Raw genomic sequence first — 72089 nt, 5'->3', positions numbered from 1 at the left:
CCCACTTTTTGCCTATCCTTAAAATCACAGATACTTTTTGCAATTATCTCTCTCAACATTTGTGGATGCTCAACTTTTTTTTTTCAGATCAAAACTTGAGTTTTCACTCTCCCATTTTTCTCGTAAACAAAAAAGATATATGGCAAAATAGATCGCAACAAAATGACAATTTTAGAGTCCATGTATGCAAAAAAAAATTTGAAAACCATAATAAATGTAAAAGTGAAGAAAATTATTTCACGCACTATAAAAAATGAACTCCAAGGTTTTGTTATCCATGTTTGGGAAATTCCACTAGTACAACCCCCTAATAATTAGCTTGGTGGAATTTTATAGGAAAGGGACTTCTAACTGATCCTAACCTGCTTTAAATGTGGTGTCCATGCATGCCAGAAACATGTTGAGGATGCAAGTAGCCCTAATGCTACCAAAAATCTCAAGGAGTAGAAAAAATCAAATCCTCAAGTGGTTGGATAGTTACTAGAGCCAAACAACCCACTTTTTGCCTATCCTTAAAAATCACAGATACTTTTTGGAATTATCTCTCTCAGCATTTGTGGATGTTCAACTTTTTTTTTTCAGATCTAAATTTGAGTTTTCACTCTCCCATTTTTCTCGTAAACAAAAAGGATATAAGACAAAATAGATCGCAACAAAATGAAAATGTTAGAGTCTATGTATGCAAAAAAAAATTTGAAAACCATAATAAATGTAAAAGTGAAGAAAATTATTTCACGCATTATAAAAAATGAACTCCAAGGTTTTGTTATCCATGTTTGGGAAATTCCACTAGTACAACCCCCTAATAATTAGCTTGGTGGAATTTTATAGGAAAGGGACTTCTAACTGATCCTAACATGCTTTAAATGTGGTGTCTATGCATGCCAGAAACATGTTGAGGATGCAAGAGGCCTAATGATGCCAAAAAACTCAAGGAGTAAAAAAAATCAAATCTTCAAGTGGTTGGATATTTACCAGAGCCAAACAACCCACTTTTTGCCTATCCTTAAAAATCACAGATACTTTTTGGAATTATCTCTCTCAGCATTTGTGGATGTTCAAATTTTTTTTTTTTCAGATGCAAACTTGAGTTTCACTCTCCCATTTTTCTCGTAAACAAAAAAGATATAAGGCAAAATAGATCACAACAAAATGAAAATTTTACAGTCCATGTATGCAAAAAAAAAATTTCAAAACCATCATAAATGTAAAAGTGAAGAAAATTATTTCACTCGTTATAAAAAATGAACTCCTAGGTTTTGTTATCCATGCCTGGGAAACTCCACTAGTACAACCCCCTAATAATTAGTTGGTGGAATTTTATTGGAAAGGGACTTCTAATTGATCCTAACATGCTTTAAATGTGGTGTCCATGCATGCCAGAAACATGTTGAGGATCCAAGTGGCCTAATGATGCCAAAAATCTCAAGGAGTAAAAAAAATCAAATCCTCGAGTGGTTGGAAATTTACCAGAGCCAAACAACCCACTTTTTGCCTATCCTTAAAAATCACATATACTTTTTGGAATTATCTATCTCATCATTTGTGGGTGTTCAACTTTTTTTTTTCAGATCCAAACTTGAGTTTTCACTCTCCCTTTTTTCTCGTAAACAAAAAAGATATAAGGAAAAATAGATCGCACCAAAATGAAAATTTTAGAGTCCATGTATGCAAAAAAAATTTCATAACCATAATAAATGTAAAAGTGAAGAAAATTATTTCACGCACTATAAAAAATGAACTCCAAGGTTTTGTTATCCATGTTTGGGAAATTCCACTAGAACAAACCCCTAATAATCAGCTTGGTCGAATTTTATAGGAAAGGGACTTCTAACTGATCATAACAAGCTTTAAATGTGGTGTCCATGCTTGCCAGAAACATGTTGAGGATACAAGTGGCCTAATGATGCCAAAAATCTCAAGGAGTAGAAAAAATCAAATCCTCAAGTGGTTGGATATTTACCAGAGCCAAACAACCCACTTTTTGTGTATCCTTAAAAATCACAGATACTTTTTGGAATTATCTCTCTTAGCGTTTGTGGATGTTCAACTTTTTTTTTTCAGGTCCAAACTTGAGTTTTCACTCTCCCATTTTCTCGTAAACAAAAAAGATATAAGGCAAAATAGATCGCAACAAAATGAAAATTTTAGAGTCCATGTATGCAAAAAAAAATTTGAAAACCATAATAAATGTAAAAGTGAAGAAAATTATTTCACGCACTATAAAAAATGAACTCCAAGGTTTTGTTATCCTTGTTTGGGAAATTCCACTAGTACAACCCCCTAATAATTAGCTTGGTGGAATTTTATAGGAAAGGGACTTCGAACTGATCCTAACAAGCTTTAAATGTGGTGTCCATGCATTCCAGAAACATGTTGACGATGCAGGTGGCCTAATGATACCAAAAATCTCAGGGAATAGAAAAAATCAAATCCTCAAGTGGTTGGATATTTACCAGAGCCAAACAACCCACTTTTTGCCTATCCTTAAAAATCACAGATACTTTTTGGAATTATCTCTCTCAGCATTTGTGGATGTTCAACTTTTTTTTTTAAGATCCAAATTTGAGTTTTCACTCTCCCATTTTTCTTCTAAGCAAAAAAGATATAAGACAAAATAGATCGCAACAAAATGAAAATTTTAGAGTCCATGTATGCAAAAAAAAAATATAAAACCATAATAAATGTAAAAGTGAAGAAAATTATTTCACGCACAATAAAAATGAACTCCAAGGTTTTGTTATCCATGTTTGGGAAATTCCACTAGTACAACCCCCTAATTATTAGCTTGGTGGAATTTTATAGGAAAGGGACTTCTAACTGATCCTAACATGCTTTAAATGTGGTGTCCATGCATGCCAGAAATATGTTGAGGATGCAAGTTGCCCTAATGATGCCAAAAATATCAGGGAGTAGAAAAAATCAAATCCTCAAGTGGTTGGATATTTAACAGAGCCAAACAACCCACTTTTTGCCTGTCCTTAAAAATCACAGATACTTTTTGGAATTATCTCTCTCAGCATTTGTGGATGTTCAACTTTTCTTTTTCAGGTCCAAACTTGGGTTTTCACTCTCCCATTTTCTCGTAAACAAAAAAGATATAAGGCAAAATAGATCGGAACAAAAAAAATTTGAAAACCACAATAAATGTTTAAAGTGAAAAAATTATTTCACGCACTATAAAAATGAACTCCAAGGTTTTGTTATCCATGTTTGGGAAATTCCACTAGTACAACCCCCTAATAATTAGCTTGGTGGAATTTTATAGGAAAGGGACTTCTAACTGATCCTAACATGCTTTAAATGTGGTGTCCATACATGTCAGAAACATGTTGAGGATCCAAGTGGCCTAATGATGCCAAAAATCTCAAGGAGTAGAAAAAATCATATCTTCATGTGGTTAGATAATTACCAGAGCCAAACAACCCACTTTTTGCCTATCCTTAAAAATCACAGATACTTTTTGGAATTATCTCTCTCAGTATTTGTGGATGTTCAACTTTTTTTTTTCAGATCTAAACTTGAGTTTTCACTCTCCCATTTTTCTCGTCAGTAAAAACGATATAAGGCAAAATAGACCGCAAAATAATGAAAAATTTAGAGTCCATGTATGCAAAAAAAAAATTGAAAACCATAATAAATGTAAAATTGAAGAAAATTATTTCACGCACTTTAAAAAAATGAACTCCAAGGTTTTCTTATCCATGTTTAGGAAATTCCACTAGTACAACCCCCTAATAATTAGCTTGGTGGAATTTTATAGGAAAGGGACTTCTAACTGATCCTAACATGCTTTAAATGTGGAGTCCCTGCATGCCAAAAACATGTTGAGGATGCAAGTGGCCTAATGATGCCAAAAATCTCAAGGAGTAGAAAAAATCAAATTCTCAAGTGGTGGGATATTTACCTGAGCCAAACAACCTACTTTTTGCCGATCCTTAAAAATCACAGATACTTTTTGGAATTATCTCTTTCAGCATTTGTGAATGTTCAAATTTTTTTTTTCAGATCCATACTTGAGTTTTCACTTTCCCTTTTTTCTCGTAAACAAAAAAAATATAAGGCAAAATAGATGTCAACAAATTGAAAAATTTAGTGTCCATGTATGCAAAAAAAAAATTTGATAACCATAACAAATGTTTAAAGTGAAAAAAATATTTCACGCACTATAAAAATGATCTCCAAGGTTTTGTTATCCATGTTTGGGAAATTCCACTAGTACAACCCCCTAATAATTAGCTTGGTGGAATTTTATAGGAAAGGGACTTCTAACTGATCCTAACATGCTTTAAATGTAGTTTCCATGTATGCAAGAAACATGTTGAGAATGCAAGTGGCCTAATGATGCCAAAAATCTCAAGGAGTAGAAAAAATCAAATCCTCAAGTGGTTGGATATTTACCAGAGCCAAACAACCCACTTTTTGCCTATCCTTAAAAATCACAGATACTTTTTGGAATTATCTCTCTCAGCATTTGTGGATGTTCAAATTTTTTTTTTCAGATGCAAACTTGAGTTTTCACTCTCCCATTTTTCTCGTAAACAAAAAAGATATAAGGCAAAATAGATCGCAACAAAATGAAAATTTTACAGTCCATGTATGCAAAAAAAAAATTTGAAAACCATAATAAATGTAAAAGTGAAGAAAATTATTTCACGCATTATAAAAAAGAACTCCAAGGTTTTGTTATCCATGTTTTTGAAATTCCACTAGTACAACCCCCTAATAATTAGCTTGGTGGAATTTTATAGGAAAGGGACTTCTAACTGATCCTAACATGCTTTAAATGTGGTGTCCATGCATGCCAGAAACATGTTGAGGATGCAAGTAGCCCTAATGATGCCAAATATCTCAGGGAGAAGAAAAAATCAAATCCTCAAGTTGTTGGATATTTACCAGAGCCAAACAACCCACTTTTTGCCTATCCTTAAAATTTACGGATACTTTTTGGAATTATCTCTCTCAGCATTTGTGGATGTTCAACTTTTTTTTTTCAGATCCAAACTTGAGTTTTCACTCTCCCATTTTTCTCGTAAACAAAAAAGATATAAGGACAAATAGATCGCAACAAAATGAAAATTTTAGAGTCCTTGTATGCAAAAAAAAAATTTGAAAACCATAATAAATGTTAAAAGTGAAGAATATTATTTCACGCACTATAAAAATGAACTCCAAGGTTTTGTTATCCATGTTTGGGAAATTCCACTAGTACAACCCCCTAATAATTAGCTTGGTGGAATTTTAAAGGAAAAGGGACTTCTAACTGATCCTAACGTGCTTTAAATGTGGTGTCCATGCATGCTAGAAACATGTTGAGGATGCAAGTGGCCCTAATGCTGCCAAAAATCTCAGGGAGTAGAAAAAATCAAAACCTCAAGTGGTTGGATATTTACCAGAGCCAAACAACCCACGTTTTTGCCTATCCTTAAAAATCACAGATACTTTTTGGAATTATCTCTCTCAGCATTTGTGGATGTTCAACTTTTTTTTTTAAGATCCAAATTTGAGTTTTCACTCTCCCATTTTTCTTCTAAGCAAAAAAGATATAAGACAAAATAGATCGCAACAAAATGAAAATTTTAGAGTCCATGTATGCAAAAAAAAAATTTGAAAACCATAATAAATGTAAAAGTGAAGAAAATTATTTCACGCACTATAAAAAATGAACTCCAAGGTTTTGTTATCCATGTTTGGGAAAAATGAACTCCAAGGTTTTGTTATCCATGTTTGGGAAATTCCACTAGTACAACCCCCTTATAATTAGCTTGGTGGAATTTTATAGGAAAGGGACTTCTAACTGATCCTAACATGCTTTAAATGAGGTGTCTATGCATGCCAGAAACATGTTGAGGATGCAAGTGGCCTAATGATGCCAAAAATCTCAAGGGGTAGAAAAAATCAAATTTTCAAGTGGTTGGATATTTACCAAAGCCAAACAACCCACTTTTTGACTATCCTTAAAAATCACAGATACTTTTTGGAATTATCTCTCTCAGCATTTGTGGATGTCATTTTTTTTTTTCAGATCCAAACTTGAATTTTCACTCTCCATTTTTCTCGTAAAGAAAAAAGATATAAGTCAAAATAGATCACAACAAAATGAAAATTTTAGAGTCCATGTATGCAAAAAAAAAAAATTTGAAAACCATAAAAAATGTAAAAGTGAAGAAAATTATTTCACGCACTATAAAAATGAACTCCAAGGTTTTGTTATCCATGTTTGGGAAATTCCACTAGTACAACCCCCTAATAATTAGCTTGGTGGAATTTTATAGGAAATGGACTTCTAACTGATCCTAACATGCTTTAAATGTAGTTTCCATGTATGCAAGAAACATGTTGAGAATGCAAGTGGCCTAATGATGCCAAAAATCTCAAGGAGTAGAAAAAATCAAATCCTCAAGTGGTTGGATATTTACCAGAGCCAAACAACCCACTTTTTGCCTATCCTTAAAAATCACAGATGGAATTATCTCTCTCAGCATTTGTGGATGTTCGAATTTTTTTTTTTCAGATGCAAACTTGAGTTTTCACTCTCCCATTTTTCTCGTAAACAAAAAAGATATAAGGCAAAATAGATCGCAACAAAATGAAAATTTTAGAGTCCATGTATGCAAAAAAAAAAATTTGAAAACCATAATAAATGTAAAAGTGAAGAAAATTATTTCACGCATTATAAAAAAGAACTCCAAGGTTTTGTTATCCATGTTTTTGAAATTCCACTAGTACAACCCCCTAATAATTAGCTTGGTGGAATTTTATAGGAAAGGGACTTCTAACTGATCCTAACATGCTTTAAATGTGGTGTCCCTGCATGCCAGAAACATGTTGAGGATGCAAGTAGCCCTAATGATGCCAAATATCTCAGGGAGAAGAAATAATCAAATCCTCAAGTTGTTGGATATTTCCCAGAGCCAAACAACCCACTTTTTGCCTATCCTTAAAATTTACGGATACTTTTTGGAATTATCTCTCTCAGCATTTGTGGATGTTCAACTTTTCTTTTTCAGATCCAAACTTGAGTTTTCACTCTCCCATTTTTCTCGTAAACAAAAAAGATATAAGGACAAATAGATCGCAACAAAATGAAAATTTCAGAGTCCTTGTATGCAAAAAAAAAATTTGAAAACCATAATAAATGTTAAAAGTGAAGAATATTATTTCACGCACTATAAAAATGAACTCCAAGGTTTTGTTATCCATGTTTGGGAAATTCCACTAGTACAACCCCCTAATAATTAGCTTGGTGGAATTTTAAAGGAAAAGGGACTTCTAACTGATCCTAATGTGCTTTAAATGTGGTGTCCATGCATGCTAGAAACATGTTGAGGATGCAAGTGGCCCTAATGCTGCCAAAAATCTCAGGGAGTAGAAAAAATCAAAAACTCAAGTGGTTGGATATTTACCAGAGCCAAACAACCCACGTTTTTGCCTATCCTTAAAAATCACAGATACTTTTTGGAATTATCTCTCTCAGCATTTGTGGATGTTCAACTTTTTTTTTTAAGATCCAAATTTGAGTTTTCACTCTCCCATTTTTCTTCTAAGGAAAAAAGATATAAGACAAAATAGATCGCAACAAAATGAAAATTTTAGAGTCCATGTATGCAAAAAAAAAATTTGAAAACCATAATATATGTAAAAGTGAAGAAAATTATTTCACGCACTATAAAAAATGAACTCCAAGGTTTTGTTATCCATGTTTGGGAAATTCCACTAGTACAACCCCCTAATAATTAGCTTGGTGGAATTTTATAGGAAAGGGACTTCTAACTGATCCTACCATGCTTTAAATGTGGTGTCCATGCATGCTAGAAACATGTATAGGATGCAAGTGGCCCTAATGCTGCCAAAAATCTCAAGGAGTAGAAAAAATCAAATCCTCAAGTAGTTGGATATTAACAAGAGCCAAACAACCCACTTTTTGTCTATCCTTAAAAATCACAGATACTTTTTGGAATTATCTATCTCATCATTTGTGGATGTTCAACTATTTTTTTTCAGATCAAAACTTGAGTTTTCACTCTCCCATTTTTCTCGTAAACAAAAAAGATATTAGGCAAAATAGATCGCAACAAAATGAAAATTTTAGAGTCCATGTAAGCAAAAAAAAATTTGAAAACAATAATAAATGTAAAAGTGAAGAAAATTATTTCACGCACTATAAAAAATGAACTCCAAGGTTTTGTTATCCATGTTTGGGAAATTCCACTAGTACAACCCCCTAATAATTAGCTTGGTGGAATTTTATAGGAAAGGGACTTCTAACTGATCCAAACATGCTTTAAATGTGATGTCCATGCATGTCAGAAACATGTTGAGGATCCAAGTGGCCTAATGATGCCAAAAATCTCAAGGAGTAGAAAAAATCAAATCTTCAAGTGGTTGGATAATTACCAGAGCCAAACAACCCACTTTTTGCCTATCCTTAAAAATCACAGATACTTTTTGGAATTATCTCTCTCAGCATTTGTGGATGTTCAACTTTTTTTTTTCATATCCAAACTTGAGTTTTCTCTCTCCCATTTTTCTCGAAAACAAAACAGATATAAGGCAAAATATATCGCAACAAAATAAAAATTTTACAGTCCATGTATGCAAAAAAAAATTTGAAAACCATAATAAATATAAAAGTGAAGAAAATTATTTCACGCACTATAAAAAATGAACTCCAAGGTTTTGTTATCCATGTTTGGGAAATTCAACTAGTACAACCCCCTAATAATTAGCTTGGTGAAATTTTATAGGAAGGGCCTTCTAACTGATCGTAACATGCTTTAAATGTGGTGTCCATGGATGCCAGAAACATGTTGAGGATGCAAGTGGCCCTAATGATGCCAAAAATCTCAAGGAGTAGAAAAAATCAAATCCTCAAGTGGTTGGATATTTACCAGAGCCAAACAACCTACTTTTTGCCTATCCTTAAAAATCACAAATACTTTTTGGAATTATCTCTCTCAGCATTTGTGGATGTTCAACTTTTTTTTTCAGGTCTAAACTTGAGTTTTCACTCACCCATTTTTCTCGTCAACAAAAACGATATAAGGCAAAATAGACCGCAAAATAATGAAAAATCTAGAGTCCATGTATGCAAAAAAAAATTTGAAAACCATAATAAATGTAAACTTGAAGAAAATTATTTCACGCACTTTAAAAACATGAACTCCAAGGTTTTCTTATCCATGTTTAGGAAATTCCACTAGTGCAACCCCTATTAATTAGCTTGGTGGAATTTTATAGGAAAGGGACTTCCAACTGATCCTAACATGCTTTAAATGTGGTGTCCCTGCATGCCAGAAACATGTTGAGGATGCAAGTGGCCCTAATGGTTCCAAATATCTCAGGGAGTAGAAATAATCAAATCCTCAAGTTGTTGGATATTTACCAGAGCCAAACAACCCACTTTTTGCCTATCCTTAAAAATCACATATACTTTTTGGAATTATCTCTCTCAGCATTTGTGGATGTTCAATTTTTTTTTCTGATCCAAACTTGAGTTTTCACTCTCCCATTTTTCTCGTAAACAAAAAAGATATAAGGACAAATAGATCGCAACAAAATGAAAATTTTAGAGTCCATGTATTTTGAAAAAAAAATTGAAAACCATAATACATGTTAAAAGTGAAGAAAATTATTTAACGCACTATAAAAATGAACTCCAAGGTTTTGTTATCCATGTTTGGGAAATTCCACTAGTATAACCCCCTAATAATTAGCTTGGTGGAATTTTATAGGATAAGGGACTTCTAACTGATCCTAACATGCTTTAAATGTGGTGTCCATGCGTGCAAGAAACATGTTGACGATGCAAGTGGCCCTAATGCTGCCAAAAATCTCAGGGAGTAGAAAAAATCAAATCCTCAAGTGGTTGGATATTTACCAGAGCCAAACAACCCACTTTTTGCCTATCCTTTAAAATCACAGATACTTTTTGGAATTATATCTCGCAGCATTTGCGGATGTTCAACTTTTTTTTTTTAAGATCCAAATTTGAGTTTTCACTCTCCCATTTTTCTCGTAAGCAAAAAAGATATAAGACAAAATAGATCGCAACAAAATGAAAATTTTAGAGTCCATGTATGCAAAAAAAAAATTGAAAACCATAATAAATGTAAAAGTGAAGAAAATTATTTCACGCACTATAAAAAATGAACTCCAAGGTTTTGTTATCCATGTTTGGGAAATTCCACTAGTACAACCCCCTAATAATTAGCTTGGTGGAATTATATAGGAAAGGGACTTCTAACTGATCCTAACATGCTTTAAATGTGGTGTCCATGCATGCCAGAAACATGTTCAGGATGCAAGTGGCCTAATGATGCCAAAAATCTCAAGGAGTAGAAAAAATGAAATCCTCAAGTGGTTGGATATTTACCACAACCAAACAACCCACTTTTTGCCTATCCTTAAAAATCACAGATACTTTTTGGAATTATCTCTCTCAGCATTTGTGGATGTTCAACTTTTTTTTTTCAGATCCAAACTTGAGTTTTCACTCTCCCATTTTCTCGTAAACAAAAAAGATATAAGGCAACATAGATCGCAACAAAATGAAAATTCTAGAGTCCATGAATGCAAAAAAAAAATTGAAAACCATAATAAATGTAAAAGTGAAGAAAATTATTTCACGCACTATAAAAAATGAACTCCAAGGTTTTGTTATCCATGTTTAGGAAATTCCACTAGTACCACCCCCTAATAATTAGCTTGGTGGAATTTTATAGGAAAGGGACTTCTAACTGATCCTAACATGCTTTAAATGTGGTGTCCATGCATGCCAGAAACATGTTGAGGATGCAAGTGGCCTAATGATGCCAAAAATCTCAAGGAGTAGAAAAAATCAAATCGTCAAGTGGTTGGATATTTACCACAACCAAACAACCCACTTTTTGCCTATCCTTAAAAATCACAGATACTTTTTGGAATTATCTCTCTCAGCATTTGTGGATGTTCAACTTTTTTTTTTCAGATCCAAACTTGAGTTTTCACTCTCCCATTTTTCTCGTAAACAAAAAAGACATGAGGCAAAATAGATCGCAACAAAATGAAAATTTTAGAGTCCAAGTAGGCACAAAAAAAATTTGAAAACCATAATAAATATAAAAGTGAAGAAAATTATTTCACGCACTATAAAAATAAACTCCAAGGTTTTGTTATCCTTGTTTGGGAAATTCCACTAGTACAACCCCCTAATAATTAGCTTGGTGGAATTTTATAGGAAAGGGACATCTAACAAATCCTAAAATGCTTTAAATGTGGCGTCCATGCATGCCAGAAACATGTTGAGGATGCAAGTGGCCTAATGATGCCAAAAATCTCAAGGAGTAGAAAAAATCAAATCCTCGAGTGGTTGGATATTTACCATAGCCAAACAACCCACTGTTTGCCTATCCTTAAAAATCACAGATACTTTTTGGAATTATCTCTCTCAGCATTTGTGGATGTTCAACTTTTTTTTTTCAGATACAAACTTGAGTTTTCACTCTCCCATTTTTCTCGTAAACAAAAAAGACATGAGGCAAAATAGATCGCAACAAAATGAAAATTTTAGAGTCCATGTATGCAAAAAAAAATTTGAAAACCATAATAAATGTAAAAGTGAAGAAAATTATTTCACGCACTATAAAAACGAACTCCAAGGTTTTTTTATCCATGTTTGGGAGATTTCACTAGTAACCCCCTAATAATTAGCTTGGTGGAATTTTTTAGGAAAGGTTCTTGTAACTGATCCTGACATGCTTTAAATGTTGTGTCCATGCATGCCAGAAACATATTGAGGATGCAAGTGGCCTAATGATGCCAAAAATCTCAAGGAGTAGAAAAAATCAAATCCTCAAGTGGTTGGATATTTACCATAGCCAAACAACCCACTTTTTGCCTATCCTTAAAAATCACTGATACTTTTTGGAATTATCTCTCTCAGCATTAGTGGATGTTAACCTTTTTTTTTTCAGATCCAAACTTGTGTTTTCTCTCTCCAATTTTTCTCGTAAACAAAAAAGACATGAGGCAAAATAGATCGCAACAAAATGAAAATTTTAGACTCCATGTATGCAAAAAAAAATTTTAAAAACATAATAAATGTAAAAGTGAAGAAAATTATTTCACGCACTATAAAAATGAACTCCAAGGTTTTGTTATCCATGTTTGGATAATTCCACTAGTACAACCCCCTAATAATTAGCTTGGTGGAATTTTATAGGAAAGGGATTTCTAACTGATCCTATCATGCTTTAAATGTGGTGTCCATGCATGCCAGAAAGATGTTGAGGATGCAAGTGGCCTAATGATGCAAAAAATCTCAAGGAGTAGAAAGAATCAAATCTTCAAGTGGTTGGATATTTACCAGAACCAAATAACCCACTTTTTGCCTATCCTTCAAAATCACAGATACTTTTTGGGATTTTCTCTCTCAGTATTTGTGGATGTTCAACTTTTTTTTTTTCAGATCCAAACTTGAGTTTTCACTCTCCCATTTTTCTCGTAAACAAAAAAGATATAAGGCAAAATAGATCGCAACAAAATAAAAATTTAAGAGTCCATGTATGCAAAAAAAATTTTGAAAACCATAAGAAATGTAAAAGTGAAGAAAATTATTTGACGCACTATAAAAATGAACCTCAAGCTTTTGTTATCCATATTTGGGAAATTCCACTAGTTCAAACCCCTAATAATTAGCTCTGTGGAATTTTTTAGGAAAGGGACTTCTAACTGATCCTAACATGCTTTAAATGAGGTGTCCATGCATGCCAGAAACATGTTGAAGATGCAAGTGGCCTAATGAAGCCAAAAATCTCAAAGAGTAGAAAAAATCAAATCCTCAAGTGGTTGGATATTTACCAGAGCCAAACTACCCACTTTTTGCCTATCCTTAAAAATGACAGATACTTTTTGGAATTATCTCTCTCAGCATTTGTGGATGTTCAACTTTTTTTTTTCATATCCAAACTCGGGTTTTCACTCTCCCATTTTTCTCGTAAACAAAAAAGACATGAGGCAAAATAGATCGCAAGAAAATGAAAATTTCGAGTCCATGTATGCAAAAAAAAATTTGAAAACCATAATAAATGTAAAAGTGAAGAAAATTATTTGACGCACTATAAAAAATGAACTCCAAGGTTTTGTTATCCATGTTTGGGAAATTCCACTAGTACAACCCCCTAATAATTAGATTGGTGGAATTTTATAGGAAAGGGACTTCTAACTGATCCTAACATGCTTTAAATGTGGTGTCCATGCCTGCCAGAAACATGTTGAGGATGCAAGTGGCCTAATGATGCTAAAAATCTCAAGGAGTAGAAAAAATCAAATCCTCAAGAGGTTGGATATTTACCAGAGCCAAACAACCCACTTTTTGCTTGTCTTTAAAAATCACATATACTTTTTGGAATTATCTCTCTCTGCATTTGTGGATGTTCAACTTTTTTTTTTCAGATCAAAACTTGAGTTTTCACTCTCCTATTTTTCTTGTAAACAAAAAAGACATAAGGCAAAATAGATCGCAACAAACTGAAAATTTTCGAGTCCATGTATGCAAAAAAAAATTTGAAAACCATAATAAATGTAAAAGTGAAGAAAATTATTTGACGCACTATAAAAATAAACTCCAAGGTTTTGTTATCCATGTTTGGGAAATTCCACTAGTACAACTCCATAATAATTAGCATGGTGGAATTTTATAGGAAAAGGACTTCTAACTGATCCTAACATGCTTTAAATGTGGTGTCCATGCATGCCAGAAACATGTTGAGGATGCAAGTGGCCTAATGATGCCAAAAATCTCAAGGAGTAGAAAAAATAAAATCCTCAAGTGGTTGGATATTTACCAGAGCCAAACAACCCACTTTTTGCCTATCCTTAAAAATCACAGATACTTTTTGGAATTATCTCTCTCAGCATTTGTGGATGTTCAACTTTTTTTTTTCAGATCCAAACTTGAGTTTTCACTCTCCTATTTTTCTTGTAAACAAAAAAGACATAAGGCAAAATAGATCGCAACAAAATGAAAATTTTCGAGTCCATGTATGCAAAAAAAAATATGAAAACCATAATAAATGTAAAAGTGAAGAAAATTATTTCACGCACTATAAAAACGAACTCCAATGTTTTGTTACCTTGTTTGGGAGATTCCACTAGTACAACCCCCTAATAATTAGCTTGGTGGAATTTTATAGGAAAGGGACTTCTAACTGATCCTAATATGCTTTAAATGTGGTCTCCATGCATGCCAGAAACATGTTGAGAATGCAAGTGGCCTAATGATGCCAAAAATCTCAAGGAGTAGAAAAAATCAAATCCTCATGTGGTTGGATATTTACCAGAGCCAAACAACCCACTCTTTGCCTATCCTTCAAAATCACAGATACTTTTTGGAATTATCTCTCTCAATATTTGTGGGTGTTCAACTTATTTTTTTCAGATCCAAACTTGAGTTTTCACTCTCCCATTTTTCTCGTAAATAAAAAAGATATAAGGCAAAATAGATCGCAACAAAATGAAAATTTTAGAGTCCATGTGTGCAAAAAAATATTTGAAAACCATAATAAATGTAAAAGTAAAGAAAATTATTCCACGCACTATAAAAACGAACTCCAAGGTTCTGTTATCCATGTTTGGGAAATTCCACTAGTACAACCCCCTAATAATTAGCTTGGTGGAATTTTATAGGAAAGGGATTTCTAAATGATCCTAACATGCTTTAAATGTTGTGTCCATGCATGCCAGAAACATGTTGAGGATGCAAGTGGCCTAATGATGCCAAAAATCTCAAGGAGTAGAAAAAATCAAATTCTCAAGTTGTAGGATATTTACCAGAGCCAAACAACCCACTTTTTGCCTATCCTTAAAAATCACAGATACTTTTTGGAATTATCTCTCTCAACATTTGTGGATGTTCAACTTTTTAATTTCAGATCCAAACTTGAGTTTTCACTCTCCCATTTTTCTCGTAAACAAAAAAGACAAAAGGCAATATAGATCGTAACAAAATGAAAATTTTTGAGTCCAAGTATGCAAAAAAAAATTTGAAAACCATGATAAATGTAAAAGTGAAGAAAATTATTTCACGCACTATAAAAACGAACTCCAAGGTTTTGTTATCCATGTTTGGGAGATTCCACTAGTACAACCCCCTAATAATTAGCTTGGTGGAACTTTTTAGGAAAGGGGCTTCTAACTGATCCTAACATGCTTTAAATGTGGTGTCCATGCATGCCAGAAACATATTGAGGATGCAAGCCCTAATGATGCCAAAAATCTCATGGAGTAGAAAAAATCAAATCCTCAAGTGGTTGGATATTTACCAAAGCCAAATAACCCACTTTTTGCCTATCCTTCAAAATCACAGATACTTTTTGGAATTATCTCTCTCAGTATTTGTGGATGTTCAACTTTTTTTTTTCAGATCCAAACTTGAGTTTTCACTCTCCCATTTTTCTCGTAAACCAAAAAGATATAAGGCAAAATAGATCGCAACAAAATAAAAATTTAGGAGTTCATGTATGCAAAATAAAATTTGAAAACCATAAGAAATGTAAAAGTGAAGAAAATTATTTGACGCACTATAAAAATGAACCTCAAGGTTTTGTTATCCAAGTTTGGGAAATTCCACTAGTACAACCCCCTAATAATTAGCTATGTGGAAATTTTTAGAAAAGGGACTTCTAACTGATCCTAACATGCTCTAAATGTGGTGTCCATGCATGCCAGAAACATGTTGAGGATGCAAGTGGCCTAATGATGCTAAAAATTTCAAGGAGAAGAAAAAATCAAATCCTCAGGTGGTTGGATATTTACCAGAGCCAAACTACCCACTTTTTGCCTATCCTTAAAATCACAGATACTTTTTGGAATTATCTCTCTCAGCATTTGTGGATGTTCAACTTTTTTTTCAGATCCAAACTTGAGTTTTCACTCTCCCATTTTTCTCGTAAACAAAAAAGACATGAGGCAAAATAGATCGCAACAAAATGAAAATTTTTGAGTCCATGTATGCAAAAAAAAATTTGAAAACCATAATAAATGTAAAAGTGAAGAAAATTATTTGACGCACTATAAAAATGAACTCCTAGGTTTTGTTATCCATGTTTGGGAAATTCCACTTGTACAACCCCCTTATAATTAGCTTGGTGGAATTTTATAGGAAAGGGACTTCTAATTGATCCTAACATGCTGTAAATGTGGTGTCCGTGCATGCCAGAAACCTGTTGAGGATGCAAGTGGCCTAATGATGCTAAAAATCTCAAGGCGTAGAAAAAATCAAATCCTCAAGTGGTTGGATATTTACCAGAGCCAAACAACCAACTTTTTGCCTGTCCTTAAAAATCACATATACTTTTTGGAATTATCTCTCTCTGCATTTGTGGATGTTCAACTTTTTTTTTTCAGATCCAAACTTGATTTTTCACTCTCCTATTTTTCTCGTAAACAAAAAAGGCATAAGGCAAAATAGATCGCAACAAAATGAAAATTTTCGAGTCCATGTATGCAAAAAAAATTTTGAAAACCATAATAAATGTAAAAGTGAAGAAAATTATTTGCGCGCTATAAAAATGAACTCCAAGGTTTTGTTATCCATGTTTGGGAAATTCCACTAGTACAACCCCCTAATAATTAGCTTGGTAGAATTTTATAGGAAAGGGACTTCTAACTAATCCTAACATGCTTTAACTGTGGTGTCCATGCGTGCCAGAAACATGTTGAGGATGCAAGTGGCCTAATGATGCTAAAAATCTCAAGGAGTAGAAAAAATTAAATCCTCAAGTGGTTGGATATTTACCAGAGCCTTACAACCCACTTTTTGCCTATCCTTAAAATTCACATATACTTTTTTGAATTATCTCTCTCTGCATTTGTGGATGTTCAACTTTTTTTTTTTCAGATCCAAACATGAGTTTTCACTCTCCTATTTTTCTCGTAAACAAAAAAGACATAAGGCAAAATAGATCGCAACAAAATGAAAATTTTCGAGTCCATGTATGCAAAAAAAAATTTGAAAACCATAATAAATGTAAAAGTGAAGAAAATTATTTGACGCACTATAAAAATGAACTCCAAGGTTTTGTTATCCATGTTTGGGAAATTCCACTAGTACAACTCCCTAATAATTAGCTTGGTGCAATTTTATAGGAAAGGGACTTCTAACTGATCCTAACATGCTTTAAATGTGGTGTCCATGCATGCCAGAAACATGTTGAGGATGCAAGTGGCCTAATGATGCTAAAAATCTCAAGGAGTAGAAAAAATCAAATCCTCAAGTGGTTGGATATTTACCAGAGCCAAACAACCCACTTTTTGCCTATCCTTAAAAATCATAGATACTTTTTGGAATTATCTCTCTCAGCATTTGTGGTTGTTCAACTTTTTTTTTTCCGATCCAAACTTGAGTTTTCACTTTCCCATTTTTCTCGTAAACAAAAAAGACATGAGGCAAAATAGATCGCAACAAAATGAAAATTTTCGAGTCCATGTATGCAAAAAAAAATTTGAAAACCATAATAAATGTAAAAGTGAAGAAAATTATTTCACGCAAAATAAAAACGAACTCCAAGGTTTTGTTATCCATGTTTGGGAAATTCCACTAGTACAACTCCCTAATAATTAGCTTGGTGGAATTTTATAGGAAAGGGACTTCTAACTGATCCTAACATGCTTTAAATGTGTTGTCCATGCATGCTAGAAACATGTTGAGGATGCAAGTGGCCTAATGATGCCAAAAATCTCAAGGTGTAGAAAAAATCAAATCCTCAAGTGGTTGGATATTTACTAGAGCCAAACAACCCACTTTTTGCCTATCCTTAAAAATCACAGATACTTTTTGGAATTATCTCTCTCAGCATTTGTGGATGTTCAAATTTTTTTTTCAGATCCAAACTTGAGTTTTCACTCTCCCATTTTTCTCGTAAACAAAAAAGACATGAGGCAAAATAGATCGCAACAAAAATAAAATTTTTGAGTCCATGTATGCAAAAAAAAAATTTGAAAACCATAATAAATGTAAAAGTGAAGAAAATTATTTCACGCAAAATAAAAACAAACTCCATGGTTTTGTCATCCATGTTTGGGAAATTCCACTAGTACAACCCCCTAATAATTAGCTTGGTGGAATTTTCTAGGAAAGGGACTTCTAACTCATCCTAACATGCTTTAAATGTGGTGTCCATGCATGCCAGAAACATGTTGAGGATGCAAGGGGCTTAATGATGCTAAAAATCTCAAGGAGTAGAAAAAATCAAATCCTCAAGTGGTTGGATATTTACAAGAGCCAAACAACCCACTTTTTGCCTATCCTTGAAAATCACATATACTTTTGTGAATTATCTCTCTCTGCATTTGTGGATGTTCAACTTTTTGTTTTCAGATCCAAACTTGAGTTTTCACTCTCCTATTTTTCTCGTAAACAAAAAAGACATAAGGCAAAATAGATCGCAACAAAATGAAAATTTTTGAGTCCTTGTATGCAAAAAAAAATTTGAAAACCATAATAAATGTAAAAGTGAAGAAAATTATTTGACGCACTATAAAAATGAACTCCAAGGTTTTGTTATCCATGTTTGGGAAATTCCACTAGTACAACTCCCTAATAATTAGCTTGGTGGAATTTTTTAGGAAAGGGACTTCTAACTGATCCTAACATGCTTTAAATGTGGTGTCCATGCATGCCAGAAATATGTTGAGGATGCAAGTGGCCTAATGATGCCAAAAATCTCAAGGAGTAGAAAAAATCAAATCCTAAAGTGGTTGGATATTTACCAGAGCCAAACAACCCACTTTTTGCCTATCCTTAAAAATCACAGATACTTTTTGGAATTATCTCTCTCAGTATTTTTGGATGTTCTACTTTTTTTTTCTGATCCAAACTTGAGTTTTCACTCTCCCATTTTTCTCGTAAACAAAAAAGACATGAGGCAAAATAGATCGCAACAAAATTAAAATTTTTGAGTCCATGTATGCAAAAAAAAATTTGAAAACCATAATAAATGTAAAAGTGAAGAAAATTATTTCACGCAAAATAAAAACGAACTCCAAGGTTTTGTCATCCATGTTTGGGAAATTCCACTAGTACAACCCCCTAATAATTAGCTTGGTGGAATTTTATAGGAAAGGGACTTCTAATTGATCCTAACATGCTTTAAATGTGGTGTCCATGCATGCCAGAAATATGTTGAGGATGCATGTGGCCTAATGATGCCAAAAATCTCAAGGAGTAGAAAAATTCAAATCCTCAAGTAGTTGGATGTTTACCAGAGCCAAACAACCCACTTTTTGCCTATCCTTAAAAATCACAGATACTTTTTGGAATTATCTCTGTCAGCATTTGTGGATGTTCAACTTTTTTTTTTTCAGATCCAAACTTGAGTTTTCACTCTCCTATTTTTCTCGTAAACAAAAAAGACATAAGGCAAAATAGATCGCAACAAAATGAAAATTTTAGAGTCCATGTATGCAAAAAAAAATTTGAAAACCATGATAAATGTAAAAGTGAAGAAAATTATTTCACGCACTATTAAAAAGAACTCCAAGGTTTTATTATCCATGTTTGGGAGATTAAGACCTAAAATAAAGTCTACTTGAAGTTCTAGGTCTCTAACCCATGTTAATGGTAAAGAATAAGATCCAGAAAAGGTAGAGCAATTAGTAAAAAATTGGATCTTGCCTTCATCGAAATAGGTGGTGTAAGGGTTATAAGTACCATATACCTGTTGGCTACATACTTGCTTAGTTGTTTTCTTAAGAAACTGAGGGGGAAATAGTCTCCGGTGAATAATACATTTTGTTCAGCCAGAGTCTACGAGAGCATCTAATATGAGGGATTGTTTATTAGGGAAAAGGATCTTAGCCCTAACAAGTATGCTGGAAAAAGATTTATCTTTACAGACGTAAGAGGTTTCTGGGTCTTCGATGCCTATAGTAATCCCATCGTAGGAGTCTTTTTCGATTGTATCTAATCTATGTTTGAGGAGAGTAATTTCTGCTTCACAATTTTCTATTTTTCTAGCCATGATATCGAGTTTAGTGTTATGTATCCTATTATGGATAGTCTGGTCGACGGGTTCTATTCCTAAGATTTTGAGGCAAGGGATACAGGCTTCTAAGAAACATTGATTTCACTTTGCTCGTTGTTTCTTACTGGGATACTAGGCACACTTAAAACAAGGGTTGTTGTCTAACCCAGTATTCCAAGACCAGGTATGTGTGCATTCTGAAGTTGTATCCATAAGATCAAGGTTTCCTTCTATGTCTAAGACTAAGTCTTCATCGGAATCTGATAAGTCTAGAGGAGCATTTTGTATGCTTACAATGATGTAAATGGATTCTGTGTCTGACATATATTCGTCAACTTCTATAAGGTCTTATTGGACATTCACTACAAGGTTAGATCTTCTAGAGTTAATATTTTGTCTTTTAGGCAGGTGTTGGCTAAATGTTCAGTTTGTCCGCAAATATAGCAAGATAATTTATTCTTATAGGTTCTTTTTGGGTTAAATCTTCTAACATGTCTATCTTTATTTAAATATGGTTTTCTACTTTTCAATCTTCGGATAAAATATCCTTTTTTGAAATATCTTTTGTTTTTTCTAGGTCTTTGTCCTGAGTCTTTTAAACCATAAGCTTGGGTGGTATATATCTGTTTACATAACCCAAAGTCATCTCCTTTGAGTTGTCTTTGTATTTGGATATCTGTACATTTTTCTTGAAGGATAGTTATTATGAATTTTGTTCTTTGTCCTATTGCATAAACTGTTGTAGGATTTGCAATTTCTAAGTTTTGCCATTTATCATAAATTTCCTTTCCTAATGCTCCTGGTAATTTTCTAAACAGTTTAGTACCTAAATCTCTATTGAATACATTTCTTGAAATGCAGGTATAGTTGAAGTAATCTTGGAGAAATTTCTTCACATATTTGTAATTGTGTAAACTAAGTTGTTCTAGATAAACTACCACATCTTTTTGTAATGTAACAAATCCTAGATTAGGATCATCTCCTATTACTAATTGATAGACTTTGTTAACAAAGTTATATGGGTTAGATCCTAAACTCATTAAATGACCAAATTCTTCGGGATTACTTCTTTTATAGCCTTCCCATAAAGCTTTTACACTTTCTCCTAAAAATGTTTCTAAGTACCTATACATTTCTTCTACATCTTGGGATTGAAAGTTCTGAATGTAGTCTGAAACTACTTGGCTTTTCCAGAGGTCTAGGACTATTGTCCACTCTTGAGGGTCATGGGCTGAAAGATTAAGAATTTTTCCTTTGCCCAATTCTTGGAATTTTATAGGTCTTTCTATTTCTTTTCTTTTTCCTTTGGGATGTATCTTTTGATCATAAGTTACTGGTTCACTATAAGGAATCCTTGGCATATTACCTGAGTAATATACTTCCCTAGGAGGGGTTATTGGGTAAGTTGTATAGCTACTTCTGGGAATAGTGTTAGAATTTTCTTCAACCATATATTCTTTAATACTTAAGGTTTCTTCTCTTTCTATTTTTTCATCTTCTTTTGGTTCTAGGGGCATTTTTCCTATTCTAATATTAGCTTCATTATCATAATATAGGTATTCTTCTTCTTTTATTCTTCTATTTTTTATCAGATCTTCTTCAAGATGAAGAAGTTCTCTTTCTGATAATTTTAATTCTAATTCTTTAGGATATATTATCTCATCTATGTCTAATTCTATATTGAGTAGAAATTGATTCAGCATCTTCTATATTCTTTTGGCCATAGCTATTAAATCTAATATTGATGTTACCCTTTGTATCTGTGTACATAATACTTTATTCAGGACTAATTATTTTTTCTTCTCTAAATTTAATATTCCATTCTAAGCCTGCTAAAATGTCTAGGGAATACTTAATAGGTTTGATTAATTTAATTCCTTTATTCCCTATTAAATTAACAACATCATCTATTTTAACTTTGAACTTAGTAGTACTAGAACAAGTACTTCTCCCTAAGAATCCAATACATAGTAAAAGATTATTTCCTACAAAGGATTCGTATCCTTTTGTCTGAATGCCTATTTTTATATATTTTCTAAAACTTGTAATCCAATAAGGAAGTCTGGGGAGCAATAAAATATTCCTCCATTCTGATTCATATCTACTTCAGTAATTCCTAACATTGCTTTTTTAGGATCTGCGCATCTATCATCGTAAATGCTAAGTAAAGTTTTGGTTCCTAGATGTTTTCGTCCTAATCCTTTTACGCCTATTACAATTAAACCTAAATGAATTAAAGTATTTAATTTTTTAATTCCTCTAAAAGCTTGTTTTGCTAGTAGGTTAATGTTAACAGAATCTTGTCCTACACAACTAATCTGGATTTCTTTGTAATGTCTGAATAATCCTGTATTAAAGTTTAATGGTCCTGTTCGATATAATTGTCTAGGGTTAAGGAGGTTTAATTGATTATTGCTGAATAAGGTAATGTCTTGGTCTATATCTATGATTTCATCTAATTGTATATCTCTTTGGTGTATACTTCTTCTTCCTGTTCTTCCTTATCAATGTTCTGTTGGGATCCTTTACTAGTTTTTAGATAGTCTAAATTTTTGGCTAATTTGTCTGTTTTTATTCTTAAGTTTCTTATTTCTTCTTGTGTTTTACTTATACTAACTTCTATTTCTGTTATTTTACTCTGCAGATTATTTCCTAAACTTATAATAAGATCGATAATACTCTTGAGTTGAGGGTTATTTCCGTGTAGACAATGTTCTTCACTATTAAAGTGACACCTAAGAGTATTAGGTCCTATGTATTTTATGTCAAATCTTGTAAGAAGTCTAAAGTCTAAATAATCTATTTTTCTAAAGGGTTCCGGGTCTTATGGCTTTGATACCAAAATGAGAGGGGTACTAATTAAGGTTCTAATTAATCTAGAGTATTTAAAGATGAAATATTTGCAGGTCTCCTTACTATTTGTCTTTTGGGTATAAAGATTTGCCTAGGAGTCTCGACAAATCTTCTATAAGAATATAAAGACAAAGTGAAACAGATAAAACTAAAAATAACCAGATTACAGAAAACTATTATTAAGGCTATAAAGACAAAGATCATGTATCTATAATTCTGACTAAAATATTAATAATTAAGAATATATAGGAAACTAAAAGATTCTCTAGTTGTTCTGGGAGGGACACAAAATAGCTGAATAATTCTACTGCTATTACTAATAAAAACAGAATGTAAGTATATGTTCCTATAGCTTTAATCTTAAGGTGTTGTAAAATAGACCTAGATTTAAGTAATATATGGGTAATATGCGTAGGATAATTCTAAAAACCTGTCTTAATATTCTATTTACTAACCAAATAAACATAAAAGTATTGCGGCATCGTGGCTTCCGGGAGCAACAATTGGCTCCGAAGAGGTAGAGGCGTTTGACTAAATCGTCATCTGAATCTAAAGGTGCACTTTGGATACTTACTATGCTATAAATAGATTCCGTATCTGACATGTATTCATCTACTTCTATGAGATCTTGTTGGACATTTTCTACAAGGGTGGATCTCTTAGAGTTAATGTTTTGTCTTTCGGTACAGGTGTTGGCTAAGTGTTCTGTTTGGCCGCAAATATAGCAAGAAAGTTTATTCTTATAGGTTCATTTTGGGTTAAATCTTCTAATATGTCTATGTTTTTTAAAATATGGTTTCTTACTTTTGGATCTACGAATAAAGTATCCTTTCTTGAAGTATTTTTTATGTTTTCTTAGTTTCTGTCCTGAGTCTTTTAGACCATAAGCTTGGGTAGTATATATCTGCTTACAGAACCCATAATCATCTCCTTTAAGTTGTCTTTGTATTTGAATGTCTGTACATTTTTCTTGAAGGATAGTCATAATAAACTTGGTTCTTTGTCCTATTGAATACACTCCTGTAGGATTTGTTGTTTCTACGTTTTGCCATTTATCATATATTTCTTTTCCTAGAGCTCCTGGTAATTTCCTAAATAACTTTGTGCCTAAGTCTTTGTTGAAAGCATTTCTTGAAATACAGGTATAATAAAAGTAGTTTTTTAGAAATTTCTTAACATATTTATAATTATGTAAACTAAGTTGCTCTAAATAAACTACTGCGTCTTTTTGTAATGTTACAAATCCTTGATTTGGGTCATCTCTTGTTACTAATTGATAAACTTTATTAACAAAATTATAGGGATTTGATCCTAGGCTAATTAGATGGCCAAATTCTTCTGGATTCCCTCTTTTATAACTTTCCCATAAAGCTTTTACGCTTTCTCCTAAAAATGTCTCTAAGTATCTGCACATTTCTTCTACATCTTGAGACTGAAAGTTCTGAATATAGTCTGACACTACCTGATTTTTCCAAAAGTCTAATATTGTTGTCCATTCTTGGGGATCATGGGCTGAAAGATTAAAAAAATTTCCTTTGCCCATTTCTTGAAACTTTATAGGTCTTTCTATATCTTTTCTTTTTCCTTTGGGACATATCTTGTGATCAAAAGTTACTGGGTCACTATAAAGAATCCTTGACATATTACCAGAATAATATACTTCCCTAGGAGGAGTTCGTGGATAAGTGGTATAACTATTTCGGGGAATAGTATTAGAGCTTTTTTCATTCATGTATTCTTTGATACTTATAGTTTCTTCATCTTTTGTTGGCTCTAGAGGCATTTTTCCTATTCTGATGTTAGTTTCTTAGTCATAGTACATATATTCTTCCTCTTGGATTTTTCCATTTTTAATTAAGTGTTCTTCTAAATGAAAAAGTTCTTTTTCTGTTAATTTTAATTCTAGTTCTTTAGGGTATATTATTTCATCTGTCTCTGATTCTCCTTCTATGTGAACTAAATCGTAATTTTTGCTAGAAATTGATTTTGTGTCCTCTGTATTCTTTTGTTTATAACTATTAAATCTAATATTTATATTACCTTTTGTATCTGTATACATAATACTTTCTTCAGCACTAATTATTTTTTCTTCTTTGAATTTAAGGTTCCATTCTAATCCTGCTAAGATATTGGGGAATATTTGATAGGCTTAATTAATTTAATTCCCTTGTTACCTATTAAATTAACTACATCATCTATTTTAACTTTAAACCTAGTAGTACTGGAGCTAGTACATCTTCCTAAAAATCCAATACATAATAAAATATTGTTTCCTACAAAGGATTCATATCCTTTTGTCTAAATACCTATTTTAATATATTTTCTGAAATCTTATAGTCCTATGAGGAAATCAGGGGAGCAATAAAATATTCCTCCATTCTGATTCATATCTACTTCGGTGATTCCTAACATAGCTATTTTAGGATCGGCCCATCTATCATCATAGATGCTGAGCAGAGTTTTGGTTCCTAGATGTTTTCGTCCTAATCCTTTTACCCCTATGACAATTAAACCTAAATGAATTAAAGTATATAATTTCTTAATTTCTTTGAAAGCTTGTTCTGCTATTAAGTTTATGTTGACGGAATCATGTCCTACACAACTAACTTGAATTTCCCTCTAGTGTCTGAATAATCAAGTATTAAAATTCAAAGGTCCTGTTCTATATAACTGTCTAGGATTAAGGAGAATTAATTGATTATTACTGAAGAAAGTAATATCTTGGTCTATGTCGATTATTTCGTCTAACAGAATATCTCTTTGGTCTACACTTCTTCTTCCTGTTATTCTATCTATTATATTAAGATTTCTAGAAGAACTTCCTTTTTCTGAGGTAAATCCTTCACCTCGCTGTGAAAGTGCCATGGTTTTGCTGATGATGAAGTTCTAGGTTCTATTTTGACAGCTTTTAATTTTTGAGTTGTTAAATTTATTTCTTTATCAATATTTTGTTGCGATCCTTTACTAGTTTTTAGATAATCTAAATTTCCAGAGAGTTTTTTTGTTTTTAATCTTAAGGTTCTTAATTCGTCTTGTAGTTTGTTCAAAGTAAATTCTATTTCTGTTACTTTGCTTTGTAGATTATTGCCTAAACTTGCGCTAGTATTTAATTGTGAATTATTTCCGTGTAATATGTGTTCTTCACTATTAAAATGACACCTAAGACAATTAGGTCCTAAGTATTTTATATCAAATCTTGATGAAATTCTTATGTCTAAATAATCTACTTTTTTAAAAGGTTCTAGGTCTTAAGGCTCTGATACCAAATTTAGGGGGTACTAATTTAATTTATTCTTGACTATTTAAAGGAGAATTATTAGGAGATCTTCTTATTACTTGCCTTCTGGGAATAAAAACTTGCCTAGGGGTTTCTACTATTCTCCTACGAGAATAGAGGGATAAAGTGAAATAGATAATACTAAATATGAAAAAGTTACAAATAACTATTGTTAATGCTATAAAAACAAAGATCATGTACCTAGGATTCTCCAGCCAAATAAACATCAAAGTACGGCGGCGTTGTGGCTTCCGGGAGCAACGCTTGGCTCCGAAAAGGCAAAGACGTTTGTCAGGGCTTAGCCATCACCCAGCATTTTCCAGCCTAATATACCTTTATGTATAAGCACAAAAAACAAACACAAGCACACAATCTATAAAACTTAGCAAACAATAAAAGCGGTAAGTATTAAACAGATAAGAACAATACCTAAAGTTATAAAGAGCACAAACATGGAGAGGATTTCGAAAAATAAGTAAGAAATATAATTCCCGAGGGGTTTGACTTTAGATCAAAGCTGTTTAGATCTTTATGCTTACTCCTTCAGGTATGGGGAACCCAAGACATAGTGAGGTGTGCAGTTTCCTAGCATTAAGCTTCTGCCACGAGCTCCAGCATTTAGTCCCAAGAAAAATAAAGCCTTGAAACCTCCTTGGGTATAAACAGGTAGAAACAAGGGACGCATGGACCGTGAAGCATCAGAGGAATACCACAATGCTTTTACTCTGGGCTTGGGATTAACCCCGGGTTAGAGGAGGAAGGTACAGATCTAAACAGACATAGATCTAAAGCTTCCCCTTAGGGAAGTCCCGAAAACTAAACGAAAATGGTAGAGAGTAACACTTATTGTTTAAAACAGGGGTGTTAGTGAGGAACGCTTAGGTTAGAAGAAGATGGAACTCATGGGTGGAAGACGAAGGATGCTCTGAAAGACACTCTTTCATTCATATGGTTTAAATGTACACAAGGCTATTTATAGCCAAGAGCTGCTGACACTAGGAGACAATGAGAATCACCTGGGTGCTCATTGGGCCCCATCGTCAGTGATGTGTCTCATGATGCTTTCCAAGTGTGCGGTTTACAAAATAATCTTTACAAAAGAGGTACAAAAAGTCAAAAAGTACAAGATATTATCTTGAAAAACCATGTGTTGTCTTGAAAACTGTGTGCCAAAACTGGGTGCTGGAGAAACTGCTTCTGGAAACCTGTGTGCCAAAACTGGGTGCTAGAAAAACTGCTTCTGGATACCGTGTGCTTAGTGGTCTTTTGAATAATCTTTTGTGTTGTTTTTTTTTTTATTATCTTGTCTCTTTTCTAAGTTTTTCTTTTTAGTCTTTTCTATCCTGTCTCTTTTTTATAGTACAGTCTTACTGCTTTATCTATTTGCCATCAAGTGTTATTAAATTATGGATGGCCTCTGAGTCATAATCAAAGTCTTCATCTTCTTCTTGGGAATAACATTGGAGAGTGTGAGTATCAGTTCTGGTGGAGCCGGTTTTACTAGAAGTGTCTGAATTATTCTTCTCATAACCTTGTTCTTTCTACCGTTTGTCTTTTTTCTTTTCATTTGACATTTTTGGCAAATGTCCAGCCATCAACGGACTTGATTTGTCTTTACCGGCTACCGTTTGAACTGGACTAGCTAGTGAAAACCCTTCACTAGTAGGGATCTGGGTACAAATAGTACCTGTGGTCTTGGCTTTGATCCTTCTATTTTCTTCTTCCAAAGTCTTAATATATTCTTTTTGAAAGTCATTCTTTTCTTCGAGCAGTCTTTTTTCTTCATTAAGTCTTTGAATGGTCTTGGCTAGAGTATCACAATGGTCACAAAATATAATTCTTTTATTATCGTTGGCAACACCATAGGATACTTGGTCTTCTCTCATATGTCTCAAAGAAGGAGCTATGTAATAATTGATGCCAATAGTTAACTTGGCTGCCTCTAGTGCTTCTTGAAGATTATTAAAGCCTTTGTAAATAGGTCTGTTGAAATTTTGAATATTTTTGACAACTTCTGTCCAAGAATGAAAAACTCCTGGAGTGTGACCTTGGAAAACTACATAAAAATTAAAACTTTTCTTTTTCTATGAAAAATATTCTGAAAGTCCGTTAATACTGGCTAAAAAGTATTTCTGATCTTTGGGAATTCTTTGGTAAGAAAGCCATAAGTTATCTAATAAACACCGTTCTTCTTTTGTAACTGAAATGCTAGGTAAAGTCTAAAAAGTAATATTAGATTTTGGAAAAACTACTAATTTCTGATTGCCAAAACTAAGAAATTCTTGTCCATAATTATTGAATCTGAAGGGCGTTGGTCTGGAAGAGTCGTGGTCTGGAAAATCCATCTGTTCAATTAATCATAATATTTGTGTCAAAAAATCTTCTACTTAGAGTATCTGCAAGACTATTATTTTTACCTTTAATATGTTCAAATTCAATCTTGTACCCATTTCCTGTAATAATGTCTACAAGATTTAACCATCTTCTTCTACTTATCTTATTTTCTTTGCTTCTTTGGAAATATTTTACTATAGCCTCACAGTCTGTTCTTAAAGTAAAATTCTTGTTTATTAATAATAAACAGTCTAAAAGATTCTAGGGAATAAATTACTGCTAGAATCTCAGAATCTATGCTACTCATGTTTCCTTTTTCTTTAAATTTTCCACTAGCATAACTACAAATTTTTTCTTGTTCTTTCTCACTATATTTGTGGGGTTTGGCTATAAGAACTCCACCCCATCCTAGATTACTCCCATTTGTTTCAATGATTAGATAATCAGAATCTAAGGGCATTTGTAATTTTGATAATGTTTGAATTTTTTCTTTAACTTTTTTAACCAAATTCTTATCTTCATTGGTTAAAGAATTTTTGGCCAGTTGGAGAAGTTTTTCTGTATAGAGGGCCAATAATTTTTCCTATGTCTTTAATAAAAGGTCTGGCATAATTGACCAATCCTAAAAATCTTTGGAGTTGTTTTGTATCTGATAAATCATCTAGCATTTCTAATATTTTCTTAGAAATATGATCTTGTAGTTCTATCTGACCTTGTCCTATATTTACTCCTAAGAATTTTATGTATTCTTTAAATAGTTCAATTTTTGTTTTACTAATAATGATTCCTTCTTGCATAAAGGTGGCTAATACTAATTGTAAGTGACCTAAATGTTCTTCAATGGTTTTGCTAAACATTAAGATATCATCTATGTATACTAGTACAAATGTATCATATTTCTTGAATATATTATCCATTTTTCTCTAAAAAATAGCTGGTGCATTTTTTAACCCAAAAGGCATTACTAACCATTCAAAATGTCCTTCTGGACATGTGAATGTTGTCCATTCTATACTATCTGGATGCATTTTTACCTGCCAAAATCCTGATTTGCAATCAAACTTACTAAATATCCTTTTATCTTGAATCCTATTAATTAGCTGAGACTTATCTGGTATGTTATAACTATATATAACTGTATTATCATTTAGTCTTTTGTAATTAATAACCATTCTAGATTTTCCCCTTTTCTGTTTGCTATTTTTCTAACTATAAAGGTTGCAGATCTATGGGGGTTTATGGATTTTCTAATAATTCCAAAATTTAATAATTCTGTGATATGAAGTTTAAAGTCTTCTTTGTCTAAATTTGTAGCTTCTATGTTGGCTGTTTTCACTATGTAATTAGGATTTAATAATTCTAACCTGCACTGTATGTGATTATTATCCCAGTGTTTTAAGGGATTTTCTCCAAAATATTCTGATTGGTCTAATTTGTCTATAATTTGTTGTAAGTGTTGTTTATCTTTATGTTGAACATTAATTATTTCTAAATAAAGTTTTTCAGTATCTAAAAAGGTATATTCTAAATCTATCATTCTTTCTATCCAATCATCAAAGTCTTCATTTTCTCCCATTACTTCTTCTAGATAATCATGGGGACTTGGTAATGGTTGGATATAAGGTTCTGGTTGGACGGAAACTTGAACTAAGCCTGTATGTGTTACTGCTTTAGGAAAAGTCTAGGAGTGGTGTATAGGAAGTTCCGTTGAAGCTTCATCTATTTCTTCATAACATAATAACTTATTATCTAATTTAACAATATTGGTTTCTATTTGTTTTTCTAAGGCTAGGATTGTAGGATGATGTATTTGTTTGCAGCTACCTGGAACCGGACATTGACAACTAGTGGTTTCTTTGTCTTTTGCTTCTAGGGGACCACCACGCTCCGCTGAAGAGGTGAGAGTAGGAGAATAGGTGGTTTAGACAGGAATAGTACTAGAATTCTTATGAAATTGAAGATAATCTCGGGAAATGGTAAGGGAGCCATTATTATGTAAAATGAAATTAAGGCCTAGGATGAAGTCTACTTTAAGTTTAAGGTCTCTAACCCATGTTAAGGGCAACGGATAAGATCCAGAAAAGGTAGAACAGTTGGTATAGAATTGGATCTTGCCTTCGTCAAAATAAGTAGTATATGGGTTATAAGTACCATCTACTTGTTGACTAAATACTTGTTTAGTAGTCTTCTTTAGGAACTGAGGAGGGACTAAGCGTATGTGGATAATGCATTTAGTACATCCAGAGTCTACTAGGGCATCTAAAATTAAAGAGTGTTTATTAGGGAAAATGATTTTGGCTCGAACAAGGATACTAGAAAATGATTTGTCTTGATTACAGACACAAGAAGTTTCTGGGTCTTCTAAACCTACAGTAATCCCATCATAGGAATATTTTTCTATTGTATCTAATCGGTGTTTTAGGAGGCTAATTTTTGCTTCACAATTTTCTATAAAAAGAGTGATAGTGACATTCTTTTGTCGGCATACAGGCCAACTGTCCACTAGTTGTGGAAAAGACTTTTGCTTTTTCTCTTGAGAGAGAGAGAGAGAGAGGGGTTTGGCTATAAGAACTCCACCCCATCCGAGATTACTACCGTCTATTTAAATGATTAGATAATCAGAATCTAAAGACATCTAATGGTTGGATGTAAGGTTCTATTTGGACGAAAACTTGAACTAAGCCTGTATGTACTACTGCTTCAGGCAAAGTCTGGGAGTGTTGGATAGGAACTTTTGTTAAGGCTTCATCTATTTCTTCGTAGCATAACAATTTATTATCTAATTTGACTGAGTTGTCTATCTATTGTTCAAGGGCAAGAATTGTAGAATTATTGAGTTGTTTACAACTTCCTGGAACTTTACAGGGACAAGATGTTGATTCTGATACCAATTTGAAGGGGGTACTAATTTAATTTAATCTTGTCTGGAGTATTTAAAGGTGAATTATTAGGAGATCTTCTTATTACTTGCCTTCTAGGTATAAATATTTGACAAGGGGTTTCTACTACTCTTCTGTAGGAATAAAGGATAATGTAAGACAGATAATACTAAATATGAAAAGATTACAGATAACTATTGTTAATGCTATAAAAACAAAGATCATGTATCTAATATTCTACCTATAATATTAGCAATTAAAAATATATAAGAAACTAAAAGGTTTTCTAATTGTTCTGGCAGGAAAACAAAGTAATTAAATAATTCAACCACTAATATAAATAAAAACAGGATACTAGTATAAGTTCCTATATTTTAAATCTTCTACCGTAATATATGGAGTTGTAAAAAAGAGCTAGATATATATAGCATATAGGTAATATGCGTAAGATTATTCTAAAAAACTGTCTTAATATTTTATTAACTAACCAAATAAACATAAAAGTACAGCGGCGTTGTGGCTTCTGGGAGCAACGATTGGCTCCGAAGAGGCAGAGGCGTTTGTCAGGGGTTAGCCCTCACCCAGCAGTTTCTAGCCTAATATACCTTTATATATAAATACAAAAACAAACACCAAGCCACACAATCTATAAAACTTAGCAAACAAGAAAAGCAGTAAGGATTAAACAGATAAGAACAATACCTAAAGTTATAAAAAGCACACGCATGGAGATGATTACAGAAAATAAGTAAGAAGTGTAATTCCCGAGGGGTTTATCTTTAGATCAAAGTTGTTTAGATCTTTATGCTTACTCCTTCAGGTATGGGAAACCCAAGACACAGAGAGGTGTGCAATTTCCTAGCATTAAGCTTCTGCCACGGGCTCCAGCATTTAGTCCCAAGAAAAACAAAGCCCTGAAACCTCCTTGGGCATAAACGGGCAAAAACAAGGGACGCATGGACCGTGAAGCATCAGAGGAATACCGCAATGCTTTTACTCTGTGCTTGGGATTAACCTCGGGTTAGAGGAGGAAGGTACAGATCTAAACAGACAGAGATCTAAAGCTTCCCCTTAGGGAAGTCCCGAAAACTAAACGAAAATGGCGGAGAGTAACACTTACTTTTTTAAAACAGGGGTGTTCATGAGGAATGCTTAGGTTGAGAAGAAGAGGGAACTCATGGGTGAACAACAAAGGATGCTCTGAAAAACACTCTTTCATTCATGTATTCTTTGATACTTATAGTTTCATCTTTTGTTGGTTCTAGAGGCATTTTTCCTATTCTGATGTTAGTTTCTTGGTCATAGTACAGATATTCTTCCTCTTGGATTTTTCCATTTTTAATTAAGTCTTCTTCTAAATGAAGAAGTTCTCTTTCTGTTAATTTTAATTCTAGTTCTTTAGGGTATCTTATTTCATCTGTCTCTGATTCTCCTTTTATGTGGACTAAATCGTAATTTTCTCTAGAAATTGATTATGTGTCCTCTGTATTCTTTTGTTCATAACTATTAAATCTAATATTTATATTACCTTTTGTATCTGTATACATAATACTTTCTTCAGGACTAATTATTTTTTCTTCTCTAATTATTGTAGAACTAGAATTAAACTAATTAGAGAAGAAAAAATAATTAGTCCTGAAGAAAGTATTATGTATACAGATACAAAAGGTAATATAAATATTAGATTTAATAGTTATGAACAAAAGAAAACAGAGGACACATAATCAATTTTTAGCAAAAATTACGATTTAGTCCACATAGAAGGAGAATCAGAGACAGATGAAATAAGATACCCTAAAGAACTAGAATTAAAATTAACAGAAAGAGAACTTCTTCATTTAGAAGAAGACTTAATTAAAAATGGAAAAATCCAAGAGGAAGAATATTTATACTATGACCAAGAAACTAACATCAGAATAGGAAAAATGCCTCTAGAGCCAACAAAAGATGAAACTATAAGTATCAAAGAATACATGAAAGAAAGAGTGTTTTTCAGAGCATCTTTTGTTGTTCACTCGTAAGTTCCCTCTTCTTCTCAACCTAAGCATTCCTCACAAACACCCCTGTTTTAAAAAAGTAAGTGTTACTCTCCGCCATTTTCGTTTAGTTTTCGGGACTTCCCTAAGGGGAAGTTTTAGATCTCTATCTGTTTAGATCTGTACCTTCCTCCTCTAACCCGGGGTTAATCCCAAGCACAGAGTAAAAGCATTGCGGTATTCCTCTGATGCTTCACGGTCCATGCGTCCCTTGTTTTCTGCCTGTTTATACCCAAGGAGGTTTCAGGGCTTTGTTTTTCTTGGGACTAAATGTTGGAGCCCGTGGCAGAAGCTTAATGCTAGGAAATTGCACACCTCTCTGTGTCTTGGGTTTCCCATACCTGAAGGAGTAAGCATAAAGATCTAAACAGTTTTGATCTAAAGATAAACCCCTCGGGAATTACACTTCTTACTTACTTTCCGTAATCATCTCCATGCTTGTGCTTTTTATAACTTTAGGTATTGTTCTTATCTGTTTAATCCTTACTGCTTTTATTGTCTGCTAAGTTTTATAGATTGTGTGGCTTGGTGTTTGTTTTTGTGTTTATACATAAAGGTATATTAGGCTGGAAACTGCTGGGTGAGGGTTAAGCCCTGACAAACGCCTCTGCCTCTTCGGAGCCAATCGTTGCTACCGAAAGCCACAACGCCGCTGTACTTTTATGTTTATTTGGCTAGTTAATAAAATATTAAGACAGTTTTTTAGAATAATCTTACGCATATTACCTATATACTATATATATCTAGCTCTTTTTTACAACTCCATATATTACGGTAGAAGATTTAAAATATAGGAACTAATACTAGTATCCTGTTTTTATTTATATTAGTGGTTGAATTATTTAATTACTTTGTTTTCCTGCCAGAACAATTAGAAAACCTTTTAGTTTCTTACATATTTTTAATTGCTATTATTATAGGTAGAATATTAGATACATGATCTTTGTTTTTATAACATTAACAATAGTTATCTGTAATCTTTTCATATTTAGTATTATCTGTCTTACATTATCCCTTCATTCCTACAGAAGAGTAGTAGAAACCCCTAGGCAAATATTTATACCTAGAAAGCAAGTAATAAAAATATCTCCTAATAATTCACCATTAAATACTCCAAACTAGATTAAATTAAATTAGTACCCCCTCTAAATTAAATCAGGCCAACTGTCCACTAGCTGTGGATAAGATTTTTTCTTTTTCTCTTGCGAGAGAAAGAGAGAGAAAGAGTGAGATCCTTAGATACACCAGGTTAAGTAGGTATCCCCCTGAATTGGTATTATTCAGAGCCAAAACGATCAACAAAGGCACATGTCAGGGCTTCGCCCTCACCCAAGCCAAATAAACATAAAAGGTACATTGGCGTTGTGGCTTCCGGGAGTGACGCTTGGCTCAGTAGAGGCGCCTATCAGGGCTTAGCCCTCACCCAAGCCAAATAAACATAAAAGGTACATTGGCGTTGTGGCTTCCGGGAGTGACGCTTGGCTCAGCAGAGGCGTCTATCAGGGCTTAGCCCTCACCCAATAGTTTCCAGCCTAAAATACCCTTTGTTTTTTTTTTTTTTGTAACAAACTATAAAAGCTATAAGAGTAAGACTAACAAATACAATAGCAATTATGACTAATAAGATAAGCATAGCAAGAGGAAAGACAAGAAGGGTGTAAAATCGATTTGTAAAAACTTCCAGAAGGTAGCTCCAAAAACATTTACTGTTTAGATCTTTGTCTGGTTTTCGACAAGTCTCAAACACTCAAGACACGCAGAGGTGTGTGCTTCCCTAGCATATAGCTTCAGCCACGGGCTCCGTCTATGTTCCGAAAATTCAAGAATCCCTAACGTCTTTGTGGACAACAACGGGCATATAATCGGAACTCTGGACCAAGCAACTTCAGAGGGTTACACAATGCTTTTTCTAAGCACTTGAAATGAATCCAAAGTAAGGGAAAACCATTACAAATCTAAACAGAAAAAGTTTGAGGAGTTCCCTTTGGGAAGACCCCTAAACTGTAGAAATTAAAAGAGAAACAAAAGACTTACTTTGAAAACGTTGTAGCTAAAGTGTTTAGGAGAGTTTCAGGATGGAAAAGGTAGAAGACATCGGAAGCAAGGAGTTTGGAAAGCTCACTCTTTCATTCATATCCTTTGTAATGTACAAGGGGGGCTATTTATAAGCAAACTCTGCTGACACACTTGGAGAAAGAGGTGTTTATCCGGTTGCTCATTGGGCCCCATCGACAATAAACTTTCCCCATAATCTTCCAGGTGGACGGTGAGAGTTATGCAAAGCCAAAAAAAGAAAAGTACACTCCTTTTTACAAGTCAAAAACCAGTGCCCAAAACAGCGGGCAAAAATCAAAACCACAACCTTTTACAAAACCATGGGTATAAACTATGGGTGTCTAATGATTTGGAAAGCGGTCTTCTCAAACCGTGTGCTTGTCTTGTCGTTTGGAATTTTCTATCCTTGTGCTGAAACCATAGTTTTGTCGGGATGAAAGCATGGTGTTGTTGAGATTATTCTATGTTATCATAGTCTTTTGTATTTTCTAACTTTATTATTCTTTTTGAAAATAATCTTCTTTTCTATTTTAGTCTTCTCATTGCTTTTGTCTATTTGCCAGCCAACGTTGTGAGATTATGAATGGCTTCTGAGTCAAAATCAAAATCTTCATCTTCTTCTTGGGAATAACACTGAATGGTCTGAGTACCTGTAGATCCAGTCTTACTAGATGTTTCTGAGTCATTCTTCTCATATCCTTGGTCTTTGAGATATTCTTCAAAATATTCTTTCAACATTCTTTTAATTTCGTCAGGGTCTGTCTGCTGATTTTCTTTCTTTTTATCATCTGACATTTTTGGCAAATGTCCAGCCATCAACGGATTTGTTTTGTCTTTACCAACTACCGTTTGAGCTGGACTAGCTAGTGAATGACCAACACTAGTAGGTATCTAGGTAGAGAAACTACCTGTCAATCTTGCTCTGAGTTGGCGATTTTCTTCTTCCAAAGTGCCAATATATTCTTTCTGGAAGGCATTCTTTTCTAAGAGGAATCTTCTCTTTTCATTTAATCTTTGAAATAGTCTTGGATAAAGTCTCAAAATGCTCACAGAAAATAATCTTTGTAGGAGTATCTTTGGCGACTCCATAAGATACTTGGTCTTCTTTGATAAATCTTAGTGAAGGGGCTATGTAGTAATTAGTACCAATAGTTAGTTTTGCTGCTTCTAAAGCTTCTTGTAAATTATTGAATCCTTGGTAAACCGGTCTTTGAAAATCTTGAATACTTGCTACTACTTCTGTCTAGGAATGAAAAACTCCTAGAGTTTTACCTTTAAAAGCTACTTAAAAGTTAAAACGTTTCTTTTTCTGGCAAAAATATTCTGATCGGCTATTATTACTGGCTAAAAAATATTTTTGGTCTTTTGGAATTCTTTGGTAAGAAAGCCATAAATTATCTAACAAACATTGTTCTTGTGTTAAGTCTTAAATGTAATGTTAGATCTAGGAAAAACTACTAACTTCTGATTACCAAAATTTAAGAATTCTTGACCATAATTATTCAATCTGGAAAAGGATGGCCTTGAGGACGTCTGGTCTGGAGGATCGATCTGTTCAATTGACAAGGAAAGAATAAAAAAATCGTCTACTTAATGTATCTACAAGACTATTATTTTTACCTTTAATATGTTCAAATTCTATTATATATCCATTTCTTGTAATAATATCTACTAAATTTAACCACCTTCTTCTGCTTATTTTATTCTCCTTACTTCTTTGAAAATATTTGACTATTGCTTCGCAATCTGTTCTTAAAGTAAATTCTAGTTTATTAATAATGAATATTCTAAAAGACTCTAAAGAATACATTACTGCTAGGATTTCTGAGTCTATGCTACTCATATTTCCTTTTTCTTTAAATTTTCCACTAGAATAGCTACAAATTTTTTCTTGCTCTTTTTCACTGTACTTAGCGGTTTGGAGATAAGAACACCACCCCATCCTAAGTTACTTCCATCAGTTTCTATTATAAGGTAATCAGAGTCTAAAGACATTTGTAATTTGGACAAAGTTTGAATTTTTTCTTGGACTTTTTTTACCAAATTTTTGTCTTCTTGATTAAAGAATTTTTGGCCTGTAGGGGAAGTTTTTCCATACAAAGGACCAATGATTTTTCCTATGTCTTTAAGGAAGGGTCTAGCATAATTTACTAATCCTAAAAATCTTTGAAGTTGTTTTGTATACGATAGGTCATCTCGCATTTCTAGAATTTTCTTGGAAATGTGTTCTTGTAATTCTATCTGTCCTTGACCTATATTAACTCCTAAGAATTTAATGTATTCTTTAAATAATTCTATTTTTGTTTTACTAATAATGATTCCTTCTTGCATGAATGTGGCTAGTACTAATTGTAAGTGTCCTATATGTTCTTCAATGGTTTTTTTGAAGACTAAAATATTGTCTATATAAACTAAAACAAAAGTATCATATTTACTAAATATGTCATCCATTTTCCTTTGGAAAATAGTAGGTGCATTCTTTAAATAAAACGGTATGATTAACCATTCAAAATGTCCATCAGGGCATGTAAATGCCCTCATAGATCTGCTGCTTTTATAGTAAAAAAACATAGTGAACAAAAAAGAGGCAATTCTAGAATGGTTATAAATTATAAAAGATTAAATGATAATACTATTACTGACAGTTATAACATACCAGACAAATCACAGTTAATTAATAGGATTCAAGATAAGAAGATATTTAGTAAAAGAGAGAGAGAGACAGAGAGACAGAGAGATTCCATTATTGTACCTTTTGACTTTGTATACTTTTTGTACAGTTTATTTTTTGTAACCGCACATCTGGAAAGCAGTAAGAGAAAACTCACTGACGATGGGGCCCAATGAGCACCTGGGTGATTCCCTTTTGTCTCCAAGTGTCGGCAACCCTTGGCTATAAATAGCCTTATGTATGTTTCACAAGATATGAATGAAAGAGTGCAGTTTGTTTCCTCCTTGATCTTCCACCCATGAGCTTCCTTTTCTTTTCTTTCTGAGTTCACCTACGACCAACTCCTGCTTCCAAAGTAAGTGTGCATCCCAGTTATTTTCTTTCAGTCTTCAGAACTTCCCTAAGGGAAAACTTTAGATCTTTGTCTGTTTAAGTCTGTACCTCTCTCCTCTAATCCAGGGTCAATCCCAAGCACAGAGTAAAAATATTGTTGTATTCCTCTAATGTTTCACGGTCCATGCGTCCCTTGTTCCTACCCGTTTATACCCAAGGAGGTTTGAGGGCTTTGTTTATCTTGGGACTAAATGTTGGAGCCCGTAGCAGAAGCATTACAGTGCTAGGAAATTGCACACCTCTCTGTGTCTTTGGTTCCCTATACCTGAAGGAGTGAGAATAAAGATTTAAACAGCTTTGATCTAAAGTATGCCTCTCGGGAATTACACATCCTATTTGATTTCAAAAATCCTTTCTATGCTTGTGCTTTTGATTACCCTAGGAATTGTTCTTACATGTTTAATCCATACTGTTTTTATTGTCTGTTAAGAATATCTATATATATTGTGTGTCTATACATAAAAGGTATATTAGGCTGGAAACTACTGAGTGAGGGCTACGCCCTGACAGACGCCTCTGCCTCTTTTGAGCCAAGCGTCGCTCTCGGAAGTCACAACGTCGTCGTACCGTTTATGTTTTTTTTGCTAGTTTATAATTTAATCAAACAGTTTTCTAGAATAATTTTACTCTTCCTACCTATCTTTTACTTATACTTAGCCCTGTTTTACAAAGCTTTACATTACGGTAAAAGATTTAAACTATAGGAACTTATTCTAGCATCCTGTTCTTAGGAATCATAGTAATAGAGTTATTTGGATATTTTGTCTTTCTGCCAGAAAAATTAGAAAATTTTCTAGAATCTTATATATTTTTAATTGCTAATATTATAGTCAGAATTTTAGACGCATGATATTTGTTCTAATAGCTTTAGTGATAGTTATTTGTAATCTTTTCATTTTTAATTGTATCTGTTTTACTTTATCTTTATATTCCTATAGAAGGTTTGTAGAAACCCCTAGACAAGTTTTTACACCCAGAAGACAAAGACTTCAAACACAAAGACCTTCAAATACTCCAGATTTAAATACTCCTGATTTAAATAATCCTGATTAATTTAAATAGAGTACCCCCTTCAATTTGGTATCAGAGCCTATAAGATCTGGAACCTTTCAGAAAAATAGATTATTTAGACCTTAGACTTCCTACAAGATTTGATACAAAATATATAGGACCTAATACTCTTAGGTGTCATTTTAATAGTGAAGAACATATTCTACACAAAAATAACCCTCAGCTCAATAGCATTATAGACCTTATTATAAGTCTAGGAAATAATCTACAAAGTAAATTAACAGAAATAGAAATCAATTTAAACAAAATACAAGAATAAACAAGAAACTTAAGAATAAGAACAGACAAATTAGTAGGAAACCTAGATTATCTTAAAACGAGTAAAGGATCCCAGCAAAACATAGATAAAGAAATAGATTTAATTACCCAAAAATTAAAATTTGTCAAAATAGAACCTAGAATATCAGCAACTACAAAATCATGACACTTTCACAGCGAGGTGAAGGAATCACCTCAGAAATAGGAAGTTCCTCTAGAAACCTTAATATAATAGATAGGATAACAGGAAGAAGAAGTGTAGATCAACGAGACATACAATTAGATGAAATAATAGATATATATCAAGATATTACTTTATTCAGTAACAATCAAGTTAACCTTCTTAATCCTAGACAACTATATAGAACAGGACCTTTAAATTTCAACACTGGATTATTTAGACATTATAGAGAAATTCAAATTAGCTGTGTAGGAAAAGATTCAGTAAACATAAATTTAATAGTAGAACAAGCCTTCAAAGAAATTAAGAAATTATATACTTTGATTCATTTAGGTTTAATCGTCATAGGAGTTAAAGGATTAGGGAGAAAACATTTAGGAACTAAAACTCTTCTTAGCATCTATGATGATAGATGGGCAGATCCTAAAAAGGCTATGTTAGGGATTACCGAAGTAGACATGAACCAGAACGGAGGAATATTTTATTGCTCCCCTGATTTTCTTATAGGATTACAAGATTTTAGGAAATATATTAAAATAGGTATTCAGACAAAAGGATATGAATCCTTTGTAGGAAACAATCTTTTATTATGCATTGGATTTTTAGGGAGATGCACTTGTTCTAGTACTACTAGGTTTAAAGTCAAGATAGACGATGTAGTAAATCTAATAGGTAAGGGAATTAAACTAATTAAGTCCATCAAATATTCCCCAGATGTCTTAGCAGGATTAGAATGGAACCTGAAATTTAGAGAAGAAAAAATAATTAGTCCTGAAAAAAGTATTATGTACACTGATACAGAAGGTAATATAAATATTAGACTTAATAGTTATGAACAAAAGAGTACAGAAGATACAAAGTCAATTTCTAGTGAAAATTATGACTTAGTTGATATACAATTAGAAACAGATGAAATAATATACCCTAAAGAATTTGAATTAAAACTGACAGAAAGAGAACTTCTTCATCTAGAAGAAGACTTAATAAAAAATGGAAAAATCCAAGAAGAAGAATATCTCTATTATGACCAAGAAGCCAACATCAGAATAGGAAAAATGCCATTGGAACCTAAAGAAGATGAAAAAATAGAAACAGAAGAAACTCTTAAGTATCAAAGAATATATGGATGAAGAAAGCTCTAATTCTATTCCTCGTAATAGCTATACCACTTACCCAAGAACTCCTCCTAGAGAAGTATATTACTCAAGAAATATGCCAAGGATTCCTTATAGTGATCCAGTAAACTTTGATCATAGGATACGTCCTAAAGGAAAAAGAAAGGAGACAGAAAGACCTATAAAGTTTCAAGAAATGGACAAAGGAAAAATTCTTAATCTTTCAGCCCATGATCCTCAAGAATGGACAACAATATTAGATCTTTGGAAAAACCAGGTAGTCTCAAACTATATCCAAAACTTTCAATCCCAAGATTTAGAAGAAAAGTATAGATACTTAGAAACATTTTTAGGAGAAAGTGTAAAAGAAACATTTTTAGGAGAAAGTGTAAAAGACTTATGGGAAAGCTACAAAAGAGGAAATCTAGAAGAATTTGGTCATTTAATGAGTCTTGGATCCAATCCATATAATTTTGTTAATAAAGTTTATCAATTAGTAACAGGAGATGATCCCAACTTAGGATTCATTACATTACAAAAAGATGCAGTAGTTTACTTAGAACAACTTAGTCTCCATAATTACAAATATGCTAGGAAATTCCTTCAAGATTACTTTTATTATGCATGCATATCAAGGAATGCATTTAATAAAGATTTAGGTACAAAGTTATTCAGGAAATTACCAGGAGCCTTAGGAAAAGAAATTTATGATAAATGGCAAAATCTAGAAACAGCAAACCCAACAGCAGTTTACTCTATAGGGCAAAGAACTAAATTCATTATGACCATTCTTCAAAAAAATGTACAGACATCTATAGGGCAAAGAACTAAATTCATTTTGATGAGGATCGTCGTGAAGGTATTACTTTTATTCGTTTTTTCGTTTTGTTATAGCTTTTTGTTTTTAGTTTACTTTAGGTGCTTGAATTGTGTTTATGGGTACGGAATATGGATCATGAAGATGAAAGCGAACTGACGAAGAGGGGATTTTCTAAACTTGAATTAAAGCCTGATCATGCAAACCGCCCTTTATGGGCTTGCGCGGATGGCCGGATCTTTCTTGAGACATTATCACCGTTGTATAAGCAAGCCAATGATTTCCTCATTGCAATTGCTAAGCCCGTTTGCCGGTATTTAAGATGTCCTTCTATTTTCTTCTACTTAAAACTCTGTGTGGTTGCTCATTTTCATTTTGTTGGAAAAATGTTGTGCAGGCCAGAGTCTATGCATGAGTATAACTTGGCGCCTCATTCCTTGTATGGTGCTGTTTCTGTTGGGCTCGAGACTGAAACTATAATTACTGTTTTGAACAAGCTATCAAAGACTAAGCTCCCTAAAGAAATGATTGATTTCATTTATGCTTCAACTTCTAATTATGGGAAAGTAAAACTTGTACTTAAGAAGAACCGGTACTTTGTGGAGTCCCCTTTCCCAGAGGTGCGAATCTGGTCTCGTATTCTATCACAAGTGGTTTATTATTATTATTGATGTTGTTATTATCATTATTATTATTCTTATGGTGATGAGGGGAATTTGGAACTTATGCTTTAAATGATACTTGCAGGTGCTGAAGACTTTGCTGAAGGACGAGGTTATATCTAAAGAGAGAATTTATTCCAATGAGGTAATTTAGTTTGCTGTTATTTTCTTCATGCATGTCCACTATATTTTTCTGAGGTGTTATTCTTGAGTTGTGCCTTTTTTTTTTAGTCTTTTCTCTTATCTTTTTGGCGAGTGACATAAAATTTACATAGGAGTTTCTATGGATTCATCTATATGCCTATTCTTTACATATTTTACTATTATTCAAAATGGTTGAATTTACCATTTAAATCATGAAGTTGTTTGCTTGTTACAGTGGAAGAAAATAACTTCTGCTCTTGTTCTTTTTCATAGAAGGGAAGTGGAGTTTGAACATCTCTTTTGAAAAAAAAAATTGTGTTGTTAAATAATTTAATCATTTTTTGCCTGCATAGTGAATCAAAACTATCATCTCCAAAGCCACTATCACACTGCAGCATGGAGAGATTATTTGTCACTATGGCTAAACCTTCAGATAAATGGTTAAATTTCTATGATAGATCATGAGAACTTTGACACAATTCTGATGGTGATGCAAACTCTTGATCTACTGTTTAGGGTTCACAAGGAAGTGATGTATTTACAGTTAGCAAAGCTTTGAGTGAAATGGATGGTGGTGGTCATCAGAAGTTGTTCACTGATGCTGATGTGGCAGCAGTAGCTGAAGAGAAAGAAACCCATTCTTTTGAAATAGATCATGCTCAGGTAGGGTGGTCTATGAATGATGATGTATATTTAAGTGATTAGTGGTTATAATTTTTTTGACCTAACTTAAACATTTACAGGTTGAAAGTGTCAAGCAAAGGTGCTTTCCAAATGCATTAAATTATCCCATGTTGGAGGAGTATGACTTCAGAAATGATACAGTAAGCTTTATTTCTCACAAATGCTTGATGTTCTGCCAGTTTTGTTCCTTGTCACACATCATGGGTATGTTGTTGACTTGATGTTGCTAACTGTAGGTGAACCCTGAGTTAAACATGGAATTGAAGGCTCAGCCACGCCCATACCAGGAAAAGAGTCTTAGTAAAATGTTTGGAAATGGTGAGGCCTATTGTAAGACAATATTTTTCATGTCAATATAACTCTCCAGAAAATAGTTGAGACTGTTGAAGACATTGTGTAGAATTCTCAGAGAGGCTACATTGGCTAGTGCACTAGAACTAGATATTACACACATTGGTTATCCATGATTTTTTCCAATTTCATGTATAATCTTACTTCATCTTGGTACTGATTGTCACATAGGCCAAACATAATCATGCTTACCAGTGGACATCTCCATCATGATAGGTGCAATTTCAACTGATTTTTCTATTACCAAAAATTTAAAGAATCATGTAGTTGGAAGTAGGCTGCTCTCTTCTGTAGTGTGGAATACCAAATGTCTGACATGGTCTATTTAAAGTAACTTATCAGGAACTTTGGTGGTGATGCTATTGGATGAAAAAATTTAAATTTCAGAACTTCCGTTGTGGTTGCCAGTCATTTGGAGTTGTTGTACTGACATAGTGCTTGGTGATATCTTATATCGCGATCTATATCATATAAGATTCTATATTAAGAATATGTTAATGAAGCATAATATTATCATATCCATTCTTGATAATCCTTTTCTACATTTTCTTTCATTTTCTCCTATCAAATAGTCTGGCTGTTCCATGTATTTCTTAATAAATTCTTTCTTTTTACTTGTTGTCGTTGAAAAAAAATTCTTGTTGTGCCTTGGTTTTTGTGTTTTCTGCCACAAATTAGTTGGAACTACATTTTACTGATTGGTGTTCTGCATCTTGTCCAAGCATATTGATTTGTTGTACGTTTATATTTGAACTTTTCTTCTTATATTACTTGACCTTGTAGATGCAATGTCGAGAACCTGTGTTCGATTATTTGCTATTTTGAGGGTGCCAGCTTTGGATGTACCACCCAAGAGGTGGCCTAGAGTTGGTTGGTCAATGCTACCACATGCTTGCACTTGCAAAGACATCATGCTGCTGAGTTATGTAGGAGTTTGTCCTATGTAGAGGATTGAATAATGTGGCAATGTTGAGGCTGTCAATTTGCTCTAACATGAGCGAGCCTCTTCATGGTATGAGCCCTCAATTGGTGGGTGCAAGCTGTCGATTGTCAGTCACTTGTTAGAAATAATGCTGGTTTTGAAGAAGACCACCTTGGATGTGTATACCCAGAGGCTTTCATTTATGAAATGATCTCTTAAATAGGATGCTAGGTTCACACCTTTCTTTAAACATTTGTGTCTTAAAGTTGAGATTTGATTATTTTGTTTACTTCTCTGTGTAGCTTGGTCTTTTCTGTTTTGATTATAGATTTTTCAGCAAGAGGGTGAACTTGTAGTAAATTGTAGGAAGAGCAAGATCAGGAATTATAGTTCTTCCTTGTGGGGCCGGGAAGTCTCTTGTTGGTGTCTCTGCAGCCTGTCGAATACGAAAGAGTTGCCTCTGTTTAGCAACAAATGTTGTTTCTGTAGACCAGTGGGCCTTCCAATTCAAGTTGTGGTCTACTATTCGAGATGATCAGATATGTCATTTCACTTTTGATAGTAAAGAGAGATTTCGTGGTAATGCTGGTGTGGTTGTACAACTTATAACATGGTTGCTTTTGGCGGGAAAAGGTCTCAAGAGTCTGAGAAGATAATTGAGGAGATAAGAAATCGAGAATGGGGTTTGCTTCTCATGGATGAGGTACATTTCTTGTGTAAAGCTATATTTTAGTTATGTGTGTATGCTTTGGACTTATAGTAGGTGTTTAATGGAAGAAAGGAAAAATTGATGTCAATGGCAAAAAGCGACATAAAATATGAAATAGAGTATGGGCTATGATCCAAAACTCTCACCTATTAGATAATTTTAGTTGTTAGACCATGAGGGAAAACTATTTTGAACTATGAGCTAGACCCTCTTGCTGAGTACAGGTTCTTAAGTGGATGATTTTCGGAGCAACTGCTTCAGCGTAGCTAAGTTGTTTGTTGTATATACAAAGTGCATTTATGCAGCATCATTTCTTGATCATTTTGGTTAGCGAATTATGTGTTGTCACTATTGGACGTGGATTGCACACTAGGCTTGTGAGGTTAAGCAGTTCCTGACATGGATATATGATCTTGGTGCTCTTGAATAAAGATTTCACTAAATTTAAACTCTTTCACACTGTTGATTTACACATTTTTTACTTCGGAGATTATCTACCTGCTTCTTGTGCTTTCTAATTGAATTTTTCTTACTGTTTCCTTTTATTTGGGTTTCAAACGGTGTTTTTAGGTGCATGTTGTCCCTGTACATATGTTTCAGAAGGTCATTAGTATCACTAAATCTCATTGTAAACTTGGGCTAACTGGTCAGTATTGGTGTTTGATGGATTTTGGATCTGCCCTTCTTAAAGAATGTTGTCTTCACTCTTCATATTTGCTAGGAACTGACTTTCGAACTTCATACCACAGCAACCCTCGTGAGAGAGGATGAACGTATCACAGATTTGAACTTCCTTATTGGCCCTAAATTATATGAATCAAACTGGTTGGATCTTGTAAAAGGAGGGTTCATTGCAAATGTCCAGTGTGCTGAAGTATGGTGTCCAATGACAAAAGAGTTTTTTTTAGAATATTTGAAGAAAGAAAATTCTAAAAAAAAATAGGTTAGTTACATATGCTCTCTGCACTCGTTTGTATTTTCACCTTTCTAGATTATTCATAAATTTGGTTATGTAAAAAAACAGTTTGTGATTTTGATTGCCTTAACTATGAAATATGTTATGTCCTATTTTTCTTATTGACAACTGTTATGCATTGTGAGAGCTTGTGCCTTTTAGCATATAGTAATTTTACATCTTTAAGTGTATATCAATTGACAATGCAATTTTTAGTGACATTACAATTTTCCAACAATTTCGAGGTGTTAATAGTCCTGTTCCTAGACTAAATTAAGTGAATTTACATTTTAAAATGACTAGCTAAATGTACTTTATTTTTTCAAGTGGATGGGTTTATTAATTTAATCTGCATGAAGCTGACTTCGTTAATGAATTGCCCATAGTGTTGAAGTAACTTGATTTTGACTTCAACCAACTTAGATCTCTCTTTTGGTAGGAGTCAGCATATGTAGAAGTTCACCCTTCAGATGAGTATGCCATGATTTTGGTATTGAACAAGTACAATCTTTGCAGTTTTATTTGTTGTACTGGGGAATTTCACACTGAAATCATGGAAATGCACCATCATAAACTAATTGGATTGTTATTAAAAAATACATAGATACTATGTTTATGTCATCATGCTCTTATTTTTAGGATGTTAACAGTCTGCTTCACCCAAAGAGTATTTCTATTAGTTACTCTTCTTTCCTGCTTAACTGTTCTTATATTTTATTTTTTGAATAAAATTGTGGTCTTATTTATTTCTTTGCAATGGTCTTTATTCTTTCAGGCTTTATATATAATGAACCCAAATAAATTTAGGGCATGTGAGTTTCTTATCCGGTTTCATGAACAACAGCGCGGTGATAAGATCATTGTGTTTGCTGATAATCTTTTTGCACTTACTGAGTATGCTATGAGAGAGAGAGAGAGAGAGAGAGAGAGAGAGAAAGAAAGGAATTTCAGAAGGGAGCAGACAGTAGAGGTGGGGTAGAAGAAGAAAGAGACAAGTCCCCCACCACTGAAAGCCTAGGGAAAAGAGCCATCACAGAAGCTAGCTCTGCATATTTCGGGTGAATTTTGCAACTGGATCAAGAAAATCGACAGTTCAGCTTTTAGGGATTTTTAGTTCTTCCGATGAAAACCAAAAATAAAACCCACATCCCAAAAACTCACTCTCCAGTCAAATTATGCGAAGTAAAGCCCAAAGTCGTCTCAACTTTTCAGTTGCAGAAGATTTTAACTCTCAGAGCAGGGGCGGGTAACAGATAATCCATCAAAGTCTCCTCTCGCTCTTGTTCTCACTCTCTCAGCCAAAGAAGAAGAAGAATTAAAAAAACAAGGAGAAGAGGAGAAGATATAGGACGGAGAGGCTGCAGAAGAGGGGAAGATATAGGATTGAAGAGACTGCAGAAGATTACAGAGGAGGAGTCTGGTTTTGTTTCTGGTTTTGGTGGCAAGTGAGGTGGCCGGCCTTGCAATTGTCCTGACATGGGTGTTGGATTTTGTCTTGTAATGAAAGGGAAGAAGGGGATTGGAAGTCTGTTTAGCTCACGGGCCAGGCCATATCATGAGCAAATCATTTGTAATTACTTTTAAGACTCTTAGGGTTCCGCCGCTTTTGGGGCTGGATGGAGTTTATTCCACCATTTTGGAGTCTTCCATCTTTAAGCTCGTTTAGGTATCAATAGAGAAATCAGCCTCCCCTAGCTTGATTCAATTTTTTTTATTGACTAATCATATGAAGATGAAATTTATTTATCTAAATATACAATACAACCCTCTTAAAATGTCATGTTGTAAAAAATCAACTTTGTGCATAAATAATTGATATTGAAACAATCAAGACCACATGTAGGACTTACATGAAATAGAAAAGGAGGTAGGCCCCTCCTCTCTTTGCGTGTTGACGAGAACATTGTCGATAGATGGGGTTGGCCTTCCCCTTCCTTATTTGAGGGTTGGGGTAGGGGAACCCCCCCTAATGCTCGTTTGCGCCTATAAAGCCAATTGGAGGGGAAGGTCTCCTTTTTTGGAATGTGATAATCAAGTAACATAACGGAATTTTATGAGAAAATAATTTTTTCTTCTTCTAAATTCCATTAGTAAAGTTATTTTAGTAGGTATATTATTTTGTTATCATATTCTTGCAATATATTTATTTCTCAAGACTAAAAATTCTCCTTTATTTCTTAAGTCAATTTATTATGATTTTGATTTAAAAGCTTCAAAACACATTTGAAATGAGTCAAATATTACTTTTTATTTTAAAATTCTTATATTAGATGCATATTTGAAATGTGATACTTATCTCTAAAATCGGTTTTAGAGATAAGGCATGGAGTGTTTAGGGAGAACGAATGATCCATTGGGCAACCTAGAAAGAAGGTTCCCAAGGAAAATTGAATTCAGATAAAAACTCCATAGAAATCACTTATGATTGTTTATCATTATAAACAGGGGGAGATTGTAGATCTCAAGATCTTCATTGAGATATTTTTTTATTATAACAAATACTCAAGTTACTAATCATATACATAAAGTATGCCTCTTACCTCAAAAGGCCTCAAAAGAGATTTCTGGTAACATATCCTTTTGATCGGCCATGGTCTTTCCAAATGGCTCATACAAAAAGGGTTAGCAAGCAGTTCATCGTTAAACAGCCTGCAACACCATTTGTCCAAATAAGAGAGAGAAGAGACTCTACTGAGGAATGTTTGCCCAAACTTCAGGATGACCAACCCAAAAGAGGGTAAAAGAGTAAAAATGATCAAAAAAGTTGACCACTGCAAAGATCAAGTTTAAGGTACAAAGGAGTCAAACTCTTCAATAGGAGGAAGTGAAAACATCATAAGAGGTCAAACACAATGAAAGAAGTTGGCCACATTCTAAAATTGTTGTTGTGTTGCACAAAAAATATATTCTACAATATTTCAAGCTCAGTTTTAGGAGCTTTAAGTTTCAAAATTTTACTAGTGACCTATTATTGTGTTCAACATCAAAAAAAGAATTTAATATATTTAAAAAAAATTAACCTTTGTTAACCCATTATTTCTAAAATACAAAAAAATTCATTTTCTAGCCATAATAACTAATTTTTTAAATGTTGGAACTCGTGCTATTTAACCCAAACACACCCCGAACAAACTTTCTCTCTCATCACAATGAAAACCAAACCTCCTAAGCCCTCCCGCATGATTCAAGGAGTTTTTTAGCTCCTCTAAAGCTTGAAAGGAAGCCAAACTCGATAATTTTTTTCATTGACCTATGTATTTTTTTACTTGATCATTTAAATCCTTATCGAATGCTTATATTTCAGCTTTTTAAATGTGTGCCAAGTAATTTTAAGTTCATATTTGAATCAATCATAACATTGTGAATAGTTGTGCGGTTGACAACCATTTGAAATCAATTTTGGAGCATCAATAATATCAATACATGTTTGTATGTTGTTTTAGTGGGGTATTTGAAAGGGCCTTTCATAAGTATTAAAATGTGGATCAAATCTAAGTATTTGACATGCATATACTTTGAGATATTTCAATCATTACATTAAGTAGTTGTATGTGCATTACCCAATTTGCAATTAAAACCAATCTCGAATTTACATGGAGACTACACTTTTTAATCAAGTCATTGAAGATTATATTGACTTGATTATATTTTTAAATCTGTCATTAATGGATATTTTAAGTTGCTAATTACATGGGTAAGTACTTAGAGTTGGTGTACTTATTTGCTTGTGTTTAGATTGTTAAAATCTATCTATTCACTTGTAATTTACATTGGACTATATTCTAAGCAAGTAATCATTTGCAATTGGGTCAAACTTTGAATAGGTAAAATCGTCCTAATTCCAAAATTATTTGAACAAAATTATCGTGGTTGAGAATAGAAGTTGGAAAGTTGTGTTTGTTGTTGTGTGAGCCATAAGACCTTGTAGGTAGGCGGTGTTGAAAATCTTTTTGTAGGTTTAAGTTGATGTGCCTAGTGAGTTGTTGCAAATTTGTGAAAGTCTAGGCTAGACCACCCTAGTTAGCTATTGGAAAAACCCTTTGCGGGTTAGGCTAGTGAGCTTAGTGAATTGTTGTAAGTCCTTGCATGGCTAGTATTATAATTGGCCTTAAAGACGATTTATTGTAAATATCATAGGCCAACCCCAACTTAACGGAGTTTCAAGGTGCCAAAACATCTTGGGAGGGGGACTAGCAATCTATGAAAGAATTATGAACTACCTAAAAATATTGTATATGTGTACTTTCTATGTGATTACTCCGGCTTGTACCTTGATCACTATGCATAAATGTAAACTGTGAAATTGGTTTTAAACTATATATTTAGTTTTACACATTGGATTAATTGAAAGTAAAACCATTTAAAATTAAAAGCAAAAGTTAACGAACTTATTCACCACCTGATAGATGCCATATTCTGACATGAGAACTAGGTTAATTATAATAGAATAACCTTTATAATTGTGTTATAGGTGGTTATTTATCGGTTTTCAAATGAAATGAGCATTTATTGAATTTAGCATTAATCACTGTCGATATTGCATATTTTCTCTCATGAATTATATTTCATTATTTTTAAGATTTATTTCTTCCTGAAATGCTTTTTATAGATTCAATTATGGAATTTCAGGAGAATTTTGGTGGAGAAGGAGATATTTACCAAAATGCCCGTAGTGAAATGGAGGTGATTTTTAGGGCAAATCGTTTTAAAACAAATAAGATGGTATTAAAGGAAAAGAGGAGTGTCGAAGGCGAGAGGAGAGCGCCAAGAGAAAACAAGGGGCATCGACCAACACAGAGGACCTTGAACCGGAAACAGGGGAAGACCCGAGAGGAGTTTCCCACAGTCGTTTGCCGCCCCACCGCCGTCCACCGCCGTCCAGCAACTGAGAACAAACCCGAGGAGAGCTCGAGAGAGTCTCCGTCGAGGTGAGTTCGACAGTGCTAGTTTCCGCTCGCCAGGCCGGGAGGTGATCCGAGAGGGCTTCTCCGGTGCCAATTCCGCATTTCGACCATCCTCCGACGTCTATTACATATTTCTGACCATTCCTGGAGCTATTCTGACTCCGATTGAGACTCGAGAGAGCCGGTTAGAGGACTTTAGCTTTGTTTCATTCTTCGCCGGATGTCAACTTCGTTCGTCGGCTTCTATCCTTCGTCGCCGGCGTTGTCTCTACGTCCGGCCACTCACTCTTGCTACCCGAAGCCATCAATTTCAGGAAATTGCAGCACCCGTGAGAACGAGTTGCTGCCTGAGCGAGAGGAAGGAGAAGGGGAGTAATTCGTCATTTTTTAATTTAATTTTTTATATAGTTTGAACTTAGGTTTTGAATGTTTATTGAATCTGATTTGATAATTAATGTTTATTGAATATTTGTTTTCTGGATATTTGGTTAAATTAGCTAATTAGGGTATGATTATAATTGAGGTTGGATTTTGGTATTTTAATCCGATTTTTGTCTTTCACTCTATGCGCCCGAGAGGGGCTAGACTCAAGGATTGAGAAATTGGATCTGTGGTTACGTGGCGCTCGAGAGAGGCACGAATCACCGTAAAATCCAAAATTGACGTTTCCTGTTGTGCAAGTAGTTAACCAGATGATTGCTTGATAATTTAGGATATAATTAGTGTTTAGTTAATATTAATTCATCATATTTGGTTAGGCTAGTTGACTGAAGAATACACAAAATTCAGTCCTCCCTGTGGATATGACCCTCGGTTCCCGCTAAATTACATGAACGATTCGTACGCTTGCGAGGTATTAAAGCCGATGTAACTAAATTCTACATCAAGTTTTTGGCGCCGTTGCCGTTGATCACTATGAATAAATGTAAACAGTGAAATTGGTTTTAAACTATATATTTAGTTTTACACATTGGATTAATTGAAGAAACAAATACATACATAGGAATTAAGCAAAATCATTTAAAATTAAAAGCAAAAGTTAACAAACTTATTCACCACCCTTCTAAATTTGTTCCTTGTCAACCTTACAAACTATGCCTAATATATACAAAGCATGTGAGAGCATGTAACATATTGTGGCCTTTTATCTCCAACTCAGTTTTTTTCTAAATTTCACATCTATTAAAATCCCAACCCCAAAGTTAGGAGTCTCACAATGAGAATCTGCACCAGATAGAAAAAGGAACTGTTGGCCATCTCTATGTAGGATCCCTTTTGTTCCTCGTAATAGACTACTCAGTCCCTCCCCCACTCCCCACCAAACACAAAAACCCTAGTTTCGATTTCCACGCTTTGATCCTCAGATCATCATTCCCATCATCATCGTCATCTTCAATATCATCTGCGACTGAGTCCTGGGCCCAGACTGACATCTTCTTGTCGCTATCAGCCACCATCGCCAACCAGTGCTTGCATGCCTGGCCATGTGTGCGCCAAAGGGCACGTCCATGTCTTCTCACAGTTCTTCATTTCAGCTGCACTTAGAACGAATTAGACACTCCATCTTCAGTTGTTTTAAGTTCAGTAAATCCATATCTGAGCTCTCAGTGGGTACATCTATGTCTGCATGGATATGGTAAACCTTGGGAATTGACGTAGTCAATATAACAAACACATGCAGAAGCAGCATATACTGATCAACAAACCCAGATGCATCGCTAGCTCCGACTCCCGTGAGGGGTTCGGTTCTGGCATGCCATGTCCATGTCGACGATTCTGCTTTCACGGTGGGGTTGTTTCCAGCTATGTTTCAGTTCCCCTCTACTTCCTTTTGTAGGCAGTAGAGTTATTGCTACTATTCCATTCTTGACCAGTTCTTACAATGGATGCCTGAAACAGCATCGTTCCTTGCTCTGCTGCAGTAGGTACATAGACACCTCTGTTGGCATTTCACCATTACAAGAAAGAGAAAAAAAGGGGTCTTGATTCCATTTCCATGGAGATTACATTTTCCTTCTTTTGAGTGGCTGCTCAACAAAATTCACATGTGAGACTGTCTTCCACTATCAAACAGTTGTTCAGAGAGAGCGTGGTCCCAACAAAATTACTGGGAGACCCAAATGATCTGTCTGATGAAAAAAAAGGAGGGTTTACAGTTCTTTCCATGAAGATCCAAGTCAAGGAGGACGACAAAGGACAGAGATGTTGTTTTCTAACGTGGGTTATTCACACTGTAGAGATTGGCATATGTATCAAGTCGAGACAAAAAGCCAAAACATGAATGGTCAAGGAAGACAGGATTTCTTGATATCTGAAACGCATGGAGCTCAAGGACAGTATAAGAAGAATCTCAAGCAAAGCATATAATGAGAACGAGGTAAGTTAAAGCTGGAGAGTTTTTTTACTCTCTGTGAGAATTTTGAGGGTTTCTAATCTTTTAGAAACAAGAGCTATTCTGGATTTTCTTCAATGGGATTCTCCTGAATTTTATTTTAAAAGCCCCTGATGGGAGTAAGGAATGTTAGCATGTGCTCTCATAATGCCCTTACTCAATTTGAATTGTGAACAAACTCGGGGCCTTATTTAAATGTGTTTTTGGAGTTCAACCAGTAGAGATGAAAGCCAAATAGTAGGACATTTTTATCAAATTTTGAGCTTTTGGGGTTTGGAGAAGGAGACTCTCTCTCTCTCTCTCTCTCTCTCTGTCTCTCTCTTTCTCTCTCTCTCTCTCTCTCTCCCGACTATATTTGTTTTAAATTCATGCAAGTTAAAATGTCAGTGAGGAGAACCCAATCATTGCAAGAGATTGGACTTTCTAATGTGGGTAGGAGGGGCTGTTCGAGGCACCTGAGGGTCCCAAGGAGGTGAATTCATTCCAAAGAATCTCATGTGGTACTAACTTAAAAGGCTCTATTATTGGAAAGATTTTTTTTTTAATTGGTTTTCTGCTGTTAATTTTGCTGGCACTGGGCTAATAGAGGCATGGCTTGTTAATAGACATTATATTTGGAAAACTTCAGATGACAAAATAAAGTTATGATCTTTTTTTAATTAAGAACATAAAAAAAATGAAGTAAGAGAGATGAAGATAAGGAAAAAGAAAGAAGTAAAGTAGTAGAAGACAAAGGAAGAAGAAGAAAGAAAAGAGAAACATTTAAAGAGGGCAAACTTGAAAAATTCGACTACACCTCACTCATGCATTGCATTTACTTAAATATGAGAGTGATTACATGATTACAAAATTACCCCCAAGGTTCTCAATAAACTACACTCGTACATATTTTAATTAACTTTTAACACTCCTCCTCAAGCTAAGAAATATGCATCAAATAATACCAGTTTGGAGCACGAGGTATCACACTAAACTCCATGCAATGCCTTAGTAAATATATTTGTCAATTGATGTTCAATTCTCATATGAGGGGTTATGATTCTTCCACTTAGTACACTTAATATTTGGTGAAATGACCATATAATTTGATGAACTTCGTTCGTTCATAAAAAACAAGATTATTGGCTATAAAGATAAAGGTTTGATTATCGCTTGATAACTATCAATAAATTTACCTCCACACCAAATTTTGACAAAAGAGATTGTATCTGGATCATTTCACAAGTGATAGGTGCCATAGATTTGCATTCAGCCTCTGTACTTGATCTTGCTATTACTTCTTGTTCATTTACTTTTCAATGCTCCAAATGTTCCCAACAAAGGTACAATAACCAGTGCTTGACTTCATGTCACCTTTCATCCAACATAGTCTCTAGCATAGTAGTCCATCACTTTTATGTGATGCTAATACTTACAAAATATTTTCTCCCTAGTCCTCCTTTTAGATGCTAAAGTATTCATTGAACAACCTTTGCATGAACTTTTCTATGTTTTCCCATAAACCTACTAACTAGTCCCACAACATACAATATATCAACCTCATCACCAATAACATATATGAGCTTTCTAACTAAGCATATATAAGAAGTTAGATCTTTTAAAGGAGGAGAACTAGCATAAAATAAATCAAGATTAGGTTCTAGTGGTGTATCAACTAGTTTAGCTCCCAATAATCCAATTTCACTTAGAAGATAAATTATAGATTTCCTTTGAGACAAAATAATACATGATTTGTTTCTTGCCACATCTATTTCCAAAAAAATTATTTAAGAATCCCAAAGTTTTTAATTTGAAAATGCTTTTGAAGATAGGCATTAATCTTAACAAGTCCACCTTTGTCATCTCCAGACAAAATTTTATCATCACTATCAATATCACACAACTTGTTACTCTTTCCAAAATAAATATAGATTGATCATAGTTACTTCTATGAAATCCAAACCCTAGAACAACACGATTGAATTGCTCAAACTATGATCGAAGGGTTTGTTTCAACCCATAAATGGCTTTATGCAATTTGCATGCTTTACTTAACTCTCCCTAAGCAACAAAACTAGGTGGTTGTTCTATATAGACTTTTGCATTGAGATCACTATATAAAAAATGTCATCCAATTGTTGAAGTGAGCATCCCTTTTTCACAACCATAGATATCAAATTGGTTTGAATTTAATTTGGCAACTAGGAAAAATCTCACACGATAGTCAATGCCGTAAGTTTGTATGTAATCTTTAGTTACCAATTGAGCTTTGACTTGAATGGTAAAGACCCATATGCAATCCACATTTTTGGCATTTAGGGGAGGAATATAAAGAGATACCAAGTACTCTAAGACACAAGAGCAACACTTTCATCTTCAATTCTAGATTTTCAATGAGGACTCTAAAAAGCTTCGACACAACTAATGGGAACACATGAAACATCAAGAGTAGACAAAACAAACCTTATAGCAAGAAGAGAATCAATCAAATGATGACAAAAACTTTGAGATGGGAAATCAAGTACATTGTCTAACTCCCTTCCTAATAACAACAAGCAAATGCAAATTAGGAAATAAGGAAGAGGAGGACTCTCCTTCGGAAGAAATGACTATAGGGAGCCTTGAAGAGGAGCATCACAATTCTCAACTCTGCCATTATCTGTATCTTCCAATGCATTCATTGGTAGGACAATAAGTACTTCCCCATGAGAATGATATTTGAACATGTTGGGCCGGTAGTTAAGGATTATCTTAAAAGAAGGAAACATATATCGAAACATACTAAGTTCTACTTTGAGGGTCATAACATCTATATACCCTTTCTCAAATCTAGGGTAACCCATGAAAAACACTGAATGGATCAATAATACATTTTTTTTCTTGGATGGACTTGAATTATTATTAAATTCCATGGTTTAATCCATATGAACTAGGTTTTATAACTTTATATAAAATTTGACTTTTACGATCTTTAAGGTCTTCCACTTTACTTGCCATCTTCATAATAGTTTTCTTTCAATTTTTTCTTTGGGGTATTGACTCAACAACTTAAATCTTCTATTTTCTCGCTCCAACTCATACCATAGACCACTAGAGTGTGTAATAAAGGGTATGTATCTAACAACATCAATACTTTTCTTCACTTCAATTTCCAATTTAATGCACAATTGATGCAATTCAGCTGTTGTAAGAGATGATTTAGTTAATTTTGATAGTTGCATAAGACATTAACATCAACGCTTAACGATCATTTGTGTCAACTTAGGAAAATAAAACGGTGAGAAAATTATTTTTTCTTTTACTAATTTTCTCATTGGATGATGTTTTTATTGACAAATTCCCGTAGAAAATTTTCTTGCATTTGTGACGCCATTGAAAATAAAATAAAATAATAATTACGTAGCTGTAGTGTTTACAATTGGAACAAAATAAGAAATTAAATATAGAAAATGAGCGATCAACATAAATCTTCTTGGCTTACTTTTCCCATGATATCAGATTAAACAATAAGAAACATAGTTATTTTTTTAAAGACAAGAAGATAAAAAAGAAAACTTTTTCTATTCATTAAATAGTGCAAATATTATAAAACAATTCAAAAAAAAAATTCCTCTATTTATTTTTCTTATAATGTTCTATCGGCATATACACACCCTTAAATTTTTTATGACTCGTTACATGTAATCTCCATAACATAAGTAAAATATGTGCTAGCTAGGGTATACCTTGTTATTTTTCAATCATGTTTCTCATGACCTCCACAAACCTGAGGTTACATTGTCCTCATCAAAGACTCAGGTCCAACACATAATCAAAACTAGGAGTGTGCGAAAAAAAAAAAAACTTAAATTCACTCCGTTGGGTGGAGAAGGGATAGAAGGGGAAAACCCTAAGTTCAGGTCAAGTTTGGGACTCGAGGTCCAACACATAATCAAAGTTAGGAGTGGGCAAAAAAAAAAAAAAAAACTTAAATTCACTCCGTTGGGAGGAGAAGGGATGGAGGGAAAGAAACCGAAGTTGGAGGTAGGCTTGGGTTTTCCAAAATTTGACCTAAACTTGATGGAAATACCTTATTGATATTTTTTTAAAATTAAAATAACATATATATAAAACTTATCTATTTTTTTATTTTTTATTATTTATATTTTGACATTGTATAATAATTTTATGCATTGTATTCTTTAACTATTTTTATATTTAAAAAATATTTTAATTGGAGAATTACTAGGTTGATTTGGGAATGAGACAATGGATAATGTTTGATTTCTAAACCGTTTGGGTTTCCGAGTTGGGGTTCGGGTTCTCAAAACCTGAACCATGTTTTCCCCTCTGAATTAACCCGCTTTTTCTTTGGCCGGACCAGCTCAAACGGCGTTTACTATCGCTGGTTTAGACAAATCGAGGCAAGCAGGGTAAGAAGTCTGGGTAAGAAGTCTGTGTGTTTTTTTTCTCCCTCATTATTTGGGTTTTTATCGACCTCGCGACTCTGCAACTCTGTTGCTATCTTCTCGTCGATGGCGGTTAGGGCGACAGTATCTCGTTTCCCGACCGATCCCGATGCACAGGAAGCCTCCGGCCTTCCTTGGGGAGTCACCGTTTCCCCATTTTCTCCAGTTGACGAGCTTGGTAACCCCCCTGTTTCTGGGTCCAACGGTAACCTTGTTCCTCGCTGCGATTAGGGCGACAGTATCTCGTTTCCCGACCGATCCCGATGCACAGGAAGCCTCCGGCCTTCCTTGGTGAGTCACCGTTTCCCCATTTTATCCGGTTGACGAGCTTGGTAACCCCCCTGTTTCCGGGTCCAACGGTAACCTTGTTCCTCGCTGCGATAATTGCTGGGCTTATTTCAATTCCTACTGCGAGCTTGAACAATGGGTTGGGACTTGTTCTCTCTATGGCACTCTTAATGGGTTAACGTCGGAAACAATCGCTCGTTACTCTCAACCGGAGTTATGTGCAGAGACGTGCTCTTCCTTCATAGATCTCGAGCTACCTGGTAGAGTTCCGTTTTATTATAATTGAACCCGAGTTTTACTAGATCATTTAGCTGTGAGAATTTAAGTCTAATAGCGTTTGATCTTACCAGATGACGGCGAGGAAGCTGTGAAGGCTTGGCCGGTTTATGTTGCAGCAGTGGATCTTGCATGTAAGATCCAATAGTCTTTGTGATGATACCCTTCATTTCATATGCGAACTTTGCTACATTTTATCTTTATCGATGTTACTACTGCATTTTGCTTTTTTTCGAAAGTGTTTATTAGTACCTTATATAGAGTTTGTATTTCGTAGATCGAGGTGTAAGTGTTGTAGGGGTGTCTTCTTTTGTTACTGTTAAATGTTTAACCATGGTTTACTGATAAGATGGCTCATGTATTGAGGTGATTATGTTGCTATGTTTGTATGTTTACGTTACCTGTTAGGAGCCAAATGTTGCCTGAAGATTTATTGGGAGAAAAGATAATTGGCATTCTTCTTTTTTCTTTTTTGGTGTCATCAAGCATTAACAAATGGCTACTTCATTAAAGATACTGTTCATGTTTCAGGAACATTGTATAGTTCAATCACTTGAATGCTCATCCACTAAATATTTATGACCCTACATCCATTATGGTATTGCATTACAGTTCTTCTAGCCTTTTTTTATTTTTTCTAAATGGATCATAGTAAGCAAAACTTTCTCAAAGATGTCTCAAAAGCCCATCTAAAAGTTGTTTGCGGCTGTGATGCAAAAGCAAGATGATGAGGGTAATCTTGTGTTCATGGTTATCATTCATGGATATTACATGGAGGCGGAATTATAATCATAAATCTTGTCTTCTACAAGTTCAACATGATGAGTTGGCATGAGGCTCAAAACTGTATTAATTATTTTGCACATTTATTAGTGATATAAAAATTTTAAGTTCTCAACATGCTCTATCCCTTACATTGTGCTAGAATTCACTTACTAGTTTTTTGTTGTACTTCTGAACATAAATGCAGCATCTGAGGAGTTTTTGGAGTTGATCAAAAGTGCGCTACTGGCTGCTTTAGAAGGTGGGCAATTGTTTATCTCAGTATTGGCCTTCATAAGGTGATCAATATTTTAGAAGATCACCCTCAGCTTTTCACACATTTGTGGTTGCATTGGTAATTATTATTCTTGTTTATGATAATGTTTTAATACCAATTACCTTTTACATTTGCAGCACTTGGGCCGGGTTCTCTGTTTGGGCTTGTTACATTCAGTCATAAGATAGGCTTATACGATGTGCAAGGACCCATACCAGTTGTCAAAAATGTCTTTATTCCCCCCAGATACAGATGCTTCATTGCCCTTTGAGCTTGAAGATGCCATGCCATTGTTTTCTTTCTTGGCTCCTGTATGTTTATGATGGACAATGTCAACATACCCTTGACTTCAAATTGTTAAAAAAAAAAAGAATCTCTACCAACACTACAATCAATTGGAAAATGGATTTTAGTGAAGGTTTGGTTCATTCTCCAAGGACTGAAGCCTTGGAAAGACCGAATAGCTGCAGCCTTGGAAACACTGAAACCTACAACTTCATGGGAAAGAACTATAGCTGCTGGACAAGGACTTGATGGTATATTATTAGGTGGCAGAGGTTTTGGTGCTGCAATGGAGGCTCTAATTAACTACCTTGGATCAGAATACGGAAATACATTTGCATTGGGTATGGTAAAGTCCAATTCTTACTTCCCTGTGCTTCTTTTACATTATCATGGACCAAAATAAATTAACATATGTTTCTTTTATAGTCATCTTTGTTCTAACTATTTAGTGATGTTTGTTGAAAATCAAGTAAATGCATATTACCTGTAAATGGATTTACAGAATGACATTTTGTTTCTAAGGAAGTGGTCTTGAATTGCAAAGCCTCCATCCTTGGATGAGAAAAGGCTATGAGGAAATTTCTGTTAATCTTTCAACTTATTGACATCTGGTGGCACCAGATTTAGATCATCAAACATTCTTGCAGTTACTGCCACCAAAGTGTGTCATCCATGTTTGATGTCTTCCTCTTTTCCATGCACAAGATATATCTGGTTCTATTTTCCTTATGGGTAGACTTATTCTTTCAACTAAAATCTATCATTAGTTTTTTTCTAATAAAATATTTTTCATTATTGAAAAAATGGCCTGTACCCCTTATTGCTGGATGCTCTCTCTTTAAAAAAGTTGAGTGTTTTCATTGTTCTTTTCCCATTGATGTTCATTAGTCATATGCATGCACCTTATTGTGAGGGATAAATCTGGAGAGTCATTCCTTGTTTTTCTATTCGTATTTTTGAAGATTTCTGCTTTGAATCTAGGATTGTCTTTATCCCTCACTATGAAAAGTATATGTTCATTCTATTAATTATGTCTTGTGAAACCATAATGGCTGGAAATGAGCTAAATGTTGCCAATTGAAAGAATTGGTTTTTCAATGGTTGATTATCGGTTTCCTGGAAAAGCACCGGTCACAATTTTTTTGGATACTTCCTCTTACCAGGTAATAACATGTTCTTTTCCTTGGGTGAAGTGTTTCCTCTCAAGGGCGACAATAGGGGCCTGGAAGAATATCTTGTCTCAATTTACCTTTCTGAATTTTGTTTTCTTAAAATTGATTGTACTAATTGTATTAGTATTTATAAACATTCGTTTATTGGTTATGTGGCTCCAAAATCGACTGCATTAGTGACTATCAGCATTTGTTTATTAGATATTTATGTGGGTCAAAAATTGATTGCAGCTAGGGTTTTTACATTTTTGTCTGGTCCTCCTGATTATGGAGTTAGTCAATTAGACACAAGGCGTTATGGTGAGCAATATGCCAGTAAAGGAGAGGATGCAGACTGTACACTGCTTCCTGAGCAGACACCCTTCTACAAAGAACTGGTAAATTGCCTTATGCCTATATACACCCAAGTGCTGAAATGGTTGAGTTTTGTAGAATCTACAGATCTTTGGAAAAATAACCCATGATGACTTTGCACAGGCAGCTGTTGCTGTTCAATCGGGGGTTTGTGTGGACATATTTGCTGTTACCAATGAATATATAGACTTAGCTTCATTAAAATTCCTTAGCATCGAGAGTGGCGGTTCACTGTTTCTATACTCTAATACTGATGACTCTACACTTCCTCAGGACATGTAAGTTGATTTGCTTATATCCATCATTTTGAGAAATCATACTTTTTTTTTTTGTTGTGAATGAACGTGGAATCACTTTTTTTGAATGATTAAAGAATAATTTTTTTTTTGAAATGATGTAGAATGACATTAACTGTTCATCTGCATTCAAGAGTAAAATTCACTCTTAATTACTCAGAAAATATTTTTTTCATAGGGATCAATTTTTTTTTTAAATCTATTTTGGTGAGACGATTTGGCCTGCTCATTCATTCATGGGGTGCCATACTGTGAAAAGATCATGCTTGTAATGTTAGAGCTTACGTGTTGCATGGGTTCAGTTATGCAGTGGAAAGTTGAATTTACTTTTACCTGTGTCGGCCTAGTTGCGTCCTTGGGATAACCCACACTAGTCAGCCTCCCTTGCATACAAATAGTTGGCACACAATAAACCTTTTCTCATATACACAAATCTGTCTACATACAAGATATTCGAGCGCTCCTTTGAGTCTCTATGTCAATGTCTGATTGATTGGCACTCATCCAGCCCCCCTAAATATAGTTGGGGAAATTGCTGGACACATGCCCCTTCGAATGGTCATGTGCTTCTTGGCGCATGCCTCCTCATGTACAACCGCCCCAGCTAACACCCCATGGCCCACGTGACTAGAAACCGTTTAGGAACCATTATAAGCTGAATTTTGATGGTAGCGCCTTTGGGAACCCGGGTTTGGATGATTTTGGAGGGGTGATTTTTGATCTGGGCGGCACTGCCATACTCTCTTACTGTGGCCCTCTCGGAATTGCTGACTCGACCATTGCTGAGCTCTCTGGTCTCCTTCACGGCTTGTGTATTTTTAATGATAGCATTAGTGGTCTCCTTATCATGGAGGGAGACTCCAAGGTCGTCATCGGATGGTGCTCCACCTCATCCTTCCCCCCGTGGCGTCACTGGCAGATTTTTCTTGATATTTTGGATATTGTATCCACCATTTCTTGTACTTCGTCTCATATACTTAGATCAGCCATTTCGGTTGCTGATTTGTGTGCCTAGGTCCCCCCTTCAATCTCTTATTGTTAGGGGAGGTCTCCCTTGATGTATCTTCCCTTTCTTTGAAATAAGTTTATCATCATTTAAAAAAAAGTTGGCTGCCACTAATCTGACTTGCCTCCATGCCTTGGTGTTCAGGCACTAGTCTGTATGTGCCTAGCCTATACGTGCAGTGCCTAGGGGTGGCATCAAGTCGAGTCGAGCTGAGTTTGAATCTGCATATGTTCAAGCTGGGCTTGATTTAAATACTTCGAACTCAAGCTAGAGCCGAGCCCAGCCTTAAGCTTAAAATTGGAATTGAGCTTGAGCAGGGTTCAAGCTCCAACCTACATTTAAAACTTTGCATAAAATACAAGTCAAATAAACTGTGCATAAAATTATGCATAAATTTTACTTAAAATTGGGCATGACCTTTGTACATAAACTCTGCATAAAATTGTCTATAAACTCTGCATAAAATTGTTTATAAACACTGCATAATATTATGCCAATGTGACTTATATAAAAACATGACCTATATACAAAATGTGACTTTTATATACATTTCCCACTCTCTTGAGCCTAGCCAAACTTGAACCTGTATATGTTCGAGCTTTGCTTGATTTGAATACTTTGAACTTGAGTTCGAACACAAGCTTAGCTTTGAGACTAAAATTGGAATCGAGCTCAAGCCCAAGAATTTTAACCAAATTTGAGCTCAAGCTCGAGTCGGGTTTGAACTTTAACCTACATTTAAAACTTTCCATAAAATACATATTTAATATTAAGTTCAAAGAAACCTAAAAGTATGGAAAACAAATAGAGATAATCTTGCATATCAGAGTTATTAAGAAACCAAATATGACTAGATCTATAACTCATAAAGGATCTCCAAATAATTTGTATTGCATAAATTCTATACTACATTGCATGGAGAGAATAAGGATGAAGGAGATCAAATGGGAGAAATGAGCTTACCTGTGGCTGACATATATTCTGTGACTTTCGTCTGCAATGCCCAGGTCAGCAATGTCTAAATGCGGTTGTGCGATGAAGAGATTGAAAGCAATGCAGATGGAACATGGCAGAAATAGGTTGAGGAAGGACTGAAATACGAAACTTCCGTAAAAATCTGAGCATGCATATTACTAGTGGTTGGTAATATGCATGCTCTCTTTTCTTTTCTTTTCCATTTTCCTTGTGCATCCAAACAAGAGAAACCACATTTCTCTTTTTTTCTCTCTTATTTTTCATGGGCATCCAAACAAGAGAATCGATCTTTTAGTCCCATTCCTCTTCTTGGGTAAATCTTTCTCAACGTCCGTCATTTTTGAATAACTGGTGCGCCCAACACTGTCAATAATACCATACGGTTTGACATTGTGCATAGCCCCTTTAGGGAAAAACCTCGCCGAAGGGAGCCAGTCTTGGTTATGAAAAAGCTGAGTCTCATCCCTCTCCGACCACAGATCGTAGCCTCCAGAAAACTGAGACCTGTTAGCCAAAGCCTTCAACTGCTCGTCGGCTTTGATGGAAAAGAGAGTTGGGGCTCGCTCAAGCTCAGAAACTGCGGCTCTAAGTTCCGCCCACTGCTTCATTTTGTAAATCTGGCACTCACGGCAAAGACGGGCCTTTACGAGTTGTTTGGCTTTTGTGGCCTGCATCCGCTTCCACTGTCATTTCGAGACTCCGCCGAGGTAGGTACAAGGCCCCCCACCCAGTTTGTCATGAGGTCAGATGAGCCTAAACTCACTTAGGCTAGCGGAACTCCAACTCCCGTGATCGCCGACCTTCAATTCGTCAAAGGTAGTACAGCCTCTCACCCCTTAGATCAACGTTGCAAACTCCTTCCTCTCAAATGAAGCACTAGGAATGAAAAGATAGAAAGACAATGGAATAGGAAGAGAAAGTAACCTTGTATTAATACTAGAGAAGATTACAAGGAGTGGCCGTCCAAGGTGGAAGGCCAGCACTCTACAAAAACTCTCCCTCTCGTCTATGCTGAATGAATCTACAAGGGTTGAATGCCTTGGTATTTATAGGCTTCAACCCCTCCCTTCTCTCATGCTTCCGTCCAATGAGAACAGAGATCCTCCCTTATCAAATCTCCTTAATTTGATCCTCCATTCAAATCCCTTGATTTGCTCCTTTTTCTTAAAATTCGTTTTACCATTGTTATTTTCCTTAGACTCTTTGTTAGCCGAATCATTCTTTCTCTCATATTCGGTTAACTTTTCAACAGTAGATAAAGCTGAAGCTAATGTCTTTACTTTCCGTCTTCTCAATTCTTGCTCAGCCCACGGGAAGTAAAGACATTAGCTTCAGCTTTATCTACTGCTGAAAAGTTAACCGAATATGAGAGAAAGAATTATTCGGCTAACAAAGTGCCTAAGAAAAATAACAATGGTATAACGAATTTTAAGAAGAAGGAGAAAGGGGAGAAGAAGTCATGGGCAAAGGACGCCAAGGCTAGGTCGGAAGAGAAGAAACGAGGGGACAAACAGAAAAAGGAGGTCCATTGTTTCATATGCGAGGGATTGTCTTAGAAAGAGGTATACAATACTAAATTGGAAATTATGGCCAGAAAAATAGAAAACTGTGAGGCAGAAATAACTCTTCTCAAACATAGATTAGATACAATAGAAAAAGATTCTTATGATGGTATCACTGTAGGGTTAGAAGAACCAGAAACTTCCTACGTATGTAACCAAGATAAATCTATTTCCAGTACCCTTGTTAGAGCAAAGATTATTTTCCCCAACAAATAGTCCCTCGTGTTAGATGCTTTAGTAGATTTTGGCTGTACAAAATGTATTATCCATAGAAGATTAGTTCCTCTTCAGTTCCTTAAGAAAACCAATAAATAAGTGTTTAGCCAACAGGTAGATGGTACCTATCACCCATATCCAACCTATTTTGATGAAGGCAAAATCCAGTTCTTTACCAATTGTTCAAATTTTTCTGGATCTTATCCTTTACCTTTAACATGGGTTAGAGATCTCAAACTCAAAGTAGACTTTATTTTAGGTCTTAATTTTTTTCTTCATAACAATGGTTCTCTTTACTTCTTGTTTGCAATGTCCTTTTTACAACTATCTTTAGAATTAATGTTCTGTCTTTTAGGGCAAGTGTTGGCTCAGTGTTCTGTCTGACAGAACATTAAAAGACAGAAGCGTTTTAGGAACTACCTTCTGGAAGTTTTTACAACTATCTTTTCCTTCTCTTACGATTGCTTTCATGCTTATACTTTTCATAATATTAGGTATCGTTCTTGTTACCTTAATACTTACTGCTTTTATTGTGTGTTGAGTATTTTCATTTTTGTTCATATTTACTACTTTATTTTAAGACGTTATTACAGAAAGGTATATAAGGCTGGAAACTACTGGGTGAGGGCTAAGCCCTGACAAACGCCTCTGCCTCAGTTGAGCCAAGCATTGCTCTCGGTTGTCACAACACTGTTGTACCTTTTTATGTATATTTGGTTAATTATTAAGATAATAAAACAGTTTGTGAGATTTGTTTTGCGAATATTACCTATATATTACTTATACTTAGGATTATTATATAATACCTTAAGAGATTATTGTGGAATATCATAGGAACTTATAGCTACATATTGTTCTTGGCAATAATAACATTAGAATTATTTGGATATTTTATTTTTCTCCCGTAACAAGTAGATAATCTTTTAGCCTCTGATATATTCTTTTTCCTTAATATTTTAGCCTGAATCATAGATAGAACCTTAGATACATGATTTTTATCTTTATAGCTTTAACAGTAGTCTTCTGTAATTTAGTTATCTTTAGTTTTGTCTTTTTTACCTTATCTTTTTATTCATACAGAAGATTTGTAGAGGCTCCATGGCAAATATATATACCTAGAAAACAAGTAATTAGAAGAACCCCAAATAATTCACCTCTAAATACTTCAGATTAAAGCAGATTAAAGTAGTACCCCTCGGGAGGGAGGGAGGAAGGGAGGCTAAGTGTTCTGTCTGACAGAACATTAGAAGACAGAAGCGTTTTAGGAACTACCTTCTGGAAGTTTTTAGAACTATCTTTTCCTTCTCTTACAATTGCTTTCATGCTTATACTTTTCATAATATTAGGGACAAAACATTAAAAGACAGAAGCGTTTTAGGAACTACCTTCTGGAAGTTTTTACAACTATCTTTTCCTTCTCTTATGATTGCTTTTATGCTTATACTTTTCATAATATTAGGCATCGTTCTTGTTACCTTAATACTTACTGCTTTTATTTTGTGTTGAGTATTTTCGTTTTTGTTCATATTTACTACTTTATTTTAAGACGTTTTTACAGAAAGGTATATAAGGCTAGAAACTTCTGGGTGAGGGCTAAGCCCTGACAAACGCCTCTGCCTCAGTTGAGCCAAGCGTTGCTCTCGGTTGTCACAACGCCGTTGTACCTTTTTTATGTATATTTGATTAATTATTAAGATAATAAATCAGTTTTTGAGATTTGTTTTGCGAATATTACCTATATATTACTTATACTTAGGATTATTATATAATACCTTAAGAGATTATTGTGGAATATCATAGGAACTTATAGCTACATATTGTTCTTGGTAATAATAACATTAGAAGTATTTGGATATTTTATATTTCTCCTAAAACAAGTAGATAATCTTTTAGCATCTTATATATTCTTATTCCTTAATATTTTAGCCAGAATCATAGATAGATCCTTAGATACATGATTTTTATCTTTATAGCTTTAATTTAGTTATATTTAGTTTTGTCTGTTTTACCTTATCTTTATATTCATACAGAAGATTTGTAGAGACTCCTAGGCAAATAGTTATTCCTAGAAGACAAGTAATTAGAAGAACCCCAAATAATTCACCTCTAAATACTCCATATTAAAGCATATTAAAGTAGTACCCCTCCGAATTGGTATCTACAGGGAGGGAGGGAGGGAGGGAGGGAGGCTAAGTGTTCTGACTGAAAATTAAAAGACAGTAGCGTTTTAGGAACTACCTTTTGGCTAAGTGTTCTGACAGAACATTAAAAGACAGAAGCGTTTTAGGAACTACCTTCTGGAAGTTTTTACAACTATCTTTTCCTTCTCTTACGATTGCTTTCATGCTTACACTTTTCATAATATTTGGCATCATTTTTTTTACCTTAATACTTACTGCTTTTATTGTGTGTTGAGAATTTTTCATTTTTGTTCATATTTACTACTTTATTTTAAGACGTTATTACAAAAATTGGATTAGATACAAGGTGAAGGATTTACCTTGGAAATTGGAAGTTCTTCTAGAAATCTTTATATAATAGACAAAATAACATGTAGGAGAAGTGTAGACCAAAGAGATATACAATTAGACGAAATAATAGATATAGATCAAGACATAACTATATTTAGCAAGAATTAATTAAACCTTCTTAACCCCAGACAATTATATAGAACAGAACCATTAAAATTTAATACCAGATTATTTAGACATTACCGAGAAATCCAGATTAGTTGTGTAGGACAAGATTCTGTTAACATTAACTTAATAGCAAAACAAGCCTTTAAAGAAATAGGGGTAAAAGGATTCATTTAGGTCTGATTGTAATAGGGGTAAAAGGATTAGGACGAAAACATCTAAGAACTAAAACCTTACTTAGTATCTACGATGATAGATGGGCAGACCCTAAAAAGGCAATGTTAGGAATCATTGAGGTAGATATGAATCAAAATGGAGGAATATTTTATTGCTCCCCAGACTTCCTTATTGGACTACAAGATTTTAGAAAATATATCAAAATAGGTACTCAGACAAAAGGATATGAATCCTTCGTAGGAAACAATCTTTTATTGTGTATTGAATTCTTAGGAAGGTGTACTTGTTCTAGCACTACTAGGTTCAAGGTTAAAATAGACGATGTAGTTAATTTAATAGGAAACAAAGGAATAAAATTAATTAAGCCTATTAAATATTCTCCAAACATTTTAGCAGGATTAGAATGGAACCTTAAATTTATAGAAGAAAAAATAATCAGTCCTGAAGAAAGTATCATGTACACAGATACTAAAGGTAACATAAATATTAGGGCTTTTAGACAAGGGATGCAAGCTTCTAGGGAACACTGATTGCATTTTAGCTCTTTGTTTTTTGCTAGGATACAAAGCACATTAAAACAAGGATTACTATCTAACCCAATATTCCATGACCACGCATGTACACATTCTGAAGTAGTGTCCACTCTTAAGGTTCTTAATTACTCAGAAAATATTTTTTTAATAGGGATCATTTTTTTTTAAATCGATTTTGGTGAGGCGATTTGGCCTGCTCTTTCATTCATGGGGTGCCATACTGTGAAAAGATCATGCTTGTAATGTTAGAGCTTAGGTGTTGCACGGGTTCAGTTATGCAGTGGAAAGTTGAATTTACTTTTACCTGTGTCGGCCTAGTTGCGTCCTTGGGATAACCCACACTAGTCAGCCTCCCTTGCATACAAATAGTTGGCACACAATAAACCTTTTCTCATTTACACAAATCTGTCTACATACAAGATATTCAAGCGCTCCTTTGAGTCTCTATGTCAATGTCTGATTGATTGGCACTCATCCAGCCCCCCTATTTATAGTTGGGCAAATTGCTGGCCACATGCCCCTTCGAATGTGCATGTGCTTCTTGGCGCATGCCTCCTCATGTACAACCGCCCCAGCTAACACCCCATGGCCCACATGACTAGAAACCATTTAGGAACCATTATAAGCTGAATTTTGATGGTAGCGCCTTTGGGAACCCGGGTTTGGATGATTTTGGCGGGGTGATTTTTGATCCGGGCGGCACTGCCATACTCTCTAACTGTGGCCCTCTCGGAATTGCTGACTCGACCATTGCTTAGCTCTCTGGTCTCCTTCACGGCTTGTGTATTTTTAAGGATCGCTTTAGTGTCTCCTTATCATGGAGGGAGACTCCAAGGTCGTCATCGGATGGTGCTCCACCTCATCCTTTCCCCCATGGTGTCACTGGCAGATTTTTCTTGATATTTTGGATATTGTATCCACCATTTCTTGTACTTCGTCTCATATACTAAAATCAGCCATTTCGGTTGCTGATTTGTGTGCCTATGTCCCCCCTTCAATATCTTATTGTTAGGGGAGGTCTCCCTTGATGTATCTTCCCTTGCTTTGAAATAAGTTTATCATCATTAAAAAAAAAGTTGACTGCCACTAATCTGACTTGCCTCCATTCCTTGGTGTTCAGGCACTAGTCCGTATGTGCCCAGCCTATACGTTCAGTGCCTAGGGGTGACATCGAGTCGAGTCGAGCCGAGTTTGAATCTGCATATGTTCAAGCTGGGCTTGATTTAAATACTTCGAACTCAAGCTAGAGCCGAGCCCAGCCTTAAGCTTAAAATTGGAATTGAGCTTGAGCAGGGTTCAAGCTCCAACCTACATTTAAAACTTTGCATAGAATACAAGTCAAATAAACTGTGCATAAAATAATGCATAAATTTTACTTAAAATTGGGCATGACCTTTGTACATAAACATTGAATAAAATTGTCTATAAACTTTGCATAAAATTGTTTATAAACACTGCATAATATTATGCCAATGTGACTTATATAAAAACATGACCTATATACAAAATGTGACTTTTATATACATTTCCCACTCTCTTGAGCCTAGCCAAACTCGAACCTGTATATGTTCGAGCATTGCTTGATTTGAATACTTTGAACTTGAGTACGAACACAAGCTTAGCTTTGAGACTAAAATTGGAATCGAGCTCAAGCCCAAGAATTTTAACCAAATTTGAGCTCAAGCTCGAGTCGGGTTTGAACTTTAACCTACATTTAAAACTTTCCATAAAATACATATTTAATATTAAGTTCAAAGAATCCTAAAAGTATGGAAAACAAATAGAGATAATCTTGCATATCAGAGTTATTAAGAAACGAAATATGACTAGATCTATAACTCATAAAGTTTCTCCAAATAATTTGTATTGTATAAATTCAGTACTACATTGCATGGAGAGACTAAGGATGAAGGAGATCAAATGGGAGAAATGAGCTTACCTGTGGCTGACATATATTCCGTGACTTTCGTCGGCAACGCCCAGGTCAGCAATGTCTGAATGTGGTTGTGCGATGAAGAGATTTAAAGCGCTGAAGATGGAACATGGCGGAAATAGGTTGAGGAAGGACTGAAATACGAAACTTCCGTAAAAATCTGAGCATGCATATTACTAGTGGTTGGTAATATGCATGCTCTCTTTTCTTTTCTTTTCCATTTTCCTTGTGCATCCAAACAAGGGAAACCACATTTCTCTTTTTTTCACTCTTATTTTTCATGGGCATCCAAACAAGAGAATCGATCTTTTAGTCCCATTCCTCTTCTTGGGTAAATCTTCCTCAACATCCGTCATTTTTGAATAATTGGTGTGCCCAACACTGTCAATAATACCACACGGTTTGACATTGTGCACAGCCCCTTTTGGGAAAAACCTCGCGGAAGGGAGCCAGTCCTGGTTATGACAAAGCTGAGTCTCATCCCGCTCCGACCACAGATCGTAGCCTCCAGAAAACTGAGACCTATTAGCCAAAGCCTTCAACTGCTCGTCGGCTTTGATGGAAAAGAGAGTTGGGGCTCGCTCAAGCTCAGAAACTGCGGCTCTAAGTTCCGCCCTCTGACTCATTTCGTAAATCCGGCACTCACGGCAAAGACGGGCCTTTTGGAGGTTTTTGGCTTTTGTGGCCAGCATCCGCTTCCACTGTCATTTCGAGACTCCGCTGAGGTAAGGACAAGGCCCCCCACCCAGTTTGTCACGAGGTCAAATGAACCCAAACTCACTTAGGCTAGCAGAACTCCAACTCCCGTGATGGCCTACCTTCAATTCGTCAAAGGTAGTACAACTCTCACCCCTTAGATCAACGTTGCAAACTCCTTCCTCTCAAATGAAGCACGAGCTATGAAAAGATAGAAAGACAATGGAATAGGAAGAGAAAGTAACCATGTATTAATACTAGAGAAGATTACAAGTAGTGGCCGTCCAAGGTGGAAGGCCAGCACTCTACAAAAACTGTCCTTCTCGTCTATGCTGAATGAATCTACAAGGGTTGAATGCCTTGGTATTTATAGGCTTCAACCCCTCCCTTCTCTCATGCTTCCGTCCAATGAGAGCAGAGATCCTCCCTTATCAAATCTCCTTAATTTGATCCTCCATTCAAATCCCTTGATTTGCTCATTTTTCTTAAAATTCGTTTTACCATTGTTATTTTCCTTAGACACTTTGTTAGCCGAATCATTCTTTCTCTCAT

General features: G+C 34.5%; 1 protein-coding gene and 1 pseudogene across 1 annotated transcript; both read left to right on the top strand.

Moving 5' to 3' along the window:
- Nucleotides 1-41223: 41223 nt before the first annotated feature.
- On the top strand, nucleotides 41224-47349 carry LOC137938406 (general transcription and DNA repair factor IIH helicase/translocase subunit XPB1-like; annotated as a pseudogene).
- A 10292-nt stretch (nucleotides 47350-57641) lies between these two features.
- Nucleotides 57642-60319, top strand: LOC137938405 (protein transport protein SEC23 D-like). Its single transcript, XM_068783371.1, has 7 exons — nucleotides 57642-57668; nucleotides 57874-57902; nucleotides 58009-58306; nucleotides 58422-58641; nucleotides 58732-58791; nucleotides 59628-59681; nucleotides 59834-60319. Exons 1-7 carry the CDS (start codon nucleotides 57642-57644, stop codon nucleotides 59965-59967), a joined length of 822 nt encoding a protein of 273 aa, XP_068639472.1. The 3' UTR covers nucleotides 59968-60319.
- Nucleotides 60320-72089: the final 11770 nt, after the last annotated feature.

Source organism: Aristolochia californica, unplaced genomic scaffold (genome assembly GCF_029961685.1).
Source record: "Aristolochia californica isolate CCGP_79_NKW_82.1479 unplaced genomic scaffold, dmAriCali1.0.hap1 SCAF_8, whole genome shotgun sequence".
Taxonomy (NCBI): domain Eukaryota; kingdom Viridiplantae; phylum Streptophyta; class Magnoliopsida; order Piperales; family Aristolochiaceae; genus Aristolochia; species Aristolochia californica.
This window is presented reverse-complemented; position numbering and strand designations above follow the sequence as displayed.

What these genes read in the sequence shown, in the direction of transcription:
- LOC137938405 (XM_068783371.1), top strand. Translation starts at nt 57,642, where the DNA reads ATGGAGGGAAAGAAACCGAAGTTGGAG. An exon ending in GAAAGAAACCGAAGTTGGAG is followed by an intron (nt 57,669 to 57,873) that starts GTAGGCTTGGGT and finishes GAGAATTACTAG; the next exon opens with GTTGATTTGGGAATGAGACA. An exon ending in GGAATGAGACAATGGATAAT is followed by an intron (nt 57,903 to 58,008) that starts GTTTGATTTCTA and finishes TGGCCGGACCAG; the next exon opens with CTCAAACGGCGTTTACTATC.